The following is a 72,089-nucleotide window of genomic DNA, read 5'->3' as shown; positions in this document are numbered from 1 at the left end:
AATTACTGATATTCTTACCTACATGAATGTTCATGTATTTTAAAATAAATCCTTTAAGGGGTCATTTTCAGGGATATCTTGTTGCATTATGTAGACAAGTTAAATAGCATTTTCCTTCTAAATTTTAAAAAGGAACACTTCCTTTAATTGATATTCCTTTTTTATAAAAGCAAACCATGAAAAGTGCTAAACTTGCTTGCTTGGATGCCTAACACTCATTATCTAGTATGATTTTAAAAGGATATGACCAGAAAGGGTCAATTATGCCAGGGTTTTTTGTTCTCTTAATGGTCTCTTTATACATTCTGATTGCTGTACCATCATTTTAGCAATAGGGCATTCAATTCACCATTCAAATAACAACATAGAATATATATAAACCCTATATAGAATATTCCAGATATATATTCTACAAATATACTCCAGTCGTACTACGTGCTAAGATTTGGCTGACGTATTTTGGGCAGATATTTTCATTTTCTTTCTTACTCCTTCACAGGAAAAATTATACACCCTTTCTGAGAATTACTTTGGTTTTGCTTGGAAATTAGGTGCTCTTTTTCCAAAATTATTTAATGTTTTCATATGAGCTTACTAGCATTACCACAACCATAGGAAATGAGAAAATCGATTTCTTGCAGAAAAACAAGCTAGGCAGACAGCTGACTTGTGTTGGCTTCTGTGGTAAGTGTGACTGCAGTTTTGCAAGTGAAGATTGCGCACTGTATGTAACAATGCATTTGAGATGCAATTAGTTCTAAGGTATGTATCTGAATACACACTGCATTTATACAACATCCTCTTTCTGTGGCTGCACAGAAATTAATGGCAGTGTTTGGAGATAAGTTATTTTCAATAGGATAAAGGATAATTTAGTAATGCTTTCTATTTAGGCACCAGTATGAATGCATTATGTCTATCCTCGAACTCAGGTGCCAGGCTTTTTCTACTGCAACACCAAAGAAAGGATGAAATTACAGTGTAGTTCAGAAAAGAAAATCTTTTGCGTAGTATTAGCTAGTTATAAAGAAAAATCAATGTAGAGAAACAGTTTGAACTTAAGTAATAGGTGGATGTAACCTTGAGTAATCTAAAAAGAAATTATATCAGCAGTCACAGCCAGACTATAACAACCTGATTCCTTTGGTGTATCTTTTTGCCTTGTTTCACAGGATATTCCTTTGAAGACCACCACCTTGAAAACAAACAGCCAGTCCTAGTGATAAAATTGCTGGTTTCAGTCATGTTTTTAACAGGTGTGTAATATAGGAGGGGATATCAAGAAGGTAGAATGTTTCTAAAAGAGGGGAAAAGAAGTCAGTGCTATCTGTACCTAAGCAGTTAAAGGTGAGCTTAACTATTGGCTAAGCATGCAAATATGAATGTTGGAGAGATGACAGTGAATACTAAGATATAATAATTGAACCAGAATTGAAGTAATGTGGAAGAAAAAGGGGAGAGATAAGTATCAGAGGATACTCATACCTGCCTGATAACTAAGCTTAACAGCTGTATTCTAGTGTTTTTGAAAGATTACCTTATGTAAAGGACTATCCTAAGTAATATGTTAGCATATTCCTTTTAAAGAAAAAGAAAGAAAGAGATGAAGATGATAAAATCTGTGTATAAATATAACAACTACTGATGTAAGCTAAAGTATAAAGTTTGTATGTTTACTATAGAGAAGAAAGCGAACCAATAGTTGGAGAAATGTAGGAGTTCCTACAAAGGGAAACGTTCCAGCTTGGGGAACAAAGATAGCAATTAATAACAATCTTCAGTTACTCTTGTCTGCAGTAGGTAACACAGAAAACTGACTATCCCATTCCAGTCCTGCAGACACTGATCTCATTACTTTATGTATGTGCAAGCACGTCTGTATTTGTGAGTATCACTTCATGTATTTACAAAGGACGTGGCACAATGCTGGGAGGAAAGATTTCCTGACCAACTTGCACAAACCCACCTATGAGATCAGGGCTTAATCATAAAGCCTTCAATCTGTCTGTTGTCCTTCTCACCACATCACCAGTACATATAAGAAGGGATCTGTACAGGAGTCAACAAATGAGTAAGTAAGCCATCACAGAAGGATTACCAGTGAACAAGGCTATGAACAGTCAGATTTTGCCCAGTCATAAACCCACTGTATGTCCAAAAAGAAAGTGTTTTCCTCAGATCAGTGCCCTCAAGGCTGCAAGGGCTGCTATGTGTGAGACTACATCCAGTTGTAATGATGTGTTTTATGCTATGTGGGTTTCTGTATGGTTACCTGTAGTGCACCACACAGCTTCATCCAGTCACTGTGAATGAGTTGGGAGATGGCTGTCTGCAGGATCAACTGCTGCACTCAGATGAGGTTTGATATGTTGCTGGACTGGCATCATATTAACTTCATTGACCCCATTATATATATCAGGTCTACAAAATCCAAGAGGTGGAAAATGATAGACTGAAGCTCAACCAAAAGCACTATCCAGATGAAAAAGCCACATACAATTGTTGAGCTTATGAGGTACCACCCTTAACTCTATAGACCCAAAGTACCATGTAATAAATTACAGCAAATAATTAATAAACTAAGAAATAATAAATTATACTACAAGATTCATACGTCAAGGATTACCCCATAAAACAGATGCCAAAATACCTCTGCATTCTTCCATCTGAACCAAAATTAATAATTCAATCTTAACACAGTATGTCCATGTCTGCATGATACCTGTAGTTTGTTGATCAAGTGACTATGTCATTACAAAAACCATACCTAAATAGTCTAAATGAAAAAGCAAGGGGTACAATGTTAGCCATGAAAAAAAGTAGTTTAAACTGAGCATGAACAGGCAGTGGGTAAATGGGAGAGGGGACGAAGATGAATGTCTGGAACTGAACTTCTGATTTCTTCAGCAAGAGTCTGCTGCTTCTTAGTTGCAGCCAGGATAGGCAGGTTGTAAATTTTTATAGCACCTGGACTAAACACAAGTGGCATATCCTGGATGTTTCAATTAATAAAAGAGACACGAGACAGAACAAGCCATTAGGAGTCTGATCATGTGCTGTGCTTCTGCATGTTGAGTACGTAGATTGGGAAAAACAGCACCAGGGTTTCTGGATAGAAAAGGAGATCAAACAGAAGGGTTCCCAAAAACCTTTTCACAGCACTATAATAAATAACAGAAAATTATCTACAGGTGTCAACCTCATGCTTTTCTTACTGCAAAAGTACAATTCCCAGTGAATGAAGATCCCACCTAAAACTGAATTGTTAAGAAGTGAAGACAAAAAAGTTTCCAGACTCCATTTTAGATCCAGAAAGATATGATATTTTAATATTTTTTAGGCACTCCACAGACACCTACAGATAAATATAAATTGTATGTTTCTGGCAAAATGAGTTAATACCAAATAAAAATCTCTTGACGGATTTTTCAAGCTCTGGGAAAAGCACATTGGAAAGTGTTACCTCAGGCAATGTTTCCTGTGCTTGGGCTGTACAGACATTCTTCAGACCACGTGTACTTGCAGGCCCCAAACAGAAAAATAATATATTCATACTACATTTGACGGAGTCTGATGTTAAAATGCACCAAAATAAAAAAGGTCTAAAGCTGCAAAATTTTACTCCTATTTACAAAGCAAAGGGAAGAAAAAACAAAAGTTTAAAAAATGTATTGTTCCTAAACAAAACTTACTGTCTTATAGTCTTAGATTGTAATAACAACATTCAAAGCACATACATTTCTCATTCATTCAAAGCACTTCGGTCAGGACAAAGTACATATACAGGATAGGAATTAAATGCTTAAGATGTTTCCATGAAATAAGTATTTCAACCTTTATAAGAACTTAGCCACCAGAGAAAAGACACAGAAATAAATCTTCTCCTCTAATGTCTATTTGAAGTTCCAAATTCTCTATTTCTGACATTGTTTCTTTCTGAAAAAAAAATATTTAAGGGGAAAATGCCTTATTATTGTATATTCCAGTGGTAACAGACAGAATCCTTGCAGGATCCATGGCAGCTTTGATTCAGCATTTTTTTCCTTAGTGCTACTGAAACGTAACAGGATTTTAAATGTACAATAGGACATAGCACAGATGTCTTTTACAAGAGAAAATGGTAACCTAGAGAAATATACGTTAGTATGTGTTAGAATGACATGACCACAAGAAAGGACAAAACCCATATGTGGTCTACAGACAAAGAGAAAAGCCCTTTTTGGTAAGTTATATAGGCAACTAGTAATACACTCAGTAAGATAGCTCCTGATTTAAAACGAGTATTCCTCTATTATCAAAAGTGAAAAACCACCAATGTCTAAGTATCCAAGTGTGGGGAATCAAATTCTGCCTCCCTTTTTCAGACTGGAAAATAACTTGTGCTGAGGGATCTTCTGAAGGCATGTTTGCAGCTGTGAGTATGCTCCGGTTCTGAGGTCTGCCGGGAGGAAAATTCCTTTTCTGTAGATGTCAGGATTTTTTCTTTGTAAATGCTTTGTTTGATCATAGCATTAAAGACAACTCTTAGAGAGTTAAATAATAAATCTTGTTGTTTATGTAAAATAAACCCTTCGTGCATAACAAATGAAAAGGTGAAAGGTATAATAAATGAAACTTCAAGGTGGTATGTATCTGAAAGGTCACTGCTGGGCAGACTTTGTATTTTTTAAATTACTTGGTCACAGTGGCCTTCTAGCATCACAAATATGTAAGACAGAAAGGTAACTAGCTAGTGAGGGACTGTGGAAATCATACAAATCGGTATCAGAAACCCTCTTTACTTCAGTAAACACATTTGTAGACATTTGCTCTCAAGTGTCTTAAAGCCACCTCCTAGCTTAAGGCTTCTCTGCTTGTCATTGCAACTTGTATTTCCATTTCCTTGCTTCACCCTCTTGGAATGAAGAAAATCCTTTGCAAGGAATTTGGACTATGAATAGTACTTGTACTAGTACTAGAACATGTTTCATGACTTTCATCTAAACGGGAAAAAAAAGAAACTAGCATGAGGCTGCAAACAAAGAGTGGTCATTCAGCCTTTACTTCTGTATTTTATATATATTAAAAAGCAGAATTCGAGATGAGAAGACCTTTTAATTTTCACTGAAAGTTACCAACTGCATTGTTGATATTTTCTTCTTTGCAGAGAAGAATGTGGAAAATTATGAATTGTTGAGGCTCTTTTCTCCTTATTCAATAATTTCATTCTAAGAGAACAAAATCAGGAAAAATAAAAAGTCATGGACTAGTTAATTTCTTTGAGCAAAAGCTTTCATAACATCAGAATAATGAGCTGTTAGAAATTCCATGAATGAAAAAGAAGGGAAACTCACATGGCTGGAAAATATTTAGGTCATCTTAATAGGCCTTCAAATTAAAGGAAGGGTAATTTACAAGAAGCTTGAGGGGAATTCATATAATCCCTGATATATCTTGCAGAGCTCATTAAATCTGTTATTTAATCTGATTCATTTATGCCCATGTACTTCCAGTGCCCCGGCAGCATTTACCTACATTTAAATGAGTTTATCTTGTACTACATACAGTGAAAAAATAGCTAATGCAAACATAAGAAGCACCTGAATGCCTTTCCCAGCCTCAAAATACTGTCTTCTCCTGATTTATCAAGCCACTTTTTCATGGCCTGCTATAAAAAGTGACTAGGGTTTCCATATTGGCAGGGTGCCCTGCTTTTACAGTTCTCTACAAAAAGATCCATATCTAATGTTCAGAACAAGCTGCAGACATCCTCAGTTCTCTAGTCTGATGCTGCAACAAGTCACAGTCCCACCAAGATACACAGGGCTATTTCATGTTTTAGAGGTGTAATAACTCATTTTTTGAAAACAGCTTTGAATAATGAGAATATGGAGGTATCAAGTGCTACAATAGGACTAGCGTAACCATTTTCTCTGAAAAAAGGACAAGTATCAGTCTACAAATCAAGTGCAGTTTCACAATGGCACTGCAGCAGAATTCTAGATTATTTTCATTATTCTGTATTTCTCCTACTGAAAAAAGATGTAGGCATTTTTATGGACAGACAAGAGAGAAAAATCCTTATTTCAAGAAACTCTCAGGCCAAATGCAGAGAAGTAAACCAATCTGATTTTTCTTACAGAATAATTGATATTACTGAAACGAGGATGGAAGAAATAGTTACATGCAAAGGTCTTCACCGAGAGAAATTAGAGATTTTCCAAGCGACAACAGGGACTGCACAAAGACGCCAGAGAGACTGAAAAAGTTCAGTGATATGGGATGCATACTGAAAAGTAGGGAGGCCAGGGTAAGTTGGGGAAAATAAGAAAAACAAAAAAAACCCGCCTTAAAACCAGGGAGAAGAGTAGATACACAAATAGCTTTGGGGGTTGTAGAGATTATATGTGCTTTTGCTTCAGCTGTGCATATACCCCCATGTGTCCATCGTCACTTTTTTGGCTGACATTTTGTGTCAAACCTTAGGAAAATGTCTTGGTTGTCAAATATTTTTTAGGAAAAGCGTTATTCCCAAGAATATTATCAGGAGACTGGAGTGTCTGCTTCGTTCATGATGGAATTTAGCACTTTTTTCTAAAAGCCAAACGAGGAAACAGGTTTACTTGAGTTGTCACTCACTTCAGATTGGAAAGAGTTAAAAAGGAAAAAAAGAAAATATTCCATAAGTATCTCTGCAAGCATGACAGATTTATGTCCCTGAAAATTGTCTGTCCATGACAGGCATGACAATTTATGTCCAGGAAATACTTACATAAGTTCATTGATAAAATAGTGTGATAAACAGAGAGGGTGACTTAGCCAGCAATGCATGTTTAACAAATTTCGGACATCCTTTCACTGTGCTTCTATACTGAAAGCTGGTCACTTCAGTATTACTTCCCTAGTTTCATCACTATACTCTGTACTGTAAATCAATGTTCTGTGCTACAAATCAATGAAAGAAAGTTTAAACAAAGAAAATCTAATCACTGAGATGGTAGTGGGGAATGTCGCAGGCTTTAGGAATGTTGTTCAGAAATACAAAACATCTTTCATTCTTTTTATTCTCTCTTACACTTTTATAAACACGAAACTGAATCTATAACTTAAAAGCCCTTCTTACACTTCTTTTTTTGTTGTTGTTGTTCTGGTTTTCAGAGACTTTGGATGTTTCAAGAAGGGAGAGTTGTAAAGATGGAATAAGTTATTTTGATGCTACTACATGGAGGAAACAAGTGTTCTCTAAAATAACAGTTACTTCTGAACAGGTTTTTATTAATGTTGTATTTATTTGTTGGATTGCTTTTAGGAGAAAGAAATGATATATCAATTAGAAAGCATCATATTAGCAGCACAAAGAACAATTGTTTCAGGATGCCACCCACTTACCACTCTCAAGCACAATGAGAATGTCAGTCATGTTGAAGTTTTGCCGTGATAGCCTACTGAACTAGCCCACATATTGTTTGATCCTTAATGTAAGTCGTGATCACCTGTTTCTTCATTGAAACCAAACATCAAACAGACTTGCAAAAATCTCATTTACCATGCATCTGGGAAAACAAATCCAAGACAAACCAAGGCACCTCTCTGAATGTTCAGGCTATGATTTTCCTGGCTGGTACTGTATTTTATCCTTCGGACAACAGTCAGCAGAAATATTTCTGAAGCCACCTGTAGACAACATACAGAGAATATGCCTATCAAGCAGCAACAACTTTTGAACTATTTTTTTATGCTTCAGTAGCTCTCCCTCTTCATTAACTTAAAAGTACAGCCATCTTCAAGTGCTGCATTCCTTCCCTGTAATCTTCCATCCTTTCCTTCTCTATCTTCATTGTTATCTTAACAATGCTCATACAGCTAAAATAACTGTCAGGGTCATAAATCTGTTTGTTGAGAGTTCAAGGCTGCTGAGTGGTGAAACAGTTTGCAAACTACGTTAGGCTGAGTAAACTGTCGTCTTCAAAGAAAGATGATAAATAAGTCTAGGTCATATGGTGATTCTTAAATTGGATATACATGAATTAAAAGTGATGATAGCAATACGTTTCAAAGCACTCGTGAGAATAAAAGAACTCCAATACCACCTAGTGTCAGCTAGGTACACTGTCCTTCACTGAACAGGGAGTCAAAATGGTGGAAGAAAGGGCACACATAATGTGGATTCCTGTAAAGACAATGCTGGGGGTGAAAGAGAGGCTTTTTCCTCCTGCAAATATGCAGGAGGAAAATATAAGATGTGCGTTAAAAATAGCTTCCTAAGCTGAACCAAGTTAAGAGAAATGACTAGTGAGAAATGCAGCCTACAGAGCTTGCTTTTGGGGACGTTTCTGATAAAATGTAGCTTTTTCTTAACCCTTTGACAGTGAGATAATGCTCAAGGACAAAATCTTCTGGAAGGCTAAAAGTTAGGCATAATGAAGTCACTGTTTGGGGGTCCAAAAGCCCTGGACTGAATTTTTCAGTTCCAATACAGCTTATCTATGCAATCTTGAAAAAATCAATTCACCTAAAAAAATTGAAATACTTAAAAAACTTACTTTTACTCTCTTCTGCTGTGAGAGTGAAATCTTGGTAGAAAAATTAATTTATCCTTATTCTTTGAGATGACATGACATGCTGTATAAGCAGTCAGGGATTTAGGAACTTCTGGAGTAAAACAAAATACCTACCTCTTTCTGAAGGTATTTGTCTGATAGTAGTTATAATAATTTGCCATCTCATCAAGAGGTATATGAAGTTCTTGCTAACCAAACACTTCATATCCAAACCCCTTTTCTATTTCTATGCCCTATGCTATTCTATACTTACTATCCCCCTTTCTAAACAAACATATTGCATATTTTTCTATTGCATACCTAATTGGATACTGTAAACATTTCAGTCCTGGAAAAAGAAACACAACCAGAGACAGAAGGTATCACAAAACATTCCCCACAGCCTGACTGGGCTCAGACACAAGATTATCTGTGCTGACTGGTGCTATTTCACCAATCAATCAGCCCTCATTTTGGTAGTGTCTCCATCCTGGCTTTCTACAGCTTTCTCTTTCTTCTTCTAATTCAGGACCTTCCTATCCCTTAAACTGGGGTCGTGTCCTTGCTATCCAGATCCGTAACTCTCTCCATCTGTTTAAAACTTCCTTCATAGCTCTGAATTTTCCATGTTTTCTTTTACTAGGAAACAACAGCTGATAACCTATTCTTTTAACCCACACATTCCTACTATAAAGGAAAGAAACAACACAGAAATCAAACCAACCCACAGCATCTCCTGAATGTCTAGGAGACAGGAGGTTTCTATATAGCATTTCAAATTTCCCATCCAACATATTTTCCTTTCTCCCACCATCTGCTAAAGCTATGCCCTCTGTCCCCTGTTCCTCAACGCCCAAAACATATATGACCATGTTGTAGGACTGGCCTGGCTTCCAGACCCTCTGAGAAAGGCTGTCCTATGACAGAAACAATTTCAACGTAAAGAGAAGACAACAAGCAGGAAAGCAAAGGCAATTTAATTGCAGTATTCAAATACACACAAATCTATGCAAAGAAAAAGGAAGGGAGCAATCTGTTTTCCTCATTCATTGTGCACAGCATAAAAAGAAACCAATTTAATACTGCAGCAGAAATGTTAGACATTTGGAAACTTCCCCACTCTCAGGACAGGCAAACTTCAAGGTATGTTGCTTGGGGATATCGCAGACTTGCCCATGCTGGATATTTTTAAAAGCAAGACAAACAAAGAACCCTAGAAAAAAAGTAGCACACAGAGTTAGTCTTTCCTTTGGGCATGTCTCAAGCTATTGTAACAAACAGACATGCTTCTGGAGTTCCCCTATAGCTCTATTATTCCTTGATTCTATTACTAAACATATAAAGCTATTTCTATGTTACAGTGTATAAGGGTGATGAAAGAAGAACAATTATCAATCCAATAGTACATCAACAACCTAGCAGCCACACAGGGAAGATTAACATCTAGATGATTCAAGCTCCATTAGAAACTAATCAAAATCAAGACATTTCGAAGTTATTTTAAGGTAAATTATCAAGGTTAATGACCTGCATAAAATATTCATATTTTAATGTATTAACAGTTCTTTGGATGACATTTTTAAGCAATCCATTGTGGCCCTTATTGTATTCCGGACCTATAAATTTGTAACAGTAATGGCCATTACTGTAACAGAAGAAACACTCATTCTCTGTTCTTGTATTACTGGATTCTTTTAATAGTTGACAATTTCATTTAAACAGCTAATTCAAGGTAATAAAAAATATTATAACCAGCATAGGTTTCTCCTTAAATCAACAAATACAATCTCTTATTGACAGTAAGATACCTTAATATTCTTTGTAGCAAAGCAAAAACCAAAATTAAGACAACATGAAGCCAACTTAACAGTCACCCACAGCAAAGATGAAATAGCACCTTCCCTTAGATGTGCCAGAACATTTTCTTGTTCGTGACTGAAAAACTGAATGAGATTTTAACATCACATTTGCAGGGCAAATAATGGAAAAGCAAATTCAGGTTGCGGAACTGGCAGACCTCTAAACCCAGTGCCCCTTTGTCACAACCTTTTGGTCTTCCTCCCTGGAGGCTCCAGCTGCAGCAGTGTCCCACAGAAAGGCAGGTCCCTTTGGGGCTCTGCCTTTTGCCCTCTGAGTTCATAGCACCCCTGTGTTAATTCAGACCAAAATCACTGGCAGTGTGGGCTAACACTGGCAGCTGTGGATGACTGGAGCTGAAGATGGAGCAGGCATTCATTTCTGTCACCCTCCCAGACCACTTAGTGGGGTGACCACATGTTCAAATGCTACCGTGAAAACTGGCAGTGCCTTTCTGCCAGAGGCCTCACGTAATCTCACTGCAGCCTCTTTCGAGGTCAAAATGAAAAATGAAACCAAGTGTATCTTTTACAGCTGTTTTGCACACTGCTTTTGCAGGTGTGTACCTGTCCAAAATTGCTTGTATGTAAAACGCATTTTAGAAAAATTTGGTTGTTGCCAGTCTTCCTTGCCAAATAAAGAAAACTAATGATATGCAAAACTTCAAGCTTAAAAATGAGAAAGTAGGATTTTTTTCATTTGAAGGATGAAAGAAAAAAAATAATGCAGGGTGCTCTGTTCTGTTGCTTTTAACTCACAGCAGAAGCCCGACCAAACAAAACTCCCAAAAGTTTGTCCGCAGAGGTTCTGCAGCCAAGAAGAGACTGATAAGAGATAATTTAGTATTAGCAAAACATCATTTTAATGATATTCCAAGTAGAAAACATTAGAAATACCTCTTTCTATAATCTGATATGATGATTTTGTAAGAATAGCAAACTCTGACTTAATGAGCATTAACTCGTGCAGATGAACTCCCACTATCCACAGACTTACCAGCTGTTGCACAGGGGAAGCTGAAATGCTAGATTAGGAGGGTGCGTACATCAACTTGTTACCTGAGGAGTAAAAAAAAAAGCCAAACACTGAGCAGAAAAGAGAAGGTGAGGAAAAAGAAAGACTTCCATCCAGTGGCCAGCTGGCTAGTGGTGAGCAGCAGGATCCCATGACGAGCATCCTTCTTTCCAGTACAGGAGGTGGTGCCAATGAGGAAGATGATGAAAATGAACCTTTATTAATTCTTTCCTAGTACAATTACAGTTTTCATTGAGACTAACACAACACCCCAACTGGTAGTTTCTGCTTATGACACTATTAGTGCTGATATTAGTACTATTAAATATTATCTAACTTTTAGGTAGGTAGGTAAGTATCATCTAACTATTAGATAATAGTTACTGGAAAGTGATATGACTATTACCCATTTGCTACTTCCTAGGCTCTGTATTTTCTAATATGAAATTATAGACTAAAAGCTATGAGGCAAAAGGTAAAGGGATCTTAATGTACAGTTATGAACTAGAAGCTAGAAAGAATAAAGGTAAAGAGGCAGGGGAAGAGCAGGACAATTTAAACATCAGTGGCAATCACTATCCACAAGAGACAAGAGCCAGCAAAAGTTCAGAGCAGCAATGCCAAGGGAAGAGAGCAGCTGGGACACCAGGTTAAAAGCACTTCCAGGAATCCTCTGGGTGTGTAGATGAAAGTAAAAAGGTAGGCTCCAGAGCTGCAAAGGGAAGTCCCATAGCATTACAAAGGCTAAGGCACCAAAAGCACTGTGAAACAGTGCAACAGCAGTCTCAGCAAAATGAACACTCACCACAAAGAAAACAAAGCAAAACAAAACCAAGAAAGCCTGTTTTGTAATATCTCGGTCAGTAACAACCTTGGCTGCAGTGATCACAATATTGTGGAGTTCGGGATCCGGCTGAGCATGCTGAAGGTTAGCACCAAGACAAGGGGTCTAGATTTTAGAAGAGCAAACTTCAGCTCGCTCAGAGCCCAGTTGGGAGGGATCCTGTGGGAAGCTTCCATGGAGGATAAAGGAGCCAGTGAGTCCTAGGAGTTCTTCAAGAATGCTCTCTTGGAAGCACAAAACCAGTTTATCCCCTGTAAAAGAAAGGAAAGTCAGCGGAGCAAGAGGCCCCCTTGGCTCAACCACGAGCTCCTGGGTCTGCTTAAAACCAAAAGAGATGCGTACCAGAGATGGAGAAGTGGAAGATTGTCCACTGAGAACTATAAAGGCATTGCCAGTGTGCAGAGACGCAGTTAGAAAGGCAAAAGCTCAAATTGAATGGGAACTGGCCAGAGATGTCAAAAATAACAAGAAAGGGTTCTTCCAGTATGTAAGTGGCAAACAGAAACAGAAGGAAAACATAGGCCCACTATTAAACAGTAGAGGTGAATCAGTCACCACCAATGCTGAAAAGGCAGAGGTTCTCAACACCTTCTTCACCTCTGTCTTTACCAACACTGTTGGATCCCAGGCATTAGGAAAAAAAATCCAGGAGGATCCAAACATAGACTCACCATCAGTGAAGAAGGAGTTGGTATGTGAATTATTACAGGAGCTTGACCCCTACAAATCAATGGGCCCTGATGCCATCCACCCGAGGGTGTTGAGAGAGCTGGCTGATGTCATTGTGGGGCCACTCTCTATAATCTTCGAGAAGTCTTGGAGATCGGGGGATGTCCCAGGGGACTCGAGGAAGGCAAACGTTACCCCTATCTACAAGAAGGGCTCAAGGGAGGATCCAGGTAATTATAGGCCCATCAGTCTTACTTCAATCCCCGGGAAAGTTACGGAATGGATCCTCCTGCAGGCCGTCACGAGTCAAATGAAACACGTGATTGGGAAAAGCCAACACAGCTTCACAAAAGGCAGATCGCGCCTGACATATCTGGTGGCCTTCTATGAGAAGGTGACCTGCTCAGTTGACATGGGGCAAGCGTCCGACATTGTCTACCTGGACTTCTCCAAGGCCTTCAGTATGGTTCCCCATGGCCTCCTCCTGGAGAAATTGATGCGTTATGGCCTGAACAAGTGGTCTGTGCAGTGGGTGAGGAATTGGCTGATGGGCCACACCCAAAGGGTGGTGGTAAATGGCTCTTTTTCAAACTGGCAACCCGTCACAAGTGGGGTCCCCCAGGGATCAATATTGGGCCCGACGCTATTCAATATCTTCATAAGCAATCTGGATAACGGGATCAAGTGTAGCCTGATGAAGGTCACAGATGACACCAAATTGAGTGGGGAAGTAGACGCTCTGGAAGGGAGAGCCACCCTGCAGGAAGATCTGGATAAGCTGGAAGAGTGGGCTAACAAGAACCTTATGAAGTTTAACAAAAAAAGACAAGTGTAAGGTCTTGCACCTGGGAAAACATAATCCAGGAGTGCAGCTCAGACTGGGATCCACCTGGTTAGAGAGCATCTCTGTGGAAAGGGACCTGGGGGTCCTGGTGGACAGGAAGCTCAACACGAGTGAACAGTGTGCTGCTGCGGCCAAGAAGGCCAACAGGATGCTGGGTTGCATCAAAAAGGGCATCACCAGCAGAGCTAAAGAAGTCATTATCCCTCTCTACTCCGTGCTTGTCAGGCCACACCTGGAATACTGTGTACAGTTCTGGTCCCCGTTATACAAAAAAGATGTGGACACGCTGGAGGGGGTCCAGAGAAGGGCCACCAAGATGATCAAGGGTCTGGGAAGCCTGCCGTGTGAAGATAGGCTGAGAGAGATGGGTTTGTTCAGCCTTGAGAAAAGGAGGCTTAGAGGTGATCTCATCACCATGTACCAGTACTTGAAGGGGAGCTACAAAGAAGATGGAGACTCCCATTTTACAAGGAGTCACATGGTAAGGACAACGGGTAACGGGTACAAGTTACTCCTAGGGACATTCTGACTGGACACGAGAGGTAAATTTTTCACAATGAGAACAGTCAACCATTGGAATAATCTCCCCAGGGAAGTGGCTGACTCCACTACGCTGAACATGTTTAAGACTCAGCTGGACATGGTGCTGGGCCATCTTGTCTAGATTGTGCTAGAAAGGTTGGACCAGATGATCCTCGAGGTCCCTTCCAACTTCGTATTCTATGATTCTATGATTCTATGATTCTATGATAAAAAACTCCAAAAAAACCACAACGCCAGTTTTTTGTGCTTCTGTAAGGAACAAGACAGAAACCACTTGAGATCACCACTGGAAAAGACATTGTGAGACACAGAAAAAATAAAGTGATATTAATTTCGCAAGACCTTGACTCAAAACCAGCACACCATGGGAATATCTGTGATGTGCTCAGATACTCAAGGAAATAAGCCTTTATCCCAAGTGGCAGCATCCCAGTGTACCACCTAAAAGCAAAGGCAGAAAGTCAGACAAGAAAGTTAATCCAGAGCAAGGCTGTCTATCACTGACAGATGGAAATTAACTTGCTGGTTTTGGCCTGATCCATATCACTCTAAATGTCTTCCTCTTACCTGACAGAAGTTTGCCTTCCACTTGCGTCGCTGCCATATGCAATGACATTTAAATTTGATGTTCCTTGATGTAAGAGAAAAGGAAAGTACCAGAAGCAAACATTTCACCAGGAGAGTCTTTTTCTTTGAATGTCTCTCACTTCCAAGGAGAAATAACAGGGGGTCTCTTTGTGGCAGATTGCAAAGCTAACTTCATGTGAGTTACAGCAGAGGGAAGGTTTTCATGGAGTTCACATTTGAGTCAGTCCATTTTCTTTCTTATCACATTCCCTTCCCTTCCCTTCGCCCTTCTCCTTCCCCTTCCCTTTTGCTTTCCCCTTCCCCTTCGCTTTCCTTCCCCTTACAGAAGACTGGACATGGTTCCCTTACGTAGTTTATTCTGGTGTGAACAATTAAATGAAGTTGATACATAAATCTCAAAATGAAGTAGAACTGCCTGTGTTGATCTGATACCAGTTAACTCAATAGGCATACTAAGACCTTTCTTTTTTAAACTTTTTTTTTCATTGCTTGCTTTACATTTTGTTTTGGAGGTATCTGCAGAAATGCAAGAGGGCAATCTGAGATCTGGGAATAACATCAGCCCCTCACAGAAAAAAAAAAAATAAACCCTACTTATTTTCACTGGCTTTGGGCTTTTCTTTTTTTCATTATAGTTGACCTTTATTTCAAAGAGCAGATTTGCCAACTTAAAACTAATTGTAGTTGAACAATTACCAGGTTACTGTCAAACAGAAGTCCTCCTTTGTCCTCCTTGAAGCAATCTCCTTTATATCTAGCCCCTATTCAGGGGCTCAGCAGCAATCACTCATATGTGTTGAAGATCCCCATGTTCAATGTTTTTTGCTAATAAGTAAAAGAATAGGGAAATAACAGATGAACTATACAGGACCCTTTCTGTGCTCCAAGTTTTTGGAGATTAAAATCTAAAAACTCCTTTTAATAAATATCAACAGTTAGAAATCAGTAGTGTTGTAATTACGTAAAACACTGCACTCACGACAGCTATTTTTCTATTAGGTTTAGATGAATTTTCTTTTATTAGTTTTGAAACCATGAGAATTCACAGTCTGTTTGCTTAGGAAGAAACTTGTATTCTGCACCATCTTTACGCCAGGGTTATGTAAACTCAGAAAATGAGCCATTATATTTTGTTATTAGAACAACATCTAACACAACCATCAACAGAGCCCTTACCGCTGATTTAATCACAGTCCATAAAAAAAAGGAATACAAATAAAACCCAGAGTTTGACTCTGTTACTTATGGCCATAGTAATTCTTACACCAAAAGGTCCTGCAAATATTATGGAAGTGTTCACAAAACTCTGAGTGACCAGAGGTGGAGGTGCTCTCCTAGTGATTAAACTGCTTAGGAGACTGGCAGAGCTAAGCTGGCATTCATGTAGAATCCGACATTAATAAGCTCAGTTCAGCAGAGCACACTGTTGACTTTGCACAAGAAGTATTAGCCATGAAATTTCCTCAGAATTTAATGTGTCTTTTTTGGATAAGGATACCCACTAAGTCAATCAGCATGCATGTTTTAAAATGATGAGTAGAGACATGACAGAGCAGAAGAACTAAACAGCAGCAAATGAGTGAGCTAATCATGTAATGAAGCTGGTTTAAAAATGAGGTTGTGTTCTGAAGAAGGAATATGATCACAAAACCCTGATAAGAATACAGAGAGAGCATTGCCTTAGCATAAACAGTGCTCTCTGCACCAATGCAATCACCAGATTTCAGAAACATCAAATTTATCTGAGGACAGCTTATCACACCTTTGCATTCTTCTGTCTGTCTCCAAAGGAGCTGGCACTACCAGAGGCAAAACCAAGAAAAGACAGGCAAGGCCTAATCCAGGGTTATACTCCTTTTGCCTCTATGTCATTAGCATCACTGTGATACTCAGCAAAAAACAGGAAGGCATCAAAACAGAGATTATAAACAGCCCTGAAACCTCCCTGGCCCAAGTGTGAGTTGAGGGTCTCTAATATGTTTCATGACTGTCCCATAGCTGGATCCCGTTGTATGATCACCGATTTATACCTGGGACTAGTGTAGCCACTTACATTTACAGTTACAGTGCCACATTACAACTTCCAAATATAATGATGAGTGCTCAAGTCTTATAGTAAATAAACCTTATTAAACAGATGACAGGAGAGTGGGTAATAGATGTCTTGCCCTGTACACGTGTTTTTATCATTTTCATAAACAACAAAATTGCTAAATGAAGTCTGTCTCATTGATTCATAATCCCATTCAATCACCCATGGTTTGTTTTTGGACTGCTTGCTTTAACTGGATACTAATATATAGAGCTGTCTTCTCCCAGCCCTGTCCTGCATGTTAACCTCCTGTATGTTAAAGCACAACAATACATGAATTTTCCACCTCAACTAATAAAATAAAGCCATTTAAATTGGTGAAATCAAATATTTCTTGTACTCCCATAAATATACCAGAAGTTTATTACATACATGAGCATATCACCTTTGCCAACGCTGCTTGTATGTCTCAGTAAATAAGATGGATTATGTTTTAATCATTTGTACTTTTATCAAGTAAGTCAGAGACATGCAGTGATGATGAGTTCATCTTTGTAGCACAGGAGATACTGATAAGTTAATACTCATGCCTTGGCAGAAGGAGTGTGTAGGAAGGGTACCAACTGACTTGTTCAAGGTTTTTTTACCTTCTCCTTTGTAACATAAAAAGGAATTAGCTTAGTTCTGCATTGAAGATGGCAAAGTCATATGTTTGAATGACGTCTAAAAATACAGTTTTGTATTCAGAGTGTCATAACTGGGAATGAGTTCATCCAGAGCCAAAGCTCATTGCTGAATCAAGCGACAACTGTTACTGACTTGCAAAAAGACACATTCATTTTTTTCTGGCCCCCACAACTCAGTGAAGTAAACAATCTTACCAGCATAAGCTTTGAGGCCAGACTGACCTACATGGGAGTGGGGACTAGAAGCATAAATGCTGCTTATCAGCAGGTGAATCTGTACCTTTGGCTCTTTGAATGAAGTCCTGGTCCCACTGATGTTAACAATGTTGATCTTGTCTGGAAATTTTTACAAATATACCTTCTTCAGATGAACAGTTTCTAACACATAGAGGAATTAATATAGTGACCTCTAGATCATTCACTTCCATACCAAGGCATAAAGAGATTTTTTCCTGGCAACAAATATGAGTGTGAGGAAGGTAAAATAACAGTGAAAATTGCTTGAAAAAAATGAGCTGACCCATATCTGTATTTCTAGAGTATCTGAGATAACAGTGTGTTCCATCCATTGGCATACTGAAAGTTTATAGCCATCATTGCATATATGCACAAAGACATGATCTGTAGAAACCATAAGAAAATGCATGCCACCTTCTCACTCAGCCTGTACTGAACCCCACTGAAATAAACTGGATTCTGTTGATGATGATTTGAGGATAAAGGAAAAAACCAAGAACCCTGTGAAGCTCACCTGAGCTCCTCTAGTGAATTATAGAATCAGAGAACCATTTAGGTTGGAAAAGACCTTTAAGATCATCAAGTCCAACCATTATGAAGTAGGTTCGGATAATGAGGTAGGTTTGAATAATGAGGTAGGTTCGAATTGAAAACCCTATGAAATGGATAACTCCTTTCAAAGACTCCAGTGCTCTTAAACTCATCAGATATATATAATACACTGAACTAGAAACCTAGTAGTATCATGTCAAGTTTATGGTTTGTCTTTAAGAAAAATAAGTTTAGAGAGAGTTCTAAGTAACTTGTCTTGCTTGCTGCATACATAGCTGCGTGAAAGGTTATATGCAGAGACAGAGATAAAGCTTAAATTATACAGATTTTTTGCACAATGAAAAACTGAAGAGATTTAGACCTTGTAAACATATAGTACATGTGTAATCCCCATGCAGAGGTATAGAAAATGCACTATGCTTTTCCAAAGAACCAAAAGTAAGGGAGAAGATGCTCTAGATGAAGATAATTAGACGCCCATAGAAGATGTTTATAAACTTTTTTTTAAATATAAACAGAATTTTGTCATATGACATTTCTTTTTTCTTTCCTTTTCTTCAACATTTAATCACTTACTTTTTTGTTTCATTGGCCTATATGTTCTTTCAGGAAGAGAGTGAGATATCCAGATGGTGATACTTGGAAGTTTGCTTCATGAAAAAGGTCAACTCCAAGATGCTCATTTGTTACAGGAACCAAAATGTCAGTAATAGAATTGTGCAAGATATGATGTATCCATGTATAAAAGGCTATCCCTCCAGAGAGTACAAACTGGTCCAGCTCTACTGGAATAAATAAATTTATATCAATGTGTATCATTCGCTTTATAGGAACTTAGTTGTCATGTAAGGTGGTAGAAAACGAAGTGGAAAGACAGTAGCTGTACTGAAAACAGAATACTAGAAGGGACTTAGATACAAGAGGACATCCTAGTCTTACCACAGTCATTTGCTCTAGACTCCAGCTGGGCAATAGATCCCCGCACAGCCCCAGTCCTTGCTGCACTTCTGTCTCTACATGGGAAAACTCCTCACATTTTATAGGAAATATCTTTTTCCTTACATAAAAGCACCCACCACCCAGATTTGGATTCAGTCATGGACAAAAGTAATTGCTCCTATTACAAGGTTTGAGTGTGAAGTGAATTGTTTAAGTAAGTTTCTTCTTTGTGATTACACTTCAATAAGCTAGGTGACTAACCTTTTGTGATTCAAAGTGAAAAGTGAAAATGAACTGTCAACAGCTGGAAACGAAATGTGGCATGGACCAAGATTTGTCTTCCATTTGCATGACAGGATGTTCCTTCACTTGGTGCAGAACTGAAGTTGTTTAAGCCCCTGATCTTCAAGGACAGGCCTCACCGAGCTGCTCCAAACCCACCAGGTGGTGATCATCTACCTGTTGTGACTATCCAAGGGCAGATGAGACAGATTTTCTGCAGTACACCAGAAGCAGCAGACAAACTACCAAGTCTTCTGGAATCCTGCAGAATGAATGCAGAAACCAACATAAACTGAGACCCATGAATACCTGCCTTGCATAGACAACGTGTGCCTTTGAAAAAAACTGTGCTATAAGGTGGAGTTTACTGTTGATCTGCAAACATGTTTTCACTGAAATGTACCTTCTGAGGCACCTGAGGAAAAGTGAAAAGTAAAGAAAGGCCCGGTGAGAAGATCATGTAAAGTTTGATCAGCTTTCCATGAAATTCTTTATTCCGATTGGCCAGAAATTTCTTTTTTTCATCAAGTCTTCTAGTAAACAAAGAAAGTACAACTTCTTAAAACATCCTGATATCAGAGAGCTAGGCAGGAGAGACAGAGATAGAGACAAAGAGCCTTCAGACAGACAGAAGTTTTGTGCTGGCTGTGACTGACTGACATGTCACCGGGAACCTGGATCACTGCATCACATTAGAGACCGCTCTGATCAGCAGGTTATTGACCATTGCAGGGTGGGATATACGTTATGAATGGGACCTCTATCCCATAATTTATCATAGAAGTGATCTTCCAAACCTTTTCTTTTTAATGCAGAATTAAAATAAACACTTTGCAAAACAGTATCTGTACTGGTTTACTTCTTCCAGTTGTTCTAGCTCAGCTGGAGATATATGAATACAGTTAATGGTTTCTTATCTGAGAGAACAGAGTCGGATCAAGAAAGCAAAGACAATGTTGCAGCTGAGAAACAGTGTCTTCAGACAGAAACTGCAAGTACTCAAGCTAGCAAACTGTATCAGATGTCCTTGTGAGACAAGAGATTTCTTGGTACCCCTGCAGAATTTCACTGAATCAGTGAGTCTCACACTGCCGGGAAGCCTACTCTTCAAGCATCTTCTTCACTGAGCTATCTCCCTCCAGAGAGCTGCTCTGAGATAGCTGGATTCTTTAAAAATGGATATTCAAGAGAGGTGCTTCCCTGGGGCATATTCCCTACCCCTTACAAACCTTCAGAAATATTCTCATGGCTGCCTCTTGCCAATGAGAAAAAAGGAGAATTTTTTTTTTAAAAAAAAGCAACAATTTTCCCCCTAGTCATGTTATTCTCCATAAAGCTGAGAATTCCAAAGCCACATACTCTTAAAAAGTAAGACTTGTAAGTAACAAAATTAATAGGCACTGTGTGTATGTTTTAAAATCAGGTTACTAAAATGTAAAGCATCTAAGGTACTCCTTAAATTAAACTTACGCAAACTGTTTACCATTGCATTTATTAAACCTACAAAGTAAAATCAGGCCAATTAGTTTCACAATATTCTGCAACCATTACAATTTTAACAGGAATGAAACCAAACAAAGTGAACAGAAATGCAGTACAGCTTAATATAAATTATCCTAAAAAAAGGTAGCAGAGAAACAGATCTCCCCCTTTCTAACTACTCTCACAACATGCTGGGCCAAAAGTATAAATCTGTCACATTCTATGCTTATTTTCCCAAAACCAGGTGTTAAGATTAACCCTTTCATACTTCCCATTATATTTGGAAGTATTTAATAAGACACAGTCTCAACAGATGAGGCAGAAGCTGGAATCTGTACAACTCCTGAATCATTCTTGTGTTGCTTCCCGCATCTGCTGCCTAAAAACATCACACTGTGCTACAGGTTTCCACTCCTATGGAACAATGTTTGTGCTAAACAAAGAAACGGTTGATAGTATTTATATTACAAAAAAACATGTGTCTCTATTTCTGGGAAACATGAAATACCAGCTTCTGCCCTTTCTTTCATCATTTTTCAGTCAATAACAACTTCAGTGTCTTCAGCAGGATTTCACCCTTATAAAATGGACTGAAAGCAGAGCGACATGTCTAGAATACAAAATGGAGTGATTTTTCATTTAATCCCCACTGGCATTTAGTGTATACTTTGAACAATGAGTTTTGATAATTCTTAACATTTTATCCTCATTAGAAGCACCACATGTTCAACTTATGTAAATGCATCCCTTTCCCTCCAGCATAGGTGTCTGTGAGGAAAAAAGCTAAAAGAAAAAGCATGTAACATCATTTTGTGCTGCAAGACATCAGCATTATCTCTTAGGAAATGACCAGTGCTTTACTAAAAATGGGCTGCAGCCAGCCCACTCTGGTGGCCAGGGTAGTTTGCTAGGATGAGTTGTGGCTTGGGCCAGGTCTATCTTGTGCGGCAGAGCACAGCACAGAATACTCAGGCTGGCTGAAGAGGTCTGGTGTGTTCCTGTGGAGCAGTGTAATGCTGTGCTGACAGCGATGTTGACCCAGGACCCCTGAAGCACAATGCAGTATTAGTGCAGGGCTGTACCCCGTCTTCCAAGTCCTACCTTTCTCTGAGATTAGTTAGCTTCATAGTAGCACTCTTTTTTTCTTCTTTTTTTTTTTTTTTATTTTGAGCTAACAGCAGATACCACTATGACCCATACAATTGTATGGTACGAGGACACTCTCTAACAGTTCAAGTACAGTCTCTCATATAAACGGCAGATTAAGTAAAAACCTCTCTGAAACAGGGAGAATTGCATAAGAATCATGAGCACTAATATGACTGACCACAGAGTTAATTAAAAATTGTAATGGCTAAACTGTTTGGCTTGGTGTCAGTCACAAACATAACAAACATTCTTTCCACCCCCTTTGCCTTCAGTACTTACTCAGTGATTTGACAGATACACATTTACACAGCATCCATAATGCACCACGAGCTGAAATTTTTCAAGCACACCCAGAAGAGCAGAGTGGCGTGGTGAGGGTAATGCATTAAAGATTTTATAGCAGAGCCATTATATTACACATTTATAACTGCTTGCCGGTAATGCTTATTCTGTTTGGTACGCACACTGCATGCATCATTATCTTGACATACAGTCACTGGTAGACAAGAAGAAAGGACGCTGTCTCTCAGTTGTCACATGTCATGTTTTGCTGGCACTGAGTTGCTGCAGAAAGTAAGTTTCATTATATACCAGCATATATTCCACATACAGTCTTAAATAATCCAGAGAAAGACACACTTCTTCATCAGGATTCACCTTTGCATATCAGACCCCAACAACAGAGTAAGAGTTAAAATTTTGGGGCAATTAGTCTGGTGACCAGCTGCAATACAATTTGAGACAAATCTATTGCTGGTATTACCATAAGGCTGAGTTAGACTGCCGTGGAGTCAGGACACAGAGCAGCCAAGCAACTATTTCATAATTGCTGTAGGTAGCTTCTGAGCTACTATTAGTCATTATAGCCCACTGCTGGCTTGTTTATCAAAGGAGCATTGGCTGCTCCTGCTGGCCTTAGAGAATCGTGGAGATATTCAGCACCTGAGGAGGTCTGAGATCATACTAATGGGTGTCATCAGAGCGGAAAGGTATGACAAAAAAATTAAAAGATTCAAGGCATCAGTTTCCCATGCAAACAAAGTCAGTGTGCAGTTTGCCAGACCACTGGTAGTTTATGCCATCCTTCTCTCCTTGTCCTTGCAACAGGGTGCTCTGTCATATCCTCATATCAATTCTAAAACACAGGAAAATACATTTTTTTAATTGTGTATTTTTTTCAGAGAACTGAAAATGTCTGTAATCTTAGGAAGCTTTCGTCAAATTTGTCATAAAAAGTTACATGAATACACTACTACACACACCTTAAGCAAAATAAAAGCAGTATTCATTCAAAGATAATTGTTTTGAACCAACTCCTGTGAGTTTGTCTGATATGTTTTCATCCTTATTCATGGTCTTACCACATCCTGAAAAGTAGAAGAGCTGCAGAGCTATAAGTAGTATTGTAATTATGCTATCTTAGGCCTGATAACAAACAGAAATATTTCTAGGCTCTATTATTATATCTAACACAGTTTTGCAGAGCTGAGAAAGAGCAGTTTCTTCAGAAAATACTATGAAAAGCACATGAATGCTAGGGAACTCATCAGACCCCATAAGTCTTACCAGTTATCTTCTAAGTGTACTTCAAAATGATTTGTCTGTCATTGAAAACGAAATGTATTAATACTCAGATAGACTGCCAGTAATAGTTATCACCAGTACAGGTCTGCAGTCAAAAGCTTACCAAAGCCTGCTAATGAGTTCTGCAGGCTCGAATGATTTGATTCACTGACCATTAGATACAGCGGAAAATATGAGGTTGAAAGAAGACATCATCATACAAACCCTTGTGGGCTCTTGCCCAAATTCTTATCTCATTCAATTCAGTGTAGAGGCAGGTCACTTCCTTTTCTATGATTACTGCATTTGCTGAATGGCAGAATTTCAGAGAAACTGACTGCTTTTCTGAAATGGAGATCAATTTCTTAGAATAATTCTGGCCAGGGGAAAAAAAAGCGGAAGAAAAGGGAGGGGAAGGGCAAACAATTTGAAATAAACATAATTGCTTGGATCATTTCTGTATGAATCAAGTGTTTTGTTGCTACGGAAGTAAAATACTTTATTTGAGAAAAAAATGGAAAAGACCATGTGAAATAGTACTGGAGACCCTGGTTCATCTGGGGAGATAAGGAATGACTTCAGAGCCTGCTCTATAGCAGAAACCGAGAGATCCCTAAACTCTAGTCCCACAGAAGATATACTCTTCAAATTAAAGTATTTCACTGTACAATATGATTTTTAAAGTAACCTAAAACTACAAAAACACGCTTTCTAATTGTCACTGATTTGTGCCCATGACCTGTGCGCCTTCTTCGTGCCGCGTAAACAAAACATGTTTTTCATTTTCCACTTTTCAGTTCAGACAAGAGAAACAGATTAAAGTTATAAAACCCCTTACTATTTCCAAAGTAATTACTGAGCATTTTATTTATTCTTCCGTGATGCGATGAAATCTGTGTGATGAAAACAATGTGAATGGCAAACAAAATATTGAGCATTCATGTAAAATTATTGTAGACTTGAACTTGACAAATTCAACTCTATATTACTGGTCTTTTAATTATCTGTAATTTGATTAGATGCTCAACAAAATACAAATTTTGAAATAGAAAAAAATGTCACTTATTTTGAACAAAAGCCTACCAGACACAAAAAGACTAGACATTTTCTCATTATCTTGATTACAAGGATTCCTGCATAGGCAACTATATTTCTCACTAGAATTGGAGAGTGATCAGGTGCTTGTGAGTCTGAAAGGAAATCTGAGACCACATGATCTTTTTCATGGAGCAATGTGTTCTGTGGTTTTGATTGGCAGACTTTAATGTAAACATTTCAGGACTTGGTTTTGTCTTCTGTAGCTTCACACCTGCTGAGTTCTGCACTGGGTTTTGTGTTGATTTAAAGAACAGACATGAAGTTTTTAAAGGAATCCCACAGCTGTATCAATATTTGAAGCACATTACTTGTATCTTACTGTTGTATGAATCACTATAAGAATACTGATTTGCACTCAGGCCACCAGAGTTAAATAGAAGTCTGTGCTGATGACTTTCCAGAAAAGAAGTAATACCCAAATGATACTAAAATTAATGGTCAAAAGGCCACCATTGAAGTAACACATCTGTGATTTCTACACAGGTATTTTATGAATCTAGAATAAACTACAAGATTTTTATTTGGAAGAAAATTATGGTAAAAAGTAAACTCCAGTCAGCAAACTTAGATAAGATGCTGATGAATTAATTCAGATTTTGACTGGATCACAAAGATTCAAATGGAGAAAACAACAGGCCCATTAATTATTCTGGACTATAAAACATACAGCATAATCTATTGTTCCACAGACTGTTTTCATACAGTACATATTAAAGATTTTCAGCTACCCTCCCGTAAGCTTTGTTTTTATAGGCATCATGCTGAGTCTATCTGTCTGCATTTATTATCCTCAAAAACTTTTGAATTTCATGTTCAGTTTTGAGAAAATCTGACAGAGACTGAAGTCTCAAAGGTATGAAATTTCTACAAATTCAACTGTGTTAGAGAAGGCCCTAATTTGTACATTTAAGAAGAAAACAGTATGACTTTAATACCTGTACTTTCTGTTTAACATGTTTGTTGTCCAATCAGCTGCATCCCTTTTCTTAGCTAGCCAAAAATAAAGAGGGAATAAGAAATTTATGGGGATATAAGAGATGATTTAGAGCCTGCACAAGAAAAGTAGTGGTATTTTGGGGTCAGAGTGGAGCATAGTACTTCAGTACTGAAAGTGTTGCAGGAAGAAGAGATGAACTGGTGTACCTAGCGCACCTAGCGCATGAAGGATCAAAACCAGTAAGAGATGAGACTGCATCAGCTCTGGTATTCATGGAAAAATTTAGTCTTATTTTTAATCATAAGGTATGAAGCTGTAATATTATCCTCATGTGCATATCACTTCACTTCCTTTTTGACAATAGCTATTTGTGTTTTGTTCAGGAAGAAATATTTTTGGCAGCCTTCCCAGTGACATGTATTAGAAATGACCTATAAATCTTAAAAAAGTTTGTATATTCATAACTAGAAATATGCATTTTATTAATAGCTCAGTAGCAAATATAGAGATTTGTTTATCGAAGGTTCATAGGTACACTTAGAGATTTTTTATCTTGGCTGTATAAATGATGGATCATCTTTCTTCATAAATACTGTAAAGATGGAAACACCTATTTATGTGTATCATGCAGAAACAATGTTTAATCATCTGAAATTATTCTGTAAAAGACATTTCTCATAATAAAAGTAGTTACTATAAAATTATTTGATACCATGTGTAATTTATTTTTTCCATGATGCTTTTGAAGAAATAGGCACAAAACAGCAGTGAGTTTATGTGTGTCATTTGGTTTCATATTTTTCCTAAACTATTTTAGTTATGTCTTTCTGCTCCTTCCTCAAGATAAACCATTTCTGAAAGCCTATGAGAGAAAGACCATGATGCCAGAATCAGTTGTACTCCATAAATTCTGGATAGGAATGGTTCTGTGCTTAATTCACCTGTTCCTTATTCACACCTCTTAACAGAGTTGTCTGTGTCAGGAAATCAATACTTTATACAGTCCATTGTGCATCAGTTATAATGTGCTTTAATCACCCTTGTACCTCTAGCACTTGCTAGCACAGAAATAGTCTATTGAGATGTTCATCTCCCATCCTTTGGGCATTAAGTTTTATTTAATGAGCTTCAAAGCTGCTAGAAATACACTGCAGAGTTACCAAAAGCAGTAAGAAAAACAGTTTACACTTGGTGTTACTATAGAAATGTGCTTAAAGCAGGGAATAATGTTTTCTCAATGTAATGAGTTGTGGTATATGAAAGGTTAATTCAGAGAACTGTGGAAGCAGTCTGATTTTTCCACCTCTCGTGAAACAGGAAAATTATGAGAAGCATATGATAATTTATTCATCATGTGGCCCAATTCTTGGTTCACTTTAAAGCTGAAAGCACAAATGAAATACATCATTATGGCCACAATGAAGATCTTACAGTATTTTATATGAAGTAAAATACTGATTTATCCCTGAAAGTGGGAGCAGAATAAAAAGTGCTTGTTTGCTAGATAAATACCTTAACAAGTAGACGGCAGAGTGAAGGTCCTTTTCTTTCTCTTTTTTCTGTCATTGTGAAGCTGAATTTCTTTGTTGCATGGGGTAGATTCTCCCAACCGATAAGTGGAAATTGCCTCTTCCTAAATGAGTCTGCAGGTTTGTAGTTAAGGACCCTCCTTGTGTATGACAGCTAAAGGCTCATACCCCCTTAAGTTGATGAGGCATTGAGCAGAAGTTTTTCACTTCATGAGTGAGTGGACCAACTCCTAAGCTATTATAGAATAAGCTGAAGAGCAGCACTACCGTCTTCTGCTATTCTGTAAAAGAAAAGAGCGCATTTTTTCACAAAAGATTGCACAATCACCTGTCCTCAAGGAAGGTTGCTCGCTCAGGATTTACAGACTGAGAAAGAACTGAAATTCCAGTTGGAGCTGGGATTTCAGATGTGTTTCTTCAATCCCAAGAGTTTCCAGCTGGCTGGGTCTTGGCAAGACCTTGTGCTCTAATTCGGATCATAGTTCTAAGCCCAACTTCTGCGCATTGTATCGGCTGTTGGGTGCCTGCTTCACGGCTCCAGACCTGATGCCAGCAGAATGGAAGAAATGTAGCATATCCATTATTGACTGGATTCGGTATTCAGTTTCTAGACCTTGACATTTGCACAGCTACGTGTTAGAAGCATAAGAGTTTAGTTCTGGTTCTCCTTACCCTCAGTTTCTTTTTTTAACACTGTTCCTTTCAAAACAAGTATCCACAGGTAAACATGCTATTAAATAACAAGGATTATCTTTAACTTCCTCAGTCCTTTCAGTGAAAATAATTCTACACATACAGGCTTACTATCCCAGAAAAAGTTTAACCTTCATTCTGAAACTTTTAGTAGCCCCCCAAGCTCTACCACTGAACACATGGACACACTAAAATATATGCTGCATTTCCTAGTTCAGCAGCAGTTAGAGACTGGGAGCTCTCTCACTGCTGCCTCCATGCAGCACTCAGCCTAATGAGTCCCCATGATCTGGCTTCCTCAATGTAATAGCAGTATAAAAGAGAACAAAACAAAACAAAAACCAGTAATATGTTATCAATATGAGTTTATGACCTTTCACCTTCTCCTTGCTCCCGCCTTGTTATTACTAGTTTTTTACTGGACATTTTCATATTCCTCTTGAATCTTTTCTGTAAGTTTCACTCCACCATTCCTTTTCTCACTGTCTCAAAACAAGCCTTTCCACCTGACCAGGCAGGACCTGCCCACAGAAAAGTAGAAGATGAAGAACCTCTGAGGTTGTTGGGCTGTGGAAGCTAAGCAGGAGGACAACCACCTACAACACTGTGAATGAAGAATCAGCACAAAATGGGAGGAGGAACAGAGTTTGATCAGGCACAGCTGATCTTGCCCCACCCCCCAAGCCAGAAGTACCTCTCACCATCAAAACCAGTGTGTATTGGGGAATCCACTCAATCCCAGGTCTCGTCTTCCAAAAAATGGTGCCGCTAGTTGCAGTGCCCTGCAAAAGTTAGCTTCACAAGCATGCAGATTATGGCATCACCCAGGAATCGCAAGCATGGGCACACTGTGCTAGGTAGGAGATATACCCTGAACAAAAAACTCCAAAGAACTCATGTCAAGTTTTGTTGGTTTGGGCTTTTGATGGTGCTGTTTCCGTTTCCTTCGTTTTTTTTCTCCTCCCAGAAAATCTCTCTTGTTTTCCATTGCTGTGACAGATGTCAGTTACCTGATATGAAAAAGCTGTAACTTGCTGAATATCCAGATGTTCTCATAACTGCTTCATCACATTAACATCAATTTCACATAGCAATATATATCACCTTTATTGTAAGCACTGCTGTATTCTAGAAAATCCAATAGAAATATCCAGCAGAAAAACTCAGAAAGATTAACATCAAGGAGATACCTTAAAGAGAGAGTGCTTTGGAAGAACAACACTGTACATTGAAGAGGGTTCTTTATTAGCCTCTTTGAGTTGTTAAATACATCAGTTCTCATATGATCCTGAGAATCAACAAAATGGATGTGTGTATCTAAAATGGAGGGTACAAAGTGGGACCTGGAAATACAACAGAAAGGGTTATAGAAATAGTAAGAGCTGCTATGGAAAGGGGTGAAATTTGAAGAATATTCTGCTGTCTAATATTCTGCAGGATTAAGGAGAATTTGAGGCTTCACAGAAGTCACTCCAAAGATTCCTGTCATATCCTGAAATGGAAGCAATCATTCACTCACAAGTTTCCCTTCTAGACTTAGTCTCCATGAAATTCAGATAACTGTTCCCCTGAAGTGATGCTGAGCTGCCATGTGGAGATGCCTCCTCCAAAAGCAGAGCTAAACCCTATTAGATGAGGCTTTCTTATTTTTTTTTCTCCTGCTGCTGCTACTGTTGATCTCACCCAGTTACAGTTAAGATAACAGGTAGGCATAAAGTACAGAGCTTTTGCTTCCCTGCAGTAAGGGAAAATTTGGAGCTGCTTCCACATGGGCTTATTCTAGCAAGCCCTGCTAGGGGTGCAGCAAAGAGCAACAGATGAGTGGTGATTAAGTGCTGCTGCAATCTCCATGTGTGGAAAGAACCAGAAGGCAACCCTTCCAAGTCATCAGATTCTGCTGGCATTCCAGCAGCTTTAAGGCGAACTAACTCAAAGTGTCTAGGTCCAAGAAAGTTCATTCTGCACACATCCTGGGTTTCTGCACCTGCTAATTGCCACTGGGCCAAAACATAGCAGGGATGGTGCTGGGCTAGTTGAGCTAGCTAGATCTATGGAAGAAGTTCCCACATCACTCCTTTAAGAAGCAGTACAAGTACTGTAAGTAATGATTCTGGCTACATCTCCGAAAGAACCTAGATGTGTGTATTTATGTATTTATTAAAGGATTAAACTGATGCCTTGGAAAGAGAAAGAAAGACAGGAAAAAAAATAGATTTTATTTTCACTAATATTCAGGTCACATCAGAGCTGACAACGACCTTAGTTGCAGTGTTTAAAACAAATAAATGTATCAGTTATGTCAAGCTTACAACAGAAGAAAAATTACTGTTTCATTTATGAAACAACTAGGAAATCAGTCAGAGCTCAAGCCATTGCACAACTTTGACAGCTCCTAATTCTCCCCCCATGCCTTTTTTTTTTTTTTTTATAAACTAATATTTGGATCAGAAAAATTTCATCTTCCCTCATCAATGACAGTATGGGAAGGTGTGGTGGGCTGACCTTGGCTGGATGCCAGGTGCCCACGAAGCCACTCTATCACTCTCCCTCCTCAGCTGGACAGGGGAGAGAAAATATAACAAAAGGCTCGTGGGTTAAGATGACAGGGAGAGATCATTCACCAATTACTGTCATAGGCAAAACAGACTTGACTCAGGGAAATTAATGTAATTATTTCCAAGTAAATCAGAGGAGAGTAATGAGAAATAAAACCAAATCTTAAAACACCTTCCTCCAACCCTCCCTTCTTCCTGGGCTCAACTTAATTCCCGATTTCTCTACCTCCTACCCCCAAGCAGCACAGGGGGATGGGGAATGGTGGTTGCGGTCAGTTCATCACATATTGTCTCTGCTGCTCCTTCTTCCTCACTCTCTTCCCCTGTCCAGCGTGGGGTCCCACCCATGAGAGGCAGTCCTCCACAAATATCTCCAACATGGGTCCTTCCCACAGACTACAGGTCTTTATGAACTGCTTCAGTGTGGGTCCCTTCCATGGGGTGCAGTCCTTCAGGAACAGACTGCTCCAGCGTGGGTCCCCTGCAGGGTCACAACTCCTGCCAGCAAACCTGCTCCAGTGCGCACTCCTCTCTCCATGGGTCCACAAGTCCTGCCAGGAGCCTGCTCCAGCGTGGGCTTACCATGGAGTCACAGCTTCCTTCGGGCATCCACGTGCTCCAGCATGGGCTCCTCCACAGAATGCAGGTGGGTATCTGCTCCACTGTGGACCTCCATGGGCTGCAGGAGAACAGCCTGTCTCACCATGGTCTTCACCACGGGCTGCAGGGGAATCTCTGCTCTGGCGCCTGGAGCACCTCCTCCCCCTCCTTCTTCCCTGACCCTGGTGTCTGCAGAGTTGTTCCTCTCACATATTCTCACTCCTCTCTCTGGCTGCAGTTGCACAGCAGTTTTTCCCCTTCTTAAATATGCTACCCCAGAGGCGCTACCACTCTCACTGATTGGCTCAGCTTTGGCCAGCAGCAGGTCCGTCTTGGATGGGCTGGCATTGGCTCTATCGGACATAGGGGAAGCTTCCAGCAGCTTTCCACAGAAGCCGCCCCTGTAGCTCCCCCCCCCACAACCTTGCCGCACAAACCCAATACAGTAGGGCTACCCTTTCACGCAGGAGCCAGGGAACATTCTGGCAGTTCCAGCTATTTTTGTACTTGTGCCAAAAAGGACTATCCTCCTTGTGGATGTTTGATTCTGAGCTGCTCTTCCTAACTTGAACAGTCTTGCTCTCCTGCAAGGCTCCGCTATTGCAGGAACAGAACTAGACATTAAGTAATGTATTGTCCCTACAACTTTCTCAGGCCTTCAGTACAACCTCATCTGAAGAATTCCATTCATTTCAAACCATGTCTCCACAATCACAAAGCATCTTGCATGGGTTTGTCCATACAATGTAACAGGGCAAAATATTCTTTTTGCAAAAAGGAAAAGGAGATTGACCTTTGTCAGCATTGTGCTTGGTGCTGGGAAACAGAAAATGCAGACAGCAGAGAAAAGTGGAAACATAAAGGTGCACAGACGATGTTTTCTCTAGGACACTCAAAATTTTTCTATAGTAGGAAACTGGAAATGTTTCTTTTACTATATTCCAGCCAATGTGAACCTGAAAAAACATTCAGGTATTCAGATAAATTGATCTGAACTCAGGCAAACCAACTTACCCCCTCCAAGATCTGATTCATGTTCACTCTTTATTTAACCTGCTCCTTGTTTTACATTTGGATAATTGAGAAATTGATTTCAACCAAACAGTCTTAGCCCTCTGGCAAAGGTCTATCCAAGAGTTATTAAGCCAAAGAAAATATAAGGGTAATTATCTGTTTATGAGCTAATGTACTGCGATCAGACAAATTATTTGTGACACACACTGAAATCCACTTGTTCTGCAAAACTCAGTAATATGCTGCCCTGTTCCTGGAGGACATCTAGAAGCATTTCACCTCTTCATATGTATTCTTCATATAAATATAGCACTGTCAAGAACACGTGATAGGGAGGAAACCACTGTCACTACTGCCTGTCACTGCATCTACACTTCCACATTTTAATGAATGACCTTGGCTAAGCCTGCACAATATCTTGCAAGAGTAAAACTAAAGGCTGAATGAACAAATATACACAGAATAACTGGCTAAAGGGAAAGCAAAGACAGAAAGGAAGGAAACCAAGGACCTATTTCTAGTTATCTGAACTCTTCTCATCTGCATTTTTGGAAGGACTGTGTGTTGGGGATTAGTATTGTCCAGGTTTGTTTGACTTACAGCAAACCAGGGCTGTCTCCACTTCCAAAACAACAGTATTTCAGTCAGTTTTGTCATGAGTGCCACAAAAGGCAGTGACCTGGTGATTGGTGATATAATGGAAGCAATGACTCAAAGTGGAATGACTACAGTAACAGACCTGAAAATGAAAAACGAAATTAAGAGATTTGAGGCAGAACCAACAATACCAAGGAACAATTTTGCTGTCCAGGAGCAGCATGAAGCAGCACAACCTTCAGATTTAGCCCTTGAAAATTGCAACCATAAAGGTGCACTCCTTTTCCAGTCTTGACATTGAACATTGCTTCACTTCTGTAAACTAAAATGTTTGTCAGAACAAAGTTCAAAATATAAAACCAAGAAGTATACTGAATGCTTAATAGGCCACAGCCATCTTCTGTCTGAAAAGTTTCTGTCTGTTTTCTGTCTGAGAAGTTACACTGAACAGAAGTGCTGTCCCAGGAAGAGCAGAACCCAATCCTTTAGCAAAATCAAAACTTGACACACAGCTTGTTAAAGACCATACTAAACCGACTGAGAAGAAAAAGTGTGTTTGCTAGCACTAGCACTGCGTGGAATGGCAGAAAATGATAGACTTATTCCTGAGTCACGTCTGTACTCAGAAACAACAGGAAGGACTTAATGTTAAGATTTGCTTTTGGTCTGTTTGTTTATTATCCTTTCCGATACTGATAGAGCTCCGCTCCCATCCATCCCAGGACCACGGGCTTGCAATGGAGAGTACAATTTTGTAACAACGCACTGTATGGCTATTTGAATGAACAAGGTTCCCTGTTTTACTTATTCTTCTTGAAGGAGGCAAAATAGTCAAGGTCAACACCTACGGTTGACTCTAGCTTACTTGCACACCAGGTAGAATGAAACAAAATGGGTATACGGTATCTGCCTATTACTTTCCTTTGCAGAAATGGAAAACTGTAATTGCAGATTAGGTTCCCCACAAAAACCATAACAGACCAGGAATTCAAAGCATGAAAGTTACACAACAATGTGAGGCTGGAAAGACAGTATTCTAAAAGAAATGAGAAATTTGTAATACTGAGAAAGCACAAGAAAAAACATGCAGAATGGCTATTCCAGTCTAAATCACTAAATCAGCAAGTTCTCAAGAGTCAACAATTCTGGATTCTCTTCATACAGGCACCTCGTTCTTAATTCCAAATCCAGAGGCAAACTCTCAAACTCATTTTGTTCTGGTGTATAAACATGAGATGCAGTGTCAGTGTAGCAGAAAACTAATGAAGGCATAAAGAGCACTTTTGTAGATGCCTTTCTATATTTTATCAGGGTGACATTGTCACTGAAGTTGCCAAAATAGGCTTTCCCAATCATCCCTATTAAGCATCTCCAGCACATTAACAAGATGAAAAGCATTAGCTTGATGCAACTTTATTATACTTCAAAAGATAAAAAGTCAGTTAACGCATCCCACTTGTTTTAAAATTCCCATGTTTTAATTAATGTGCTTTTTTAAAAAAGCTCACTTAAAGTCACATTTCAAGTCACATTAGAGTACATTTTTGGATTACCAGCTGCAGTGCTTTTATCTCACGCTCAGCACTGAAAGAGTGTTCTTACTTCATATTAAGAATTGTCAATTAATTGCTGTATGTTAACTACCTTTCTCTGTGATGTGATTTAGCCTTACAGTAAATACCACACATTAGCTAACTCAGAAAGAACACACTCCTTTTACCTTCCCCTGCCACCTGGAAAGCTGACTGGAAAATGTGTTTCATAGCTTTTCCCAAAAAGTTTTAAAAAAATAAATAAACAAAACACAAAGAACTTTTTTTGATTAATGGACCACGTAACATTCACAGATCTGTGGAACAGCTGGAATTAATCACCTAAACAAATTACAGTAAAGTGACAAACTCCATTGTGGCTATCCCTCATGTTGCAATATTACTGACTTTATTCAGAGATATTTTCTTTTCACTTAAATATAATTTTTAAAAAGTTACTTCCTAACCAAACCTTACATGGCTGTCAAATCCAAGGTTCCATTCCCTCACTTAGGAATCAGTTTTCCAGTCTGCAAAGCAAGCTTTAATGTCTGCAAACTTCTGTATATACAGAATAACTTCTGTATATACAAAAACTGTAATTGTAGCATAATATTTCTTTTTTCTACTAATAGTATTCCACTGAACACAAATGGATTTACCAAATGTCTTAAGCTAGCTCCTTTTTTTTTACAGATTGTTTCCAAACTTGCTGCTTCAGTTCTTTCTGAAGTTCAAATACTGGAAACTCAAGTCCAATTACTCATTAACTTGATACACAAGACACAATGGATTAGGTACTCCAGGCTTTAAGGTAGCTGAAAATAGGGATGCTTTGTTTGTAAACTGTCAGGTACTTCAAGGGATACAAAACTTGTTCATTGCTGAAGCAACATTTCCTTTCCTCTCCCCTCATTTAATTAAATACTGTCTCAGTGTTCTCATTAACTGCTTGAGTCCTGATATCCCACTTGCCCAACACTCAGCACAGCCACAGGTACCTCTACAAAGTCCTGATCTGAGAGCTCTTCATCCTCACTTGGCACCAGCATTTGCAACTGCATATAAGGAAACCGAGGAATCAGATGTCCACCTTAAAACTGAGGCAAGCCTTACAGGCCTGTCTTCCTATGGGGATATGAAAGGATGCCTTAAAAGTGAAGAATCACATTGTTCAGCCACACTTCGTCCTGAAAGCACTTTCTCAGTCCTTAGAGAATCCAAATATTTGTTGAAGCAATTCCTGTGTTCTTGGCTACTCTTCTTTGCAGTTTAGGCTATTCAACAGAAGCAGGTTGCTGTCATCCTTTATTCTAACAGATCTGCAGTTTTTACAGTTCAACACCCTTTCCCACCTGGAAGAAAACAGATCCCAGTTTCTTTGGGTTTGCCTTCATATTTCTTTTTCAAGAAATTCAGTCAGCACTCTTGCATTTTACAATGCAAGAGTGCTTCCCTGTCAAGATTGTAATGCTATCATATACTCTCCATCTGACTGTTGAAACTGCATTCTTTTTTTACCATTTATTGAAATTTCTTCGTAATATTACATTCATTTTTTGCCAATATCTTTATTTCTCTGACTACTTTGATCATCCTTAATATTCTCTCCCCTGCTCTTGTACACTTTTTCATCATCCTAACTGACATCTCAAACATCCACTGCCTTTTTCTTTAAACACACCACAAACCACCTCCTTTGGCCAGTATTATCTCATTTGTTTTATTCTGATTTTACAAGGGATACTACTTAACATCATTAAAGTACTTGGAAAATACCATTGCACTCAGTGGAGCTGATTAAAGAGATACGCCATCCAACATCTTAGCTGATGAACATAACATGGCTGTTGCCATGTTCTCTGAGATCAATTTAAAGGTCCCTCTTCACAACTAAAATTTGTGTTTATAACACTCATTTGATGCAGAAGCAAGATTTGAAGCAAAACTCATGTCTAGAAATGCTCTTACCTGTGATCTGCTCCAATCTTTTCCTCTTTCAGGAAGACTCACAGGCAAAAACCTCTTGAGGAGTTTGCTCAAAGGCCGTCTACCCTGGCTCTTGTCAATGCAAGTCAGGAGGAACCCATTCTGCATTCAGGAAGACAGACCACTGCCAATTTGACATGAAAAAAGAAAAAGTCTCCCTCGCTGGAAGTCTTTTAAAAACAAATTAAAAAGGTGAGATGTGGCATAAACCATTCATCCAAGGTAAAGCAAGAGAGCGTTTCACTTGTGAACGTGCTGAACTGAGGCCTTCTTGTGTCACATGGGGAGAGATGTTACACACAATTTCTAGTCATGTCCCCACAAGTCCTGTAAAAACCATAAAATTCAATGTGCTAATAAAGAGCTGTGAGATTTAATAATAAAGAAAATGATATATCACTTCAAATGGATATTACTGCAAGCACTGCATGTGAGTGGACAGCAATTCATCACGCAGAGCACGACTGGTTGCATATTGTCACTCTCTTTCTCATATATATTAAAATTAATATCCCTCATGAATTTTGATGGCTCTTTTCCATCTCTGGTTTGGAATATACAATGCTTTTCCACCAACCACTTCAGACCTGGCTGTCAAGGCCCTGGAAGCCACAGCAATGCCAGGTCCCCAGCCCCCTCGCAGGCCTGCCCTGCTCAGCCATGGACCCCACCCCAAGGGCCGCCCTGCCCCCCCCGCCCGCCACACACTGCCCTGGGCACGCTGAGGGGACAGCCCCCATTAATGCCCCGCCCCTCCTCGCCCCCATTGGCCCCCAGCCAGCTTGCCCCTCTCCCACTGGTCTCTGGCACTATCGCTCAGGGAAACCCCGCCCCGATTGTTGGATGGACCTCAAGGAGTGCTCGCCAGTGACACCAGGCCTCGTGATGTGGCCTTCAAGTGTTGCCATCATCAGCCTCTCATGGGTTGTGAGGGGGGTGTTCCTGGTGCCTCTGGGTAGCCCCTGCCCTGCTGCTACTATGGTGGGGTTTTGGCCAGTGCTTCTCTGACTGGGGACCAGCCAGGAGCTGAGCTGCTCTTGCTGGGGCACAGGGTCACACTGGCCCCTGTGCCACCTCCATCTTCTGTCCCCACATCCAGGCTGGGCTGTCAGGGAGCTGAGCTGAGAACAGGGCTGTGCTTAGCTGCTGGGGCAGCAGGAGCCATGGGACCCTTGGGACTGCAAGCCCACAATGTGATCCCATGCCTGATCTACCTTTCTCACCTGATGCTTCTCCCCTGATTGCTGGGGGCCTTCTGCCCTGCAGTCTGTCATCACAGGCTGCATGTGCTGGGTGAGAGTCAGGGGGTTAAGGTGTTTCTGCAGAAATCCTGTACATTTCTCCATCTAAACAACCCAAACACCACAGTAAAGCTTTTCCATTTACCAAATCAAGGGAGCTAGCAAATATTTTGGGCCAGAAGGACTTTGTGAGCAGGGGGCAGGTTGCTCCAATATGAGGCAATGCCCCAGGTTTCTTATCTCTCTGCAAGTACAAGGCAAGATGCTCTGACATGGGGAGGTCTACCAGGCCTTACATCCTGTGAGCTCAGGGTGGTTACCCTCTATCCTCTCTGTGGTGTGGCAGGCTCCATGAGGAGGTGGGATATGAGAGTTTTTAAAACATTTCCACATTATCTTTGGCACTGCCTCTCCCCCCTGTACAGAGCCTGACCAGTGAATGTACAGCATGGCATGAGTGATGCCAGGTTTACATACGGAGGTTCAGGTGAGATGAGTGTGTAGACAGCTGGAACAAGATGCACCAGATGTACAGGGGTGTATTTTTGTGTCCTCCATTCCTTGGTCAAAGGGATAGCTTTTGGTAATCAAAAGTTTCAGATCTGCTTTCAACTGGCAAACCTGACAACCAGTTAAGCACCAGTCAGGCCATTCCTGTTACCAGTTCAGTCATCCCAAATGGAGTGTGAGAATAGTTTTGGAAGAGCTAGACCATAGAAAACCTAGAGAACTGTGATGTTCACAGCAATGCTTACCTGTAAATGGGCCTCCCAAAAGCTGTTGAGATCTAGGATCCAACAGTCCTGAGGCAACTGGCAGATGAAGTTGCTAAGCCACTATCCCTCATATTTGAAAAGTCGTGGCACACTGGTGAAGTTCCCAGTGACTGGAAAAGGGGAACCATAACTCCCATTTTTAAAAAGGCCAATAAGAAAGATGCAGGGAACTACAGGCCTGTCAGTCTCACCTCTGTGCCCAGCAAGATCATGGAGCAGATCCTCCTGGAAACTGCTAAGGCACATGGAAAATAAGGAGGTGATTGGTGACAGCCAGTGTGACTTCACTAAGGGCAAATCATGCCTGAAAAATTTGGTGGCCTTCTATGATATGGTTACAATTTTGGTGGATAAGGGAAGAGCAACTGATGTCATCTACCTGGACTTTTGCAAAGCATTTGACGCTGTTTGACACATCATCCTTGTCTCTAAAATGGAGAGATGTAAATTTGATAGGTGGACCACTCAGAAGATAAGGAATTGGCTGGATGGTCGCACTCAAAGAGTTGTGGTCAACAGCTCGATGTCCAGGTGGAGACCTGTGACAAGTAGTGTCCCTCAAGGGTCCATATTGGGACAAATATTATTTAGCATCTTTGTCAGGGACATGGACAGTGGGATTGAGTGTACCCTCAGCAAGTTTGTGGATGACACCAAGCTGAGTGGTGTGGTTGACACTCTAGAGGAAGGAACGCCATCCAGAGGCACCTTGACAGGCTAGGGAGGTGGGCCCATGTGAACCTCATGAGGTTCAACAAAGCCAAGTGTAAGATCCTGCACCTGGGTTGGGGCAATCCCAAACAGGCTGGGAAATGAGTGGATTGAGAGCAGCCCTACACAGAAGGACTTGGGGGTGTTGGTGGATGAAAAATTGAATATGAGCCAGAAATGTCTGCTTGCAGCCCAGAAGGCCAACTGTATCCTGGGCTGCATCAAAAGAAGCGTGGCCAGCAGGTCGAGGGAGATGATTCTGCCCCTCTACTCCACTCTCATGAGACACCATCTGGAGTACTGCGTTCAGCTCTGGGGCCCCCAGCATAAGAAAGACATGGACCAGCTCAGCTGCGTCCACAAGAGGATCAGGGGGCTGGAGCACCTTCCCTATGAGGACAGGTTGAGAGAGTTGGGGTGGTTTAGCCTAGAGAAGAGACGGCTCTGGGGAGACCTTATAGGAGGTTTCCAGTGCTTGCAGGGGGCTTGAATGGGGAGGGACTGTTTATCAAGGAGTGTAGTGACAGGACAAGAGGTAACAGTTTTAAACTGAAAGAGGGTAGATTTAGATTGATATTTTAAATAGATTAGATTTTAAATATATAAACTTAAAATTTTAGGTTATATTTTAGATTTTTTAAATTTTAAATTTTAGATTAGATATTTTATACTGAAAGAAGGTTGTCCTGGTTTCAGCTGGGATAGAGTTAGTTTTCTTCTTAGTAGCTGGTAGAGTGCTGTGTTTTGGATTTAGGATGAGAATAATGTTGATAAGACACTGATGTTTTGGTTCTTGCTGAGTAGAGTTTACACTAGTCAAGGACTTTTTAGCTTCTTGTGCTCTGCCAGGTGCATAAGAAGCTGGGAGGGAGCATAGCTAGGACAGCTGACCCAGACTGGCCAAAGGGCTATTCCATACCATATGACATCATGCTCAGTATATAAACTGGGGGAAGAAGAAGGAAGGGGGGGACATTCGGAGTGATGGCGTTTGTCTTCCCAAGTAACCGTTACGCGTGATGGAGCCCTGCTTTCCTGGAGATGGCTGAACACCTGCCTGCCGCTGGGAAGTAGTGAATGAATTCCTTGCTTTGCTTTGCTTGTGCGTGTGGCTTTTGCTTTACCTATTAAACTGTCTTTATCTCAACCCATGAGTTTTCTCACTTTTACTCTTCCGATTCTCTCCCCCATCCCACCGGGGGGGAGTGAGCGAGCGGCTGTGTGGTGGTTAGTTGCTGGCTGGGGTTAAACCACGACAGTCCTTTTTGGCGCCCAACGTGGGGCTCGAAGGGTTTGAGATAATGACAGATTTAATTGGAATGTGCTAGATTGAATTTATAGTTGTTAGTGCTGTTTAGGTATTAATCAGCACGCTTCTGTACTTGCCATGGGGCTTGCTTGCCTTACTGTATATTAGAGTATAGTGCTCGTTAGTGGCTGCTTTTTGCTTTTGCTACTTGCTGAACTGCTTATCATCTTACTGTGCTGTGCCTGGGAACATTTTGATAACAACAACGGCCATGCCCTGGGCTGGCAGATGGCCAGGGCATCGCTGCTGTTTCTGCACTGCTGTACTGGACAGGCTGGAACTCCAGTGTGAACTCGAGTCAAAGGGACTGTGACCTGTGGATGAGTCCATGTGGGAGCAGGACACCCCGAAGCGCCTGTGGACGTGGATAAGCCCATACCAGAGCAGGTATGTCTCGAAGAGTCTGTGGCCATGGTTATGTCTGTGCCACAGCAGGTATACTTCTTGAAGGGATTGTGGCCCAAGGATAAGTCCACGCTGGAGAGGGTACACCTCGAAGCATCTGTGGCTGTGGATAAGTCCGTGCTGCAGCAGGTACACCTTGAAGCATCAGTGGCTGTGCATGAGGTCATGCTGGAGCACCTCAAAGCGTGTGGCCATGGGTAAGGCCATGGTGGAGCAAGTTTACTTCTGAAGAGACTGTGGCTGCGGGTAAGGCCATGGTGGAGCAAGTTTACTTCTGAAGAGACTGTGGCTGCGGGTAAGGCCATGGTGGAGCAAGTTTACTTCTGAAGAGACTGTGGCTGCGGGCAAGGCCACGCTGGAGCAGGTATATCTCTGAAAGCATTGTGGCCCATGGAGAAGGTCATGTGGGAACAGGTGCACCTCTAAGTGACTGTGGCTGTGGATAAATCCATGCCACAGCAGGTATACCCCTGGAGAGACTGTGGCTCATAGACAAGGCTCCACTTGGAGCAGGTAAACCCCTAAGGGACTACAGTCTGTGGATAAGTCCAAGCCGAAGCAGGGGCAAGGGGAGGAGTCCATTGCAGTGTTAAGCCCAATGGTCTGGTCCAAAGGGGCCAGGGGTGGAGACTGTAATGGAAATACCTTTAAATTGTTGTAACCCAGGATTTGAGTTGCATGTTATGGGAATTACTATAGCAGGAACCCCTTGTTGCTAGCCAGGCTAGGAGCAAGGGGAGGAGTTCATTGCAATGTTAATCCTGGCCCAAAGGGGCCAGGGGTGGAGATTGTAATGGAAATACCTTTAAATTGTTGTAACCCATGATCTGAGTTGCATGTTATAGGAATTACCATAGCAGGAACCACCTGAACAAATGGAGGAGAAGCCTTACAAGAAGCAGTGCAAGTGCAGCAGTAACCCGACCTGAGCTGGCTTTGGTGCCCAGTAACTCCACGCAACACACCACCTCTCCTGTCCTGAGTGATCACCATCACCGATGGAGCCCAAAGTCACGGACTAAATGAACTCAATGGACATTATGTGGACATTTGTGGATGTTTATGGACATTTTACAGACATTTTACAGGAGTGGTCCATAGAATAAGTGGGGTGGTGGTTAATGAGGATGTATTGGATAATGTGGGACCTGAGCATGACGTAAATGGTATGGAATAAGGGGTGGATACTGTCCTGGTTTCAGCTGGGATAGAGTTAGTTTTCTTCTTAGTAGCTGGTAGAGTGCTGTGTTTTGGATTTAGGATGAGAATAATGTTGATAAGACACTGATGTTTTGGTTCTTGCTGAGTAGAGTTTACACTAGTCAAGGACTTTTTAGCTTCTTGTGCTCTGCCAGGTGCATAAGAAGCTGGGAGGGAGCATAGCTAGGACAGCTGACCCAGACTGGCCAAAGGGCTATTCCATACCATATGACATCATGCTCAGTATATAAACTGGGGGAAGAAGAAGGAAGGGGGGGACATTCGGAGTGATGGCGTTTGTCTTCCCAAGTAACCGTTACGCGTGATGGAGCCCTGCTTTCCTGGAGATGGCTGAACACCTGCCTGCCGCTGGGAAGTAGTGAATGAATTCCTTGCTTTGCTTTGCTTGTGCGTGTGGCTTTTGCTTTACCTATTAAACTGTCTTTATCTCAACCCATGAGTTTTCTCACTTTTACTCTTCCGATTCTCTCCCCCATCCCACCGGGGGGGAGTGAGCGAGCGGCTGTGTGGTGGTTAGTTGCTGGCTGGGGTTAAACCACGACAAAGGTACAGTTATATTAGATATTTGGAAGAAATTCTTTACTGTGAGAGTGGTGAAACATTGGAACAGGTTGCCCAGAGAAGTTGTGGATGTCCCCTCCCTGGTTCAAGGCCAGGTTGGATGAGGCTTTCAGCAACCTGATCTAGTACAAGGTGTCCCTGCTCATGACAGGGGGGTTGGAACTAGATGATCTTTAAGGTCCCTTCCAACCCAAACCATTCTATGATTCTATGAGCATCTGAAGGTACCACTAGGAATACTCCTCTCTTCCCCAAGGCTTTGTACTGGACAGACTCTTGGTCATTTTGTGCTTCTCATCTCTTCATCTGCCACATGAGCGCAGGAATACTTCCTTTGTTCCACCCTGTTTCATTGGTTCTTCACAGTCTATAACCCCCTGGGTGGTAATAGAAGCTTCTTGTAAAGAAATGCCAAGAGCAAGGGAAAGCTGGTCTCACAAAACATTTGTAAGCTCCCACCCTTTACCCTGTCCTGATAATTGTGTCAAAAGTCTGAGCTTTCAAAGTGTCCCTGGTTGATACAGAGGGGATTGGCCTCCTCAGTAAAAAGAGGAGTTGTTTGCAAGCGAGATTTTCACTTGTAGACATCCCACACTGCAGCCCCCTTCACACATGCCAGTTCATCATGGTGATGATACCTGGAATAATTCCCTGGCAGATCTTTCCCATGCATAGCAGCTACAAGAACTTTTGTTTTTTCCACATGGGGAAAAAAAGGGAAAAATATCTCCTCTGAAAGGAAAGAGGCAGCCAGGTCTTTGACAACATCTCTGATCTGCCCTGTGATGCTTCCTCCTGTCTCTGGGACCTTCCTCATTGGGCAGAACTGTGCAGTTGCCTATGTCTGCCCAAAGGATGAGGAATAGCAGGGTCTAATGCTGTTTGTCCTTTTCTTGCAGTTCACAGACTGTGAAAGAACTTTGGCTATATATGCTCCTTGGGTAAGCCCTGCCTGGGAATTAAATCTGTAGTTTAAGCAATCTCTGCTGGACATTCAGCCTGGCTTGTGCCATGAGCATTGGGGAGTTTGAGATTTGAATGTGAAAGCTTGACCCATACATCATTTCTCTCTGGAAATGAGGATGACTGACTTCATGGAAGTTAGTGGAGTTTATCAGTCCAAAAGGAGTGCACGGCAAAAGCAGACTGCTCCCAATGTAATCTGCTTAGAGCAACAGCTAGATGCCAACCCAATGAAAGCACAGTCTACCTCCTCATCCAAATTTCCTTCTGTTTCTGAGGCCAGGTTCACTTGTCACAAGGCCTTTCTTCACCAATGTAACTGTTCTTCCAGCCCTGCCTGCATACCCTGCAGGATCTCCTGGCTATATTGCATGCAGGAGGACCATCGTCTGAGGGGGTCTTCAAACTAGCTGCCAGTGAGAAAGCGTGCCAGGAGCTGAAGGAGGCCCTCAACAAAGGAGGCGGTGATGACCTCCAAAGCCAACCTATGTACCTGCTGGCAGAGACCTTAAACGTGAGTTCTTCTGACTTCCAGCTGTGATAGCTCCTTGCTAACCTGCAGGCTCACTTCAGGAACTGGATTTAGCCTACCTGGGACTCCAAACTAAAAGCACAAGGAAGACAAACTGCCTGTTTCAGATGTAGAAAAGTTTGGTATTTCTGTTTTCTGTCTTCTTTTCTGTTCCTCTTGTACTGAACCTGATTTGTTATGCACCTAGGTAAAGCATTTTATTTTCTTCCTCTGCATCCTCCTCAGGGAGGCTCACTGAGAGAACAGTGAGAAGGAGAGCGGAAAGCATAGAAGATATGTCTTGTTAGGATACTCATTCTGTCAGTTTTGATGGGTACCTGTGAGAGCAGGTGGCTGAATCCAACCTGCCTTCTTGTGAGCCAGAGTCACAGGGATGGTCCCTCTAGACTCATCAGCAGTCCTTGAAGCCTCATCTGAAGCTCTTGGTATTGCAGGACTTCCTCTGAAGCATCCCCTCAAAAATTCTGTTATCTGACCTCTGTGAGAAAGGGATGCTATCTTTGGAGAAGCCAAGCAAGCAGGGCAATTTGGAAGGACTGAAAGAGTAAGCTTTGCAAGAAGTCCTGCTGTTATGGAGTGACTGGTAGAGCACTGGGGTTTCCCTGAAAGTTGACAGCTTCATTTAAAAGCCCGTCATTTCTATCAGCTAGCTCTTGCTGCTGCGCAGTTGGATTTGGAGGAAAGGTAACATAGGAAAGCATTTCTCTTGTCAAAACACTTCTTTAAGGCCTTTGAGATTGCTTCACAAAATGACTTTCATGAGAAGGGGAGAGGTTGCAGTATCTTAGTGAAGGTAAGTCACTCTACTGTAGCTCAGGCATGGAAATGAGAAACACCACCATGCTTCATAATTGAAAAGCAGGAGATTTGAAAACTGACTTAGAATACCTTGGAAGCTACACAACACAACACAACCACAAGCTTTCATGTGCCTTAGGAAAGTCTCCAGTGAAATGTTATGGGATTTATTAATCTTGTTGATCTACTCAATTACATAGGATTCTGCAATGCTGACCTGTTCATCCAGATCTTAAAATTAACCTCATGCTGAGCTGCCTTTGGGGATTTTGAATGGCACTTCTGCTAAGTCACTGAGAAAAGCGCATGCTTTTCTTTTTTTAGCAGCAGCATCATTTCTGTGAGATTAATGGAAACGCACTTTTTTATAGAAGTAGCAGCCACTGAATTGATGCACTGGTGTCATACTACATTTGTGTTCATCTAGGATGGCTGACAATTGCCTAGAGCAGATCTCTTCCTCCTTAAGCAGTTTTTTTCTCTGCTCCACCACATCATCCGAAACTCTTCAATCAGCAGGATGAATTCCGGCAATCTTGCCATCTGCATTGGGCCAAATATCCTGAGCTCAGTCAAGCACAGCTCCCACTGTAAGTGCTGAGGAAGATGAATGATAAGGTACACTGAATTTACCAACCAGCTACACCCTTCTGGGCCGATCAGAGCATTCCTCTTGAGAGGTACTTTGCTGTCTCCTCTCTTGAACCCTTGTGGAGGAGTTTCATATGAAAACAGACACATGGCTGCAAGGGTCAGGAATGAAAAAGTCTGTTTTATACATTTTCATCCCACTGTGGTTTTATGTGTGCAAGTGAAGGTGCTGGCAGAGTTTCCAATTAACAACTGATCTGAGATATTTGGGAAGGAGATTGCTTGACTTTTCAGTCTATTAGCTGAAGAATCATCAGCACACATGGACAGCTCCACAGGTATGAAGATGAACTGAGGATTGTCACAAAGCAGGGCTGCTCATCTATATTCTTCAATTTGTTACTGAAGTCAGTCTGTGAAAACCTTCCTTTCTCCTTGCTAAGCTGATCAGAGAGACTGTGATCAAGATTCTTTTACCTGTGCTTCACCGACTCCCAGCCTCACGTGCTGGACTTTGACATGAAAGTCAAAACAATGCTTGAGGTGTTGATTGCAGAAACTCTGGAGCTCTCTAGAAGTCATGGAAGAAGAAGAGCTGGACCACCTGCAGGCAGATGAGGAACTGCCTCATGCAGAGTTTGCTGAGGTGCAGTGCCAGGAAAATCGTGGGAGGCAATCCTGATTGGAGAGGGAGGAGGAAGTATGAGTCCCTAAGAGCAAACCAGGCCTGTCTTATTGCTTGCCAGAAGAGATACAATCATTTGTGAATTACTATACTCATGTAGGCTATAAGACAATTTCTACTCTAAATCTTTTTGTAAAATAATGAATACACACATTGCATTAACTCAGAAATCCTGGCTAATGAAAAGTCCAGACCCTGTTAGAGAAGAATACAAAGCAAGTAGGTCACTTTTGATTTTCATGTCCCATTAAAGATGCTGTACAGGAAAGTTGCACTGGCACTTACCTGATATTCTGTGAACTAGAGATACATATGCATATACATAGCATATCTGCAGAGGAGAAAGCATTTTTAGTAATACTTAAAAAGATGAGCTCCTGCTTTCATTACAATAGCAAGTTTAAAAACCAAAACAGGACAAGTTTATTTGTGGCCCAGCACTAGGCTTCATCACTGTAGCCTTTTGGCAGAGAACAGGTGGGAGCAAAGAGGAAGGTACAAAAGTGGGAGCTCTTTGCCCCTTGGAAAGCATAGTGAAGGGGACTCTCTCTCTCCATAGAGACTTCAGGTCTATATCACACCCCTCTTCCCTCTGGTCTTTACCTTTTCACTTGGCCATGGAGCCTTTGGGGCAGAGTATCCATTACAGTATTGCTATGGAACTGTTAATTCCCTAGGGAGGCCCATGGACAGCACTGCATGTTGTGGGATGGGAGGGCTCATGCATCGTTTGGAGCCAAGTTGAAGCCCTTGTTCATGGGTTTGGACTAATTCGTCCCTCTCAACCTATGGCTTCCTTGGGTCTCAGGCTATGGGTGTGCACTGAGCCAGAGCTGCTTCTGCATGAGTAGCTATCCATCTCCCCACCAAAGAAACCAGAAATCCAGGTCCAGAAACATCAGCCAAAATCCTTCCAGGTCCCAATACAGTCTGCAAGGAAGGTCTGTTCCTGCAGTCCCCTGCAGGGGACAGACCCAGGCTTTGCCCACCCCAGAGAAGGCTCCACCTGCCAGTGGGAGGAACTAGACATTTTTATACTTTCCATTTCAGACCATCCTGCTGCCAATGACACCAACATAACTTCAGCTCTCAAAAATACATGTTAATTAGAAATCACCAGCCTGTGCTCCCTGCAATATCAAAGGGGAGGAAGAGGTACCTCCAGGTGGTGGTGGACACCTCTGTCATGGTCCTTTTTGCCATGGGCCACAGACTGCATCCAGCCAGTCAGTTTTTGCATTGGAGTGATCCCATGATGATGATTTGGCGAGGGAATGGGAAGAGTGAGGATGAACATACCTCTGGCCTGCAGTTCAAGTAGGAAATGAGCACTGTCCAGAGCACTGCCATAGCCAGATATCAAAAAATCCTCCCCTTTGGCAATGTTATTCTGTAACTCTGTTAACCATGGACTCTTTGGAGATGATGAGTTGGGAATAACTTCAGTGTGCAGCTCTGTCACACACTTCAGTCCTGGGCATTCAGGTACAATCCAGGACCTAGAGGGAACTGGCAGACTTGAGTACAGGCCAGTCCTGCTGTCTTCTTCCTAGCCCCCAATATTTCCTTCTACAGGGAGAGGGCCAGAAACCCCTTCAGCCCCAGTGCACAGGTGCCCCAGCTATGCGAGCTGCACAGGAGACTGCTGCTCTGGGGGCCCCTCTTAGCATGGCAGGGCTTTCCCAGCCACTCCAGAAGGGTCCTGATGCCAGGGCAGGGTTGCTGGGGGTGCTTGGGGACAAAATCAGATGCAATTTCATCAGGGATATTAGTGAGATTTTCTGTGTGGGTTCACGGTTTTGTGCAGAGTGCAGGGAGCTCTGGGGATGGAGAGGTATGGTTTCCTTCAGTAATATGGGAGGTAGAGGAAGAGGAGAGCAGCAGGCTGGATAAAGGATCATCCTGGCATGTGACCTCTGGACCAGAGTCATCCTTCAGGTCTGGTCATGAGAAAGGTTGTGTCCTGGGTGTTGCTCACAGCTCCATTTTTCCCATTGAAAGCCCTAGGCCGGCACTGCTGAGAGTTGTCTCCAGGATGTCCTGCTTCTGAGGCAGATGCCTTAGCCGGCTGAGCCTCAGCACCCAGGCACAGCGATCTCTCTGACAGGGGCTGAGTGGGGAAATAGGGTTCAGCATCTGCAGAGGGCAGCCAGAGTCTTTCCCTGCCTCCCCCAGTCTGACTCCGCAGCCCATTTGTCCTTCAACAACCAGCTCCTCTAGTGGACTCAAAGGCACCAGGCTTGGGGAAGCAAGGTCTCAGGAAAACACCCTCAACACTCAGCCTGCCTCTGCCCTGTTCCTGCATCACAGCAGACCTGGGCTCCTGTGCGACCCTTTGGAGCTGGTGATAAGAGCTATGCCTGCAGCCAAAGCACAAGTTCAGGTTCAGGCTGAATGTGCAGTTTCCAAGGTTCAAATTTCACAGACTTTCAGGCTTTCATGTTTCCAATGGAGTTACATAGGTCTCTTTTTCTTTCCTGTCTAATTCTTTCTTTCTTTCTACACACCACTCCCATTATTTTATTAGTGATTCCTTTATTTCAGGTCTCTGGCTGCAGAGGTGTCCCCTCAACCCTGCCCAGCCATCCTGGGGCTGTATTTGAGCATGGGCCCCCTCACGCACCTGATCTTGATCCCACCCACAGGCTGACACCTCAGCCTGGACTCAGTCTGTCCCTGTCCCCAGGAAAGTGTTGGCTGCCGAGGGATGGGGCTGCCCCAGCTGCCCCCCAGCTACCCTGCTGCCTGGTGGAGCAGTGGGATGGTCCTGGCTGCCAGGTCCTGCCCTGCTACCCCCAGGTGACTCCCCAATACTTCCAGTCTCCAGCAGCCCCCAGCCCCTGCAGTGCCCTGGTAAAGGAATAAGAAAAGCATTCTGTGTAGGAAAGCATTTAAACCTGTGTCTGAAAACTTTTCTAAATTAGGTTAGGTATCTGGGTGTGTAATTGCACTTTTTGTGGTTTTGCACAGGCAAGCTTTCAGCAACATGAGGTGATGAAGGAGCAAGACATGAGCCTTTATTTAGCAAATAGTTCTGTCTCAAATTCTCCTGTCTTCAAAGGCCACAAGTCATGTTATTTAGTGTTATCAAATGTGACTATAGGTCATTTTTAAATAACAGGCTTGCTGCAAATTATTAAACAAAGCAAAGCAAGACAAGACAATGCTATCCTTGACTTCACACACTGGTCAATTCTCTAGCACGGAAACAATAGTCTCAATCTTAAAGTCCAGTTATTTGATGTCTGAGCAATGAAAAAACTATAACCAAAACACTAAACATCACCAAAGACACTAGTACCAAGTTTTTTCAAGAAGATGGCATTCTGAGCTGAAGCTGGTGAGCAGTTAACTTGAATTTTTCAGTGGAATAAGGATTTCATCAAGTACCTGAAGTATGACCTGGGAATGCGGGAAATCCTAGAAGCTCTTGGATTTTGTGTCTTCCATTTTCCTAGATTCATTCAAGGTCCGTATAAATAAGGACCCAAATCGAAGTCAGTGTAACAGCACTGCTAATCAATGAGCTATTGTCAGGAGAAAGGAGAACTCATCAGAGACACGGTTTGTTCGTTGAGGGGATGACTCATTTACCTCAATCTACTAGCACAGATGTTTTAGCATACCTGTCGTCCCTTAGGTGATCCATCTACCTGAAGGCCTTAGCTGCCTGAACATTCATTTCTGTGATTTGTGATTTTTTTGAAAATATGCTTGGAAGCAAAGCTCCATTAAAAAGAAATATATAAAATGTCTGCATCCCCCCAGAAGTAATTTCTCAAATATGGTGGTTTTGTGGGCATTTATTATGAATGGAGATGATAAAATTACATAGATGGTGGACACTAGCATACTAACAGCAAAGTGAGGGAACGTGATATTAGAGATTTGTTTATTTTTATTAAAATAAAGTTTCGTCTCAAGTCAGTAATTATTTAAACAAGGCTAGTCCTGGCTGATTTTCATTCCCTCAACCCATAAAATATTTCAAGTGTTTTATTATAGTGTAGCTATAAATCTAGCTACAGGTAGTGAAATGAAAGGTGTTCTGACTGAGAGGGGGTTTTATACTGACAGAAAATTGGAAACAAGATAGCTAATCTAGGGTTTTTTCCTGACGATGTAGCTGTGGATGACACACAGTGATGCCTCATGGAGACAACAAAGCCTTTATCAGACTGAAGATGAGGAAACCCCATGTAATTGCACAATTTGCCACAAGCCTCTCTAAACTTGGAAACAAGGGACTCAGATATTCAATAAAATTTGTTTTTCCAATATCTTTGAGGAGTCACCTATTTTGATGAGTATAGAGTTGCAGGTTTTATTTATTTGAAGCAGTCTGACCTTGACCAAATTCATTTACCTCTCATCCCTCAGTTAAAATGGTGGTGAGGAAACTTGTGTACTTGGTGAGATGCTTTGAAACCAAATGTAAAACCCCAGTTGTTGTGGGGCTCAGTTAGAATCCAACGCAAAGCAGGAAAGGCAGGATTCTTCCCACATAATACTCCTGGAGGTTCCAGGAGTCCTGTGGGAAATCTCAGTAAAGACTTCAAGATGATTTCTTGCTCACAGGATTTCAAACCCCAGCTTTTTTGAGGTTCATTCCTTCACAGAAGAACAAAGGCTTATCTGTCTCCGAGGCCAAGGCCTCTTCTGCACACATACACACTTACCAAATCTTTCATTCAAAAGCATATCAACATCTGCTTTTGGAAGAAAGGTGCACATGTGTACACATGCACACATGTACATCTGTTTGTTTGTTGCCATCCACATGAGTGCAACCACTACATAGAAATGCAAGTGAAGTTTTCCAGTCACATATTTTAGTAATCTGTTCAACCCTTCTGATTCATTTTTCCATTCAAAGCCATCAGAGATTGCTTCACAGACACCAAAACTATTTAAAAAACTATTTGAATCTCGGGGTTCTCCTTAGCAAAGATGGACTTTTGAACTTTGGATACCCAGAAAGAATTTGATTTTTTTGGAAAATCTAAAGTGCTTCCTTTAGGATGACTAATGAGTTTCTGGAAGCAGCCAGTCAATTTTTTCTTCCTAAAGTATTACTTAGCTAATTGAAGATCCCAATTCTAAGATATTAGAATTTCCAACATAGAAGGACTTGGAAAAATCAATTAAGATTAGGATCTCTTCCACCAAGGCATTTTTTGCTAGAGAAATACACTGAGATATTTTAACAATCCAGCAAAGGAATTAAAAGAATTTACTTGTTCATAGTCCAGCTTAAGCAGTCCAAGATGCAGAAACTTTCACAGAAGTACATAACTTCCAGCTTAAGTCCAAGGTGCAAAAGCTTTGTATTTCACAAAAGTACATAAATGCCAGTTATCCTAAGAAACACCAGCACATTTTAAGCCATGGGAAACAGGAGCTATCAATGTATACACAGCAAAGTATGATAAAACACCTAGAGATACAGAAAAAACTTAGCAGAAGTAAGTAACAGAGCTAGTAATGGAAATCTGGGTTCATTGCCAATAAAAAGCTTTGCCTGGTAGACTGAGCAGTTCATACTTTCCTTGAGCTCAGGGTGTGCAAGAGGCAGGAAGCTAAATATAAACATCTGCATGAAAACAGACCAGTCTCTCCAAGAAGGCAACATGGCCTATATTAGCATGAACAGACAAATAATTGGAGGCTTTCTGGAAGGCTTACCAAAAATATGAAGCAAACATGACAGCCTTCTCACTTTCAATACTTGATTTTAAATAGGTTAAGGTTTATACGACCTTTCACTTCAGTCCAACATAAAAATATTCTTCATAAGGCACTATGGGATAAAAGATCCAATTTTTCCCCTCTGTTTATTTTCATAACTTGTTTTTTTTATTATTTCTAGCAGGGACTTTCTATCTATATGTTAAAATGAAAGAGATTATTTGCAGGGGTGATATTTACCATATGCTCACATGGCAATTCTCAGTTGCAAAGCTGTATTTTGCAATAACTAGAGGCTTATGTATAATTTTTTCTTTTATCTATCTTAATTGACATTACATTGACCAAATTGGTTTATACCACGAAAGCAGAAAAATAAATTTGAAACCATTCCCTAGTGCAGGTAATAACCTTTTGCGTTCTTGATGTTTGTGAAGTTCAAAATCAAAATAGCTAAGATAGATAAAACATTTATTCTGGCATTCTCAGCTGTGAATTAAATACTAATTGGTTTCCTACATACAAACTATGTTCTCTTCTTTCCCTTTCTCCAGGATTAATTATAAATTTGCAAAAAGATGCTATCATTTTCCACATTTTACCTGTCTGACAGCGCTTCCAAAATGTGCCAGTATTTAAAATACACTGTCCTTCAGATAGCACACACACAAATCAGGTGAATGGCTGAGAGAGATGAGCAGCAGACAGAGGATGGCAGAGGGGAAGAGGGAAGGAATTGGAAGGAAAAGTAGAAAACATCCTCTCATAGTGCCCAGATATGGGGGTGAAACAAACCCTGCTAGTGAATCAGTGATTTAAAACACAAACATACCAATAGCAGATAATCCAAGTGTTATACCTGTCTAAATAAGGTAGTTAAAACGGAGGTCTATTCTGCAGAATGCAGAGAGAGAAATAAATTGAGCAAAAGAAGAAAGCTTGCTCAGTCACTACAAATACTAAAGATGAGCTTTTATATTATTGAGCCAAAGTCTTCATACATTTTTGAATGACTAGGAACTGTATATTGAAGCAGAGTTTAGACATACTCATGCTAGATGTAGAACCAGTAATTTGGGTTCTCAAGACAATTTAACATAGCAGTTTTGGATTCAGTGCAAAGTAACTCAATCTGTTAAAAATCCCTTACAGTCACAGCTTCTGCACATCTAAACAAACCAGTTTATTTTCTATCCACGAGCTGAAAGAAGAAGTGTGCCTGGCACTTTCTTAAAAAAAACAAAACTAAAAAAATAAATCTCACGTTAATCTCTTGTATGTATGTTCACAAGTAGGTAGCTTGTTCAAAGCCCACTTGGGAATCTCCCCACTACTTTGCAGTATTGAATGCGCTGTTGGAACACTGGTCATTTTTAGTGAGCTTATTGGGTTTGATGCAATCTTCTCCTCTGCTATAATTTTATTTATCAATCACAGAGATCTCATCTGATGATACAAGAAATATTTAACCAAAGCCAGGTAGCATAGTGTGTCTACCTATAGGCACAGATACACACACAAAAACAAACACCCATGCTGTAGACATTTATATATTTCAATCCTGATACACATATCATATGCAGGTTTACACTTGGTAGAAATTCACAGTCATGTGCAGACATCTCTTCATTTTTTGTTGGTGTTTTTTTTTTTCCCCAAAAAAATAAAACAAAACCAAACCACCAAACAATGTTGCAGCATTGGAAGAACATTAGGACATTTGAAATAATAACATTAAAGAACCCATTCACAATGAGCTTGAGGGAAGCAAACCAATACTTTTGGAAGTTTTGCAGTATGTACTTCCAGATGCAATCCTGTAGAGAATTTGAGCTATAAGATAGGACACATGTAGGCTACATACAGGAAAGGCAGTAATTTGGCAGAAGGACAGAATAGGCAGACAGGATGGTCCAGGATAGCTTCATGATACAGAAGGACTGAATAAAAAAGCTTAAGGGTAATTTAAAAGGCACCTACTTTAGTCCCATCTTTGCAGCACTATTTAAAAGTATTTATACTGCTATGTGTGTTTAGAAAAGAAAAAAAAAAGAGCATATGATGCTGATCAGGAGTATCCTCAAGAAGATCCATCAAGAGCAAATTTGGTAGAACACTTTGTTCTCAAAGCTTATCACATCTCCGTGAACACTGAGGTTGTCTTTTAAAATAGTAAGGAAGAAGATGTGTCACCTGTTTCTCTATATATTTTTTCTCTGTATATATTTATATATGTTTGGGAAGGCCTCTGGGTCAATAATTCTACACCCACACACCCTACAAACCTCAGGGAGAAGCAGCAGAATATTTAAAATCAATCTTGAAACCAATTCTCAGAGATCTTAAAGGCATGAAGCCAAAGTAGAGGAGTATCTGCAATATTGTGTGTCTGTAACTGCATATAGTGAGCATTGATAATAGTTTTATTGCATTTGTTTCCCTCTTTGCATTCCTCTGTCTCAGACTCTGTCGTGGAAATTCTCCACTACTTTTAGATTCTTTGGAATCAGATCACAATGGAAGATGAGAAAGCATTTGCCAAGGATGTGGAAAATGGTTCCTTGAAGAAATGTCAGAGCTGGGAGCCTGACACGTACTACTATTTTGGAATAAGGCTGCTGGAAACAAAAAAAAAAGAAAAAAAAAAGAAAACAAAACCCACACATTTTCCTGAAGGAGATAAAGCTGGGAAACGGAATGTAGTTGCTGGTACTTATCATATGATTGTTTTATATCCTGACAGAAAGGCAAGAGCTGTCCCAGAAAAAAAGTGATTGCAAAGTAAGAAACTGCCTTTGCAGAAAGGGCTGTTGTTGGCATAGAGTGCTCTGGAGGATTACAGCCTCACAAAGGAGAGCTGGGAACCAGGCTGTTTTTGTCAGCTTTTGCAGGTCTTGGTAGTGCTAGAGAAAAATATTTATACTCAGACATGTTCACAGAAAGTAGAGTCCTTAGCTTATATCTGTCAACTCTATGCAGCATTCTTCAGAGAGAGATTAAAGTCTGCTGACTTGAGCTTCATGAATGATTACGCTGTTTCAAAACACGTGAACGCAGACATCAAAGCAGAGTCATCAGGAAAAGAGGATGTACCACCATCTGTAGGGAAGCCTGAAAGGCAATCAAATGGAACAAGATAACTAAAAAGAGATAAAGTTGGGTTGGGAATAGACAACTACTGAGGAGTCTAAAATATGAAATAGAATGAAATAAAGTAGAAGCTCAATATGGTGCTTCAAAATTAAGGGAGAATTTATTTTTGCTACAGGACAGTATGAGATTTCCAGATTACTTATTTCACACATAGATATAAAGTTGGAATATTTCTCCCTTTTGTCCTCCAGTTCAACTCATAGAATCAGAGATTAATTTAAGTGGCAAGGGACCTTTGGGAGTCACCTATTCCACCCCGCTGCTCGTGGCATGGCTAGTCAGATCAGATGATTCGGAGCTTTGTTGAGTTGAATTTTGAATATCTCTAAGGATGGAGACTCCACAGGCCCTCTAGGCACCTATTTAAGTGTTCAGCCACCCTCACATTGAAAAAGATTTTCCTTATATGTTATTGGAAATTCCCATGTCATGACTTGTGTCCATTGCTTCTTGTCCTATCATTATGCTGCTTGTTCAGGTGTACACATAGTGTCACAAGAGAAATGACCACTAGCATTTTTAGATGAGGATACTGCACATCAGAATTGAGTCTTTGCAGGAGCTGCAGTTTGCTGATCCTGTGTTGCTGCAGAAAGAAAAAAGAGTGATTTTTTTAGTCCTGAACACAGGTAATTAAAAGGAGGGCATGAAACTTCTAGAATAATTGTATTTCTTCTTTGAACTCTGAGTCCTATGTGACTGTCTGAAGATATCTTCAGTGGTTGCTCTGTAGTTCAGCTATGTGTATGGGCTGGTGTAGAAGGAAAGCCGCTTATTCCTAATCTTGACAATAGCACTGCAAAGATTTTACTAAGACAGACTGTGGAGCTTTAGACTGAACAAAGATACCAGTTTAAAAAGTATGATTTGATTAAAATAAAGGAAAATGCCAAGTGAAAGGAAATATATGTACTTTTTTTGTTACCATTTCTCTGCAACATACATACTGACTGGCAATTTAGCCCTGATAAATATGTTTATACAGCAAACCACTGCAGCTTAAATAGCTCATTTTACAGACTCTGTGTGTGGAATCATGTTGGATGTATATAAGTGGTTTTAATAAAATTACAGAAACATAAAATAAACTGCCAGCACAAATGCAATTTCAGAGGAGCAGTTTATCTCCTGGCTTTGTATTTTTCCAACATGCAAAGCAAGGGGGATAAAGCTTGCTGCTATTGATCTCAACGCCCAGTCATAAAAAATTAAAAGTTATCTGTCAGTGAAAGAGAAAAGAATGTTTTCCATTTTGCTTAGAGAGCTCTTGAGTGCTTGTGCGAATGAAATTTACAGCATTAATAAAATCCTCTTTCAAATATTATTTTATTTTTATTGTTTCTTTTTCTTCTCTGATTTAATAAAATAGTCTGTAGTGCTTACTTGACTTTCCTGCCCTTAGATATGCTGGAATATTTAACTACAAGTTTGCAATATGTCACAGAGTCTGGGGCACCAGTACCCCAACTGTTTCTGGGCTGTAGTAAAGTGGACTCAGTGGAAGTTTCTCCTTTGCTTCAGTGTCCTTTAAAACAAGAGGAAGGGGAAATAACGTTCCATAAGCATGGCGGGTGGGACCTGGGAAGCTCTCTGAGCAGGCTACTGAGTTGCGTAACAGGATTTACTTCTCATTTTTTTAACAGCTCAGTTTAAGAAATGTCTGTTTCAATGAAAAGACTCATTTGCACATGGTGAAGAAGATGACTGTATAGAAGGTGATGTTGTTTCCAAGGAAAAGAGAGGCAGAAATGCCTTGATCTCCATGAGGTTAATCACTGTATTTTATGTTGCATTAGAGATCCATGCTAGTGAACCGTGAAACCAGACACTGAAGTTGGAAATTAAAATCATGTCTACTGACTGTAAAATCACCTTTTTTAGGAGAGCAGGCAGGCTTCAAATACCTTCTGGGAAGGTCCACAAGAAGCCATCACTTCATACAGTATCCATAAACCCATCACTTACACGATATGTACAAACAGGCCAAGAAGGGAAATAACCACTTCATGAAAGAAAGTATTTTAATACTGCATTCGCAGATATGTAAACACAGTTTACATGGAGTGGTAGGAACAAAATAGGAGCTCTCTGGGAAACTGTCATCCCTCAAAAGCCTACTCTTGCCTCAAAAGCCTACCTTCCCTTTCAGTGCCACTCAGCAGTAGCACAGTTTATACCCTCTTTGAGGGTAATATGAAGAGCAAAGCTTTCTAAGTTGCTCTTCTGCTTCTTTGTTTCCCATCCTGCCCTTACATGTCCACTGCTCACGCTCCTGTGTATTTTGTTATCTCCCCTCTCCCCCATAAAATACAAACTCCAAGGTAGCCTAAGAAGTCAACGTTCTCTCAGATGTTGTCACGGATATTTAATAAGGATCAGCTGTCTCCCTGGCACAGTAGTGTGCTGCCTCCAGAAATTTAACAGTAATGGCAATACTCCCCACCCCCATGCATCCAGAAGCTGTTCTTAATCCTCGTTGGTGGCGGTTTATTTCAGAAAGGTGATTTAAAACTTCTTTTAGTCACCAGAGCACTGCCATCTAGTGCTAACCCCTAGAAATGCAAGAAAAGTTTTGTCAACGCAGAGGTTCACACTGCTGGAGGGGTGATGGCCACAAAACGTTATAGTAATTCAGAGCCACAGTTGTAGCTGGAAGTTGAAAATTTTTGATTTGGTATAGGTAGAGATTGGAAGGCTTTGACAGGCAGAGAAAAGCACCTGAAGTACAGACCTGCAGGCTGGATGAGAATGAATATCAGAGGATGGTGCAATTACATTTCTGCTCTTGGCACACCACACAACCATCAGATAATTACAACTGCAGCACAGGGAACAGACCTTGCAAGAAAACATTGGGGAGCCTGTTTGTCTGTGGACACATTGATTTGCTTTAATGAGCATTTAAAATTGCCTGAGATTCCCTACCTTGCTCTAGATGAGGGATTGTGTCACCATGAGTGCTAAGGAGTGATCGGCTAGCTGTGCTGAGCTGTCTGACCAGTGTGCTTTTTTAGCCTGTTGCAGATGCAAAGCAAATTTATGGCTAAGAACCTGGGCCTGCCCTCATGCAGGCTTTATGGCTTAGTTGTCAAGTTGTAACTCCTCCAGGCAAGGTAATTTGCTCCCCCTAGTTTCACCTTTCCAGACTCTCAAGGTTGTCTTATTTTTGTCAAATTCGATTAAACCTAACTTTGCTAAATATGATGGATTTGCTAAATACTTCCTTTAGCTGCCAATATGTAGCAGAAGTGGTGTAGAAATCAAGCTGATTACAGCTTTTTAGGGAGACAGCTTACTAAATGGAGATTACAATGACATTCTCAACTCCAGCACTAATTAAAATCTGAACTATGGTGTGACAGGGTCAGACAGTCAGCTGATGTAAACCAGCTGGGGAGTTCTTGATGTGCAATCTGGTGAACTGCAGGGGCACACTGTAGCGTGAATAAGCAAACAACGTGATGGCTTACCCTCCATATTATTTAATTTCATTTAAGCCATAGGCCTAATAACCTTTTCCTTACTTTGCATGTATATGATCACTTAAACTACAAATTGTTTTTGTCTGTTTTACAGTGTAACTGTTGGTTTACCTGTTGTTTTTCATTAAGTGTTCTGTTAAAGCCAAAAGGCTAGCATATGAAAAAGTAGATATCTGTTACTGCTTTACAAAAAATCACCAAAGTCTTATTACAGCAGTACACATATAAAGCACCGCACAGTTCAAGATGAAGCTCTGCAAACCCACAGACTGGGATCCCAGTTGGTTGGCAACTCCAGCTAAGCTGATTTGTTTCTGACTGTTTGTGACAGCACCATCCATATTCTCCAGTGATGTTATTTGCAAGAGGTCTAGCCTGATTTGTCAGACATTCACAACTACTTGGGAAAGTCCCAGGAAACCTGTGCAAACAATTCAAAGTCAGCATTCAGACTCACTGACCAGGAGTAGGAAGGAAGATTGTAATTGCAGAAGCTGTCAGATCATTGTTTTTTCCAAAGGACCAAACACAGAGCAGTGCCCGCTATCTAGGTGCCGCACTGACAGCCCACACTTGCATTTTGTGTGCACTAGTGTTGCACGGGCATGGAGAAGCCCATTATGGTAAAATACTTTAACATACTCAGCACTGCAAGAACTTTAGAGAAAATGCACACAATATAGTTAAAAACTGGTAGAGCACCAGCTTTCTATTGTCTTTAAGGTCATTACCAAGGTCAGCTGTATGATGTACATGAACATAGAGGCTGCTTGCTTTTGGGGAGAGAGCACTATTCGTTATTTCCACAAGAATTAAATACTGCTCAGAGGTTTAGTTTATATGAAGATCTTGATTTGGTTGCTGTTTCTGACATTCTCATGGGACTGGTAGTAGTAGCAGGTGGGAGACCTGTGCTCCCCTGGTAGCAACTAGAGGCCAGCAGACTATCTCACATATCCCAGGATCATTGTGTTTAGCCACCTGAAAGCCACCACCGTGATGCTCCTACATCTTTGTGACAGTAACCTCCTACAGTAACTTCTGGATCACTGGCAAACTTTTAATGCTGTGGGTCAGCCATAAGACATTTCACTGACAAACATGAAGTAAAATCCAAGTCACTAATTTCTGCTTCCATGGCAGCATTGTAGTTAGCCAGCTTTCCTTGATATTGTGCCTGGCTTGTGTCTTCAAAATGCTGTAGAGGTATGGGAAAGGTCCTCTAATATCCAACAGGTACCCAGCCAGCCTACGTTGGAATTGAATGGATTATTTCCTGAGAGCCACAGCAAATCAATCCTGATTTCACTTTATCCTGAGTCAGTATGACTTGATACCATATCTGTTTAGGCTTCATGTATTTTCTCTTGCACCCCAATGCTATCCTGCAAGGACTGTCAGCTTGGAGCAATTTTAATGCAGTTCTGCTGATAACTGTGGACAAATAAGAAAGCTCTGTAGTGCCAAAGTAATGCACTCTTTTCCTTGCTCCCATCTTCTCACAAAGCTTAAGTGCTGAAGTGCACCCATAGTCTATCTGCCTACTGGGGCACCAGCAAGATCAGAGCTTTTACCCTGCTTGGTTGTCTCACACACTCACTCACTCCTCAGATATTCACACACAAACAATTATCTGCTGCCAGTCTGCATTCACAGCTTAAGCATTTTTTTGTTTTGTAGTTGTTTTGCCTACCACAGTTGGGTTTTGTTTGCATTACAGTGTTTTTTGTTTGCATCACAATAAGCTCTAGAAATTCCTCTCAGAGTAGGGTAAGATGGCTCTTAATGGTAAGTCTTGTTCTTTCACCCCCAAAAGCTCGGGATGCAAATACATGTATCAGAGGATGGGGAGAAAGTAGGAGCTGAGGCAGAGATTTTCAGGGACATATTTGAACTCACATACAAAGTCTGTGTTTAACAGGAAATCAAAACTATTTGTGGTTTCAACAACTGATTTTCCTACAAGCAGCTTATTTGCTGTGTTCCCACATGCACATTGAAGCTCATATTAAATATTGTCGTGGTTTAACCCCAGCCAGCAACGCAGCACTACAGAACCGCTCGCTCACTCCCCACCCCTGCCCCAGTGGGATGGGGGAGAGAATTGGAAGGGTGAAAGTGAGAAAACTCGTGGGTTGAGATAAGAACAGTTTAGTAATTGAAGTAAAATAAAATAGAATAGTAGTAGTAGTAGTAGTAATAAAAATATCAATAATAATAATATCCATAATAATAATAATAATAATAATAATAATATACTATAATAATATACAAAGCAAGTGATACACTATACAATTGCTCACCACCTGCCAAACGATGCCCAGCACATCCCTGAGCAGTGATCACTGCCCCCTGGCCAACTCCCCCCAGTTTATACACTGAGAATGACGCCATATGGTATGGAATAGCCCTTTGGCCAGTCTGGGTCAGCCCACCTGGCTGTGTCCCCTCTCAGCTTCTTGTGCACCGGGCAGAGCATGGGAAGCTAAAAAGTCCTTGCCTAGTGTAAGCACTACTTAGCAACAACTAAAACATCAGTGTGCTATCAACATTATTCTCATACTAAATTCAAAACACAGCACTATATTTATTCTAGATGTTCCTCAGCTTTTCAGTATATACAGCTACAAAAATACAAATGTATATATACAGGTTTCTTTTCTAAAAGAAAAAAATTATCAATATAAAGGCATTCATCACTCAGTAGTACAACTCTGTGGTCTAGAGAGAACTGGTCACAGCTTTGGTCTAGTGATTCCCAAGGCTGCTATATATGGATGGAAGTATTTCTTTCAAGAGTAGCCCACAGTGTCTAAACAGTATTTGTAATTCTTACCTGGTCTCTTAAACTCACTCCCAGATCACAGGCCCCTTCTTCTTACATGGCCCACTAGGACCTGATGTCCCCAAATCAGTGCTGAACCCACAACATGTCCTCTAGCACATGAAAAACCCTCACTTTCAGAGCCACTCTTGAGGGGTACAACAATTCACTTTTCTGGCAAGTGACAGCAAAGCCAAGTAACACACAAACTCTGTAAAAAGGATCTCTAAAAGGCACAGTCACACTTTACTATGAGGTAAAAATGAGATAAAGTATGCAGAATGTATATTTTCCTCTGTGTACCACATTTTCGTGCCTTACCTACCCAGTCCTCTTCTGACAGACAGATTTCTTCTGCAAAACAAGCACCTTATTTTAGTCCCAGAGACCTGCCTTGGTCTAAGCGTGCGCCTGAGGGATATGTGGGGCCAGCATTCTGATCATGCTGGAGTGACAGAAGCATTGCTCATCTGTCAGACCACAGGATGTGGAGAAAAATAACATCAGTACCTTGTATATGATTAATGTATTTCCATACAGAGTCAGGGTTACAGTATTTTGGTGAAAGCCTGTCCCCCTAGTGGAAAGGGAGAATGATCTGTCATGATTGCTCAGCTCTAGCATGCATCCCAGTACCCAAAGCACCCCAGCACTTCATCACATTTAACACAATTATTTCACAATTGTACTGATGTGGAGAATTAGTATCTTGAATGGAGAGGGCAAATTCAGTCTGAGGAGAGGATCTGAATATTCCATTCCAGTAAGTCTCCAGCTTAAAAGCTGTTCTTTGCAAAAAGACCTGCACTTTCCAAGCTTCTTTCACAGATCGTCATATCCATTTTACAGAAGAGGCAGCTGAGGAAAAAAGACTTCCATTAAGAGAGGTCTTACCAGTTCAGGTCTCTTTCTAACTTCTTTCTCAAAAAACTATGTTTTTGTACTTTTTCTTCATCCTGTGGGCAAAAAAAATACATCATTCTATTTCATTTGCAGATTCTTGCTCTCTGTTTCCCTGTCAAAATTTTTAGGCTACAATAGCAACAAGGCATAATTAGGTTTCTAAAAAACCCATGCACGTTCAATTGGATTATAAATATCAATTACCCTTAAGACCAAATTTGGCTACAACATTCCTGTAGCATTTAGATGAGAAATCTGGATTTCCAAAACTATTCATCTGAAACTGTTTTTACAGATCACTGCTCATTTACGAATTGTAGAAGAGAAGTACAAGTCTCAGTAAAATTGATAGAATTTATATTTGTTGCCTTTCATTCTTTTGTACATGACCTAAGTTAACCTATTTTATGCCACTCCCTGAACAGCAAGGCACCAATTAATAACTTTTGTAGAATTAGAAGATACAGATTACAGAAGAGTTTACGAAGATATCTAGGAAAATATTGGTTGCAGCATATTTCCCCAGTTCTTAAATGGATGATAGTTATGGGAATGCACAGGGAATACTTGTCCCATTTCAACTTCTGTGCTCCACAACTTTCACGGGTATATCAGTTCCTTAGTATAATTTTCTTCTTATAAATAAGTTGTGCTTGGAGGGTGGTCCCTCCCTCCGTCTCCCCCAAGTTATACATTGCCATAGTTACATTCAAATTTCATAAAGAGCAGTTTTCCCCCATCAATCATCTCTTCAAAAGGACTAATGAAGAAAACCACATGTATTTCTTATCCTGTAGACCTTAACTAAAGAAGGAATCACTGAACATCATTACTAAACCATGCAGAGCTCCAAATTTTCCTACAGCTTCTTGTAGTAAAAGAAAACAATGTTTACAACTTGACTGAATAATAACAAAAAAAGAGAAAACATGAGCCCAATCAAAATAGAAAATAAAAATATTAAAAGATTATATTATATTACACAGTTATATTGTATTAGGTGCAATAATCTGTCAATAGAATATGAAAAAAAGGCTTACATATTTCCTCTTTTTCTCTAGATTTTGAAAGGACTCAAAGTAGAAACAGCCTTTTTAAAACTGCATATTTACATTGAGTCTTGGACCAGTCGCTTAAGCTTACCAAAATGGCATAAACTCTTTATTATATAAGAGAACATGAAATCTAATTTCCCTGTGATGAACTACAAAATATATTTTCTGCCTGGATTCAGACAGTTTTATCCTGTCAACATTATTTGAATGACGATAAATGCAACAGTTGAGGCTTCTATTATGCAGCATCATTTTAGCACACAAGCAAAATGGATCTGGGTTTGAAGAAATTATAACGCTTCTTAAGGTAACAGATGATCTGTCAAAACTAAACAAGGAGTGGTGGAGGAGCTGAAGACGATAATAAATGCTTGAAATCTGTGATGCTTGGTTGTGTTAAATCAAGCAGTTCATCCATACTTTTAAGAGCTAAATAACAATTTGGGGTTTTGTAGCTGTAGATACACATCAGCATGCTGTTGTGTGATTGTGCTCTGCATCACTACAGACTTGCCCTAGTAAGACTATGAGTCTTTACAATAGAAGAGGAAAAAAAATATGAGAAATGCCTGTTTAAAACTTCTTAGACTATCCTCATTTGACTAAAAATAGTCACTTGTACTAGGGCAACTTAGTGACAAAGGCATAAAGGAAAGCATAAGCCCTGGGTCACCTAGTCCCTAAGAAATTCCAGAGGTAAAGAAGTGAGAGAGCAGACTTGGGTGAAGACTGTTGTGGTGCAGTGCAACAAAGGGAAAATAAGTGGAAAAATGCCATGGGCAGGCCTGAAGCACAGTTTTGCATGAATTGTATTTGAAAAGCATTTCTATGAAAAAGACTGTTAAAGCATGAAGTGGAAGTTTTCAGCTGTAATAATGGCTGTCTAGGCCATTTCACACCATTTTAAACGTGCTTGAGGTGAGAGATTGCTTTAGTGCAAGATAAAAGGTCCCCTTCAGGACCTGGGGAGCAAAGGTCAGAGCCTAGGAAAGAGAAAGGCAGTCAAGGGATCATTGTAACCTTGAAGTATTGTTCACGTTCTCCACCTCATCGTCCCACCAGCACATCAACATCTTCATGCCTCAGCAGCCCAGTGTAGAGTTTGGATCAGTCTCCAGTGGAGCAAAACCAACTCTTCCTCATCAACTGTTCTTGAAAAGGTTAGTTTGCAGCAAGTAAAAAGAAGGCAAAAATGGTTTCAGGAACTATATGCAATTTGAGCCTTCTTTAAAAAGCTGAGAAGTTTGATTTGGAAACTGTGAAAGAGAGAGCACAGGAAAGTTAATAGATAACTGCTGAGCACATTTTGATCATATCAAGACTGAAAAATTTGAACACAGAGCAAACCAGAGAGGGAGAAGAGAAGAGAGAATATGTGTCTTTGATCATAACTGATTTTTTCAGAAGCTAGAGGGTGTGTGTGTTGTTAGCGGAAATAGGGCCAGATCCAGCAGCCTGACAGAGGCAAGGCTGCTGCAGCTGCATGCCCCCAGGTCTGACCAGCAGCAAGACTGAGCATGCATTACCAGTGGGTGCATGCACACAAATATACGTATACACCACATGTATACACAGCCAGCCACTCAGATCAGCACAGGCAAACACACAGAGCAGTCACAGAAATCCAGACAGCTCCAGTGGCTTTATCGTGCTCCCCTCTCTGGCTGAGCAGGATGGACATCTACTAATGGGGAACATGTATGTTTATACCTGGATATAAGATGGATCCCCCCAGCACCTGGGCTCAGGCACTCTGTTTACCCTGTAGGTACCCCTCCAGCTCAGTCTTGATGGACTTCATGCCTGAACCATGGGGCTGAGGCTGGGAGGGGCCCGGACAGGTTGTCCCTTCCTATGAGTCCATAATTTGGGTTCCTGGTAGCCATTGTGCTCCTCTGCAGGTGTGCAGAGGGCTTTTATCACATAAGCGAACAGGTTGTGCCATGTTGCATGAATGAGAAAAGATATAGCAATCACATCTAAAATAAGTGATTCTTTTTTTTTTTTTTTTTCCCCAACAAAGAGCACAGGCAGCAATTTCAGAGTGAAGCAGTAGAAACTGAAAAGTTTATTTGTTGTCGCTGAATTGCTCAGTTTTGATTAAACCTTTAGGTTTGTTTGAAGAATTAGGCATGTGCTCTCCAGTGATTGGGGATGAGTTTTTAAAGTGAATAAGGTGGGATGGATTGCAAAAGATTAGTTGTCCAGAAGGCTGTTATAATCTTCTGTGTGTCAGGTGCTGCTCCAAAGCTAGCTCAGAATGATAACTGCTGGTAGCAAGTCCATCAAAGCCGTCTGTGACAAAAATTGGAAGTTCCAGTCTGTTTCTGGGCAGAAGTCTACCCGAGCAGTTGTCCAGCACTAGCAGCCCTCCCTGGCACCTGCGTGGTTCACAGATGTGTGATCATCCTCTCGTTCTTGCAGATGGAGGAGCCTCTATGGGTATGCACAAGCATTGCAAAGAAGCCTTGTAATAAATGACTGTGGAGCTCTCCTGGCTGTCATTACTGTGCCTCTCCCCAGCACATTCACTGTTGTAAAAGCTGAAAATGCAGCAGAGGAAAAGCAGCAGCACGAGTGTACTATTTGCTAAGGACTGAAAGTGTAATTATGCCTTGGTAGATGAACCAGCAATGGGAGTTGGCTGTTGCTGTGTTTGTGGAAGAGAAGAAGGAGGAAATTCTAAGAAAATGAAGCATTGGGAAAGAAAGAGAAGAAATGTCACTGTACTGAGGAAGGGAATAATGCATATAATTAATTCCTTGTTTGTTCAAATACCTGAATGAACAGCTGTCAGAAATTAGTTCCTGAATTTCAATATTAGACCACAAAAGCCACCTTTCATCATGGCACAACATGTGTAGGCATTTTCATGCTTTTTTTAGCTGAAGAAGGTTTGGGTGGAGTTTTTTGTTGGTTTCTTAAGAACTTGTTAATGTTATCTTTCACTTTGCTGATCTCCTCTGACCTCTCTACTAACTCAAAACAGTAAGTGCGGTAGTCCTGAACATTCAAACTTTTGTATATCTCTCTTAACCAGTAATGCCTCACTTCTAGACAGTTACCAAAACAGCTGAGAAAAACCTGCCCTGTGCACATTTGCATGAAAGATCCTTTGAGCATATCTTTTCAGTTTGTCATATTTTACAGTAACTGTAAAACAGATGTCATTTAGCAGTAACTAATTCAAATAGCTGGTAGCTACCGGGGGAATCATTCTTTGAATTAGCCATTATAATGGCTTCAACACAAAGAAAGATAAATAAGTACTTTCTTTATCAGCCTCCTGTTCAGGTAAGCTTTGAGAAAAATATTGGTATCATGAAAGGTCATGGAGATGGTCATCAACAGTAGTTTAAATCTGTCACCCACCCATACCTCATAATACAGTTATTTACATCAAGTAAAAACAAATGCTTACTTCTGATTTAGTGTATTAGGTAAAAGCAGCTTTAAACTGCTTACCACACTTCCTTGTGCAACTGAAGCCACATTATTAAAAAGTTATGTGTCCCAAGTAAACTGGGGAATGGTATACAATGAAGGGGTTTACATGAGTTTCTGTGGAGTTACACAATTTGAAAAGAGGAAGAAATTATCAAGATGTTCTTATGGGATGTTAGGAGCATGGCCACCTACTCCAGGTGCCCCTGCCCAGCCACTGGAGCCCAACCCAGTGCCCCAGGGAGCTGGGGCCTCTGCCTGGGCTGCAGGGCACAGCTGCCACTTTCCTGGTTGCAAGTTCAAGTGGTAATGAAGCCGTAGAGCAACTTGCCAGCCAGTCTAGCTCGTTGCTCGCTGCACACACACAGCAATCACAGACTCATCCTGGCTGGTCCAGCTTGATGCTTACGAGTACACACACCCCACCCACGCACACTATAACTGAGGAAGATACAGATGCTCGCCTCCAGCACAGGGGCTGTGACATGAGGTCCTGCTCCAGCAGCTGGTGCTGAGCCCCTCACTCACCTCACTCATGCTGGTCCCACCCCAGTAGCTGGTTTTCGGGACATACACATTTCCCGCCCCATGGCTGGAGGTTAAAGACTACCAGTCTGAGACCCCACTCGCTGCTGTAGCTGACACGATGGGCTGGGGTACCCACATGCGGTCTGACTCCAGGAGCTGGCACCCCATCCTCTCACACACAGAGGTCTCACCAGTTGCTGGCACTTGGCCCTTGCAGCACACACACACACAGGCTAGAGAGTGAGATTACGCAGAGAGCTAGTTAAGAAAAGATTTAATATGAAAATATAAGAAGATGGGACAGGCTGTGATGGTCAGGCACAGGGCCCAGCCAGACACGCCTACTGACCAGCCCTGTTTTACACACAATCAGCCCCTTTTATACCTTTTCTCCCTAACCCTGCTGTGTTCCTCCCTGCTCCCCTTCCACTGCATGTCCCCCATGGGTTTGTACAGCTCTGCCAGTTCCCGCACCCCTCCCAGTCCTGGTTTACAGTCTTACCCATTGCAAAGTCCAAGCTGATCTTCCTGGAAGTGGCACCTGTAGTTTCTTGATAGCCCATCAACTAGTATGAGTGGCAAGGTTTGTTTCTTGTCACTTTCTCCATGTTTATTTTGTCACGTCTGTGTGTCTACATATTTTGTTTCTGGCTTCCTCCTTCTTATCAACCTCTGTTGCATTTAAAAAGGTCCTTGTCCAGATAGCCTTAAAGGAGCAGACACTCTCCTCCCACATACCCTAACAGGTTCCTCCTTGAATGGAGGAAAAGTACTGATGTACTCTGCTCTTTAAAGAATTTAATTCATTATGTGAACACAAAAAAAAAAAAAAAAAAAAAAAAAAGGAAAAAAGGAAAAAAAGAAAAAAGAAATGAATTTTCCTTCTGTAATTCTTTAAAATATATCCTTAGCAGTAATAATCCCCTCTCTCTCTGCCAGATCTAGCCTTTACCTATCAAAAAACCCATGTTGTAAAACTTCTGTTATGCTGAACAACTATGAAAAATTTCAGTTATTACTACTTATAGTGTGAATACAGAATAGATAAGTTTCTTATGAGGATTGAGGGCAGGGGGTGAGCAAGACAGTTTTCCAGTACAATCTTTGCAATGGTATAATATAAATGCAGATAGTTATTTGGTTTTCATTATTTTCCTTTTTGCCCAAGCAAGCGTATGTCTTTTTTCTGCTCTCCTCCTTGTTAGCACAGTGTTGTTTCAGAGTTTGTTTCCATCACTTGAAGGTACCATGGAAATAGAGTCAATCCAGTAAAGAAAAAGGAGGAGCTTTACATTAACCAAATCTGCTACCTTTTTAACTGGACTTGCGATCATGCTGCTACACAAGCATAAGTGTCTCCCAATCCCAGTGATCCAACATCAAGCAGCAGATTCTAGCTTCTCTGATAGATTACCTGAAAACTGCACATCTGCAGAACTACACATCAAAGTTAATCCATACATGAGATGGAAAAAACCTATTAAGTAGAGAAAATACTGAAGACAAAAGTGGTCCCTGTTGCACAAAGCAAATATGTTTATTACAAAGGGAGTTCAGTATTTTGTATGTATGTTTTGCAAGCTTACCCACTGGAGGCAGGGTGGGGAGAGAGAGAGATTGTGGGGGTTTGCTTATTTCTGGATTGAAAAGATGAGGGGAATAACAAAAATGAATAGTTAACATACTGCTGTAATTTCCATGAATTTCCTACTACAGCTTCACCTCTCACCAACTAGCAAACTTACAGTGAAAATACAGAAAGTTGACATCTGCTTCCACTTTAGAAAAAAAAGGTGTATGTCCCAGCTAAAGGACCTGAGCACCCTATTGACAATTGTGAATGTCACAGTTTCCATTAAACTCTGCAGGAGCAGAACTGGGAACATTCAATCAGTTTGCTCTGTGATACTTTCTTTACTTCAGGGGTCAGTACTCAGCAGGAAGATATATTCAAGAAATAGAATTGAAAAGGTCTTCAGGTCGGAGTTACTAATTTCTTTATCACACCTGGGGAAAATAAATTTTAAATCTTTTTTTTTTTTTAACACACAATATATGAATGCAGAAGCACACACGTTTTCTCAGAAGTCAAAACCAGCTTGGTGTAATACTATCATAGTATTGTAGTTGCACCTGAAATATTCTACATAAAAATGAAAAAAATGTGTAGGGAGCGGTAACAAACCAATTTCAATAGCTGAGTGTTCTGGTTTTGGCTGGGATAGAGTAAATTTTCTTCTTAGTAGCTGGTGTAGTGCTGTGTTTTGGATTTAGGATGAGAATAATGTTGATAACACACTGATGATTTAGTTGTTGCTGAGCAGTGCTTACATTAAGTCAAGGACTTTCCAGCTTCTCATACTGCCCTGCCAGAGAGGAGGCTGGAAGTGCACAAGAAGCTGGGAGGGGACACAGCCGGGACAGCTGACCCCAGCTGACCAAAGGGATATTCCATACCATATGATGTCATGCATATAAAGCTGGGGGAAGAAGAAAGAAAGGGGAGACGTTCGGAGCGATGGCGTTTGTCTTCCCAAGTAACCATTAGGTGTGATAGAGCCCTGCTTTCCTGGAGGTGGCTGAGCACCCGCCTGCCAATGGGAAGTAGTGAATTAATTCCTTCTTTTGCTTTGCTTGTGCGCGCGGCTTTTGCTTTACCTATTAAAGTGTCTTTATCTCAACCCACAGGTTTTCTCACTTTAACTCTTCTGATTCTTTGCCCCATCCCACTGCAGGGGAGTGAGTGAGCGGCCGTGTGGTGCTTAGTTGCCGGCTGGGATTAAACCACGACACTGAGAAATACAGAAAAAGTCAAACAATGGGAACTTTTGAGAAGGAATTGACTGCATAGCTGCAAAATGTAGAAAAAAGCCAGTTCTTCTGCTGGTAGATGAACCTTAACTACAGCAAGGCACTTACATCCCAGAGTATCCTCTCTGTGGGAGCCAGCTGTGACACTTAAAAATTCATATCCTAGCTTATTCGTCACAAACATATCCATGTAGATAAGCCCTGAGGTTACTTTAACAAAGCCAGAGTAAATTCTCTGTTTAGAAAAAGGCCTAAAGCATACAAATGAAAGAACAGATTTTCAAGCATCCAGCTGCTCCTGTTGTAAACAACAAATGCTGCTTTTTTTCCAAATCCAGGCAATGAGAATTTCAAAGGCTCCCAATAACTTTGTGTTCTATCAGCAGAGGCTGGTCTCATCTGATCTACACTAATCTTAACAAATATGCCCTTTTCACTTGCCTATTCAGTATGAAGTTATGACAGTTTTTGTAAAATGTTGCAAGGCCACAGAAGTATGAAAACTGAACAATATTAATCATATTTGGGAAAAGTAGTGTTCTTTCTTTAAAATGAAAAAAGTAGGAAAGATAAATATTCTCAAACACTAAACAGAATACTTCATTTGCAGTGCACTGTATTTAACCCAGCAGATTACAACTATGATAATGTCCATCTGACATCATAGAAGAAAACTATTTAGTGCAGATAGAAATATTGGATATGAGAATGAGGGATAAGAAAAAATGCCTGACGTGTTTTTTTTTTTTTCTAAGTTTGTTCAAGTTTTTGCTATCAATGGAGCTGCAGAAGAAATGATCAGAAGGGTTATAGAAAAGTTATTACAACTATTTGTGCTCCAATATTAAATAGAAGTACAGTGCAGAAAGTTGGATACAGAGAGCTTGGTGGAAAAATTTTAGGAAAAGTCTCACTAATGAAAGGAGCACATGCTTAGTTTCCAAGAATAAAGGGAAACCTTACACGCTGAAAATGGCTCTGAGTTCTGCTAGAAGAGACAAAAGAGACTGGCAAAGTCAGAGCAGATGTCAGCTGTCTTTTATTTTGTGTTTAAAACTGTCTAGCAAGTGCCTGATGACACCAAATGTTTTATTCCCCCCAACAAAAAATTTTGGCATAACCCTTTTGCTTCAGATACCAAGCTGCAGCCCGTGTATCAAGTAGAATATTTGTTCAAGGCAATGTGCATGCAGTCTAGGTCACTAATGCCCTAATTAGCCACAGCTTTACCCCATTCATAAGCAGTTCTCTCAGTCAAAGTACCTCCTGCCTTTGGGTGATAATAAGATTTCCGTCTTGCACATTCTTACTGCTCTAGTACAAGTAAATCCAAAGATCTTGCTTTGCACCTCTGAACCATTAGCTTTATTGCATAACTTGACCTGTGACTGAATCCCATGCTATTTGACAGTTTTTCTATGTATATAATTGGACATTAATTGTAACAATCTCACTACTGAAGTCTAAAAAATCTAACTACTAGAGAAAGTTAGAGCTCTAATAGAAATGTCACCCAGCAAATAAAAAGCAAGCACAGCACATAAATTTAAAAAAGTTATTTAAATTGTGAGTCTCGGTGTCTAATTATCCACTGTGAAACTGAAGTGCAGGACAAGAGAATTCAATTATATAAAAATAAATGTGATTTCTAGGAGAATGCTAATGACCACTCTGTTTCTTGACAGCACACTCTGACAGCACCATACACTCACAACTTCATGCTAATGAAGCAGTGTTTATTGCCAGTGTCCTATGGCAGCATTCTTGTTAAGTTCTATGTTTAAATATAAAATTAAGGTTTCATGGAACAAAAGAGAATTTAGTAAGACTAGCCATTTGTCCTAATCTCATCATCAGAGCAAACTAATCTAATCTAATCTAGTCTAATCTAGGGTAAATGGTAAACTAATCATATTCTAAGTGGTGTGGAGGTGTTCTGGTTAATTCATTTTTTGTGTTTGTTTAGGCAATTATAAAGAAGTCTACAAATTAGACTGATGATAAGCAGTGTGCTCTTCAGTACCGTACTTCTGAAATTCAAACTGGTGACGACTGTTTGTCTAG

This window comes from Platalea leucorodia (genome assembly GCF_965183815.1).
Source record: "Platalea leucorodia genome assembly, chromosome: Z".
NCBI classification, from domain to species: domain Eukaryota; kingdom Metazoa; phylum Chordata; class Aves; order Pelecaniformes; family Threskiornithidae; genus Platalea; species Platalea leucorodia.
This window is presented reverse-complemented; position numbering follows the sequence as displayed.